This window comes from Pan troglodytes, chromosome Y (genome assembly GCF_028858775.2).
Source record: "Pan troglodytes isolate AG18354 chromosome Y, NHGRI_mPanTro3-v2.0_pri, whole genome shotgun sequence".
Classification (NCBI taxonomy): Eukaryota; Metazoa; Chordata; class Mammalia; order Primates; family Hominidae; genus Pan; species Pan troglodytes.
The window spans coordinates 21,558,651-21,630,739 of NC_072422.2; the positions used below are offsets into that span (position 1 = coordinate 21,558,651).

Genomic DNA, 72,089 nt, shown 5'->3' on the forward strand with positions numbered 1-72,089 from the left:
TTCTATGTCCCAGGATGAAATCCCAAAACGAGGGAGGAGTGTCCCCTCACAATGTATAGCACCTGATCAGCTGGGAACTGAATTCGACGTAAATATAGGGGCCCTGAGGACCAGACTGCTAGTTTCTCTCCCTGGGTTGGCTGCAGGAAAATGAAACATCGGGAAATGTCTGTTTTTTTGGTATGGTGTGCTCCTCTTCTTTCTAGAAGAGTGGCTTTTATTGCACGGGGAGATACCTTGGTCACCGGCAGGCTTGGCCCGCCTCCAAAATCACTGAGGATTCATGATTCACAGAAAAATAAATAACACAAGCCCGACAGCCCGAAAGAGCCACAGAGACAGGCCACCGAAAGGTTAATATACTCAAAAAAACAAAAACAAAAAAAACAACACTGAAGTGCTTTAGCCACATTCCTTTAAGCAGACTCCACTTAATGGCACACACACACACACACACAGATACACAAACACACAATAACACACACACAGGCAGACATCCAACATTTGCAACACTCCCACAAAAACACATAGCCTGTCAGCTCCTCAGGCTGCAGGATTATGCAGGAAGCCCCATCTGAGACAAAGTAACTCCAAGGAAAAGAGATGGGCTGTACCTAAATATCACAGATAAGACAAGTTCCAAAAAGACACCCTTCCAACATCTAGACAACATGCAGATGTTTTTTGATCCTTAGGGATTTGGCAGCTTATTCCTGGGGCTCTTCTTGATATTTCTTCAGGCTGGCTCATGTCCTCCCTATCCTAGGATTATGGGACTATCCTGTGGATCTCACAGAGTATACAGGTGAGAGACCTCAGCCGATGAACCTCCATGGAGGTCTCCTCCTTGGGAGTCTTCTCCACAAAGCCGCGGGGACTTGTCGCTAGGCAAGAGTGACATTCACTGTGACTCTAGACAGAGTTCACACTCAGGACTGGTGCCCTGAGACTAGCTTATGTGGATTCCTGAGACAGGCTTATGTGTCTTGCTGTAACAGCGTTCAGCCTGCCTAAGCAGAGGAAAATGGTACAGTCGGAGCTGGCCTGGTATCAAGAAAAAGGCTGCCTGTGAAGACCCATGGCAGGACAATAAAAGCCTCGACCTCAGGGCTCATTTGGACCATCTCTGTGGTCGTGTCCTGATGGAGGATGAGGTGTTTCAAGACTCTGAGGTGGTCACTGAAAACTGCCCTTTGAAATCCATTCCCAAAAGAGAATGTGTGTCTGCAAGAATCGGGTCCCATGGTGATTGGCATATAGTCTGTCTGGTGTGTTGTTGATGGTTCTTTGGGTCACAGCATCATACCTGAGACCCCAGAGGCATTTTTTAGCAAAGATGTCTGGGCTCTTGACCTCACTACCTCCATCATCCTATGCCTAGCAGGGGCTCTCTGAGAAAGGCAGGAACCATGAAAAAGGCAAGTCAAAGTTTGAACCATATTCTCACACCTTGGACTGACCTCTTATGGGTGAAGATGAGGTAGAGACCACGTCTCAGAGGTCATCTTTGATGATGGCAAGCCTGAAAATGATGTCCAGTAGAGCTGTTGAAGGACACTGTGGATTGCCCATAAAAGCAAAGAAAAATCAATGCTCACCGGACAGAATGAGCTGCACTGAGCTGGAGTTTAAGCAATGTTCAATGCTTCCTGTCAGAGAACCCAAAAGCCTCCTGCAAATTGCAAACAACTTCAGCCCCCACCATGAGACAACAGGTCGAAACTTGGAGTGCAGCCAGACTCCTCAAAGTCCCTTTTGCTCTTTGAAATCCTGGGAAGCAAAATAATCTTTGGTGAGAGGCAGTCCCATCCAGCCACAGCCCAAGGAAAGAATACCTGCTCAATAAGATGACTGTGCAGATGAAAAAAATCAGAGGCTAGACTACCAGGCAAAAGCCAGACAGGGCTGACTGCTTCTCACCCTACAGGAATCATGCAGAATGCCAATAGAAGTGAAAAAAAAAAACAAGAGTTTCCTTGTTGGTGGCTGTGATGGAATTTATGGTTTTAAAAGTATCAAAGCTGCCCAGTCATTAAATTGTGAAAGTGTTTAGAAGGAAACACTCATGCAATGGGTTCCCATTAGGGTCATTCTCTGTGAACTGAGAAACATGTATTGTGGAAGTCATTGAGCCAGACATAGGAAACCCTACACTGACAAGAAACATGGAAGTCAGAGAAAGAAGGGGCAAGTGTGGAGGCCACTTCCCATCTACTATCAAACCATTTCATTCCCATTTTGCTCCCAGTATGAAAGCCTGCAAATTGAGAGTTTGCCAGGATGACCCCGGTTTGCACCCCAAATATTTCTTGCACGTTGGAATACTTTCATCTGAACACTGGGCCATGGTGTGGACTGCTTGTGCAATTAAGGGAATGTTGGGATGGAGTTGGAAGTACCTTCTGTGTCATCTGTCTTTATTTTTTTGCAGTTGAAGTTGTGGGATCTCATCCGGTTCCCACCAGATTATGTCCTCACCCCTGTCTGACCTTATTGTTGCTCACACTCTATGTCCCAAAATGAAAACCCAAGACGATGGAGTATTGCCCCCTTATGATGTGAAGTAACTGCTTGGCTGGGACCTGAATTTGAGGTAAATTCAAGGGCCCTATGGACAGGACTGCTAGTGTATCTCCCTGCATTGGCTGCAGGACAATGAAACACTCAGAGATGACTGTTTTTCCATGTGGTGTGCTCCCCTTTTTTCTAAGAGTGGCTTTCTTTTGGAGTGGGAGGTGAGTTTGACACTGGTGGGTCTCAGCCTGCCTCCCAATTCACTGGGGATTTATGATCCACAGAAAACTAAAGAACATGGAGCCTCACAGCCCAAGCAGTGCTGTACAGACAGGCCACCAAAAAGTTGGGAGACTCAAAAAAAAGAAGTGCTAAAATGTGTTAGCCACATTCCTTTAAGAATACTCCACTTATATTCTAACATGCACACACACAGACACACACACACACGCAGACATCCAACACTCTCAATACTTTCACAGAAACACACAGGCTGGCAGCTCCTGAGGCTGTGTGGTTCTGCAGGAAGCCCCATTTGGGAAAGAGCAACCTCGGGGAACACAGCCAGTATACCTGGATATCACAGGAGAGCAATTTCAAAAAGACTCAACCCTACGAAGTCTAAACAGGTTTGAGGAATTCTGCAGATTGTTTTGTATTCTCATGGATTTCACAGTTTATTCCTGGGGCTCTGTTTGATGTTACTTCCGGCTGGCTCATGTCTGCCCTCTCCTGGGATCATGGGACTATCCCATGGATCCAACAGAGAAGACAGGTGAGAGTCCACTGCTGACACACCTCCACGGAAGTCTCTTTAGCTGCCAAGCTGCAGGGACTTGTCGCTAGGCAAAGGTGGCATTCATTGTGAAGCTAGCCAGAGCTCACAATCAGGCCTGGCGCCCTGAGACTAGTGCATGCACATTAATGAGGCAGGCTTGGGCGTTGGCTCTCAGACCCGTCAGCCTGCCTAAGCAGAGGAAAATGGCAGAGGCAGAGTCAGTCTGGTATCAGGAAATAAGCTGCCTGTGAAACCCATTGCAGGACCCTAAAAGTCTCAACTTTGGGGGTTATTCAAGCCATCTCCATGGTTGTGTTCCACTGGAGGAGGAGGCATTTCGAGACCATGAAGTGGTCATGGAAACTGCTCTTCTGATTCCGTTCCCAAAGGAGGCTGTGTGAAAGAATTGGGTCCCATAGGGATTGATATATAGTCTGGTGTGTTCTGGAGGGGTTTTTTGGGTGATAGCAGCAGACCTGAGATCCCAGAGGTGGGTGTCAGCAAAAGATGACAAGGCTCTTGACCTCTCTGCCTCCCTTCATCTAGGGCCTTGCATAGGCTCTCTGGGAAAGGCAGGAAGCAAGACAAGGCAAGTATAAGATCAACACTGTTCTCATACCTCGAACTTGCCCCTCATGGGTGCATATGAGGATGTGACACCATCTCAGAGGCTGTCTGTGGTGACGGCAAGCCTAAAAACAGTGTACAGTAGTGCTGTTGAGGAGCACTGTGAATTCTCCATGAAAGCAAAGAAAAATCAAAGCTCACCTGCAACAACGAGATGCCTTTTGCCAGAGTCCAAGCAATGTTCAATGATTCCTGTCAGAGGACCCCAAAGACTCCTGCAAAGTGCAAACAACTTCGGCTCCCACAACAATACAACAATCCACAATCTGGAGTGCAGCCAGATGACGCAAAGTCCCTTCTGCTCTCTGATATCTCTGGCAGCTAAATAATTGGTGGGAAGAGGCATTCCTATCCAGCAACAGAACAATGCAAGAGCCCCTCCACTATGAGAAGGCTATGCAGATGAAATGAAACAGAGGCCAGTTTACCAGGCAAAAGCCAGACACAGCTGCCAGCTTCTCATCCTACAGAAATCATGCAGCATTCCGACAGAAGGGGGAGAATAGGTGTTTCCTTGTTTGCTGTAACAGGAATTAATGGTTGTTAAAGTACCAGAGCTGCCCAGTCAATAACAATTGAGAATTTTTAGAAGAAAACGTTCATGCTATGGATTCCCATGAGGGTCATTCTCATGAACTGAGAAACATTTAGTGTGGAAGTCATTGAGCCAGACACAGGAAACCCTAGGCTGGAGAGAAACATGGAAGTCAGAAAAAGAAGAGGCAAGTGTAGAGGCCACATCCTACCCAGCACCAATCCATCCCACTCCCATTTGGCTCTGGGTATGAAAGTTCTCACATTGGGAGTTTGCCAGAATGGCCCCAATTTGCCCTCCAAATATTCTTTGCACGTTGAAATACTCCCACCTGAATTCTGGGCCATAGTGTGGACTGCTTTTGAAATTAAGGGAATGTTGGGATGGAGTTAGAAGCACCTTTTGTGTCATCTGTCTTTATTTATTTATTTATTTATTTTTGCAGGTGAAGTTGCTGGAACCCATTCTCCATTCAGCAGATTGTATCCTCACCCCATGTGACCTTATTGCTGCTCACACTCTATGTTCCAGGATAAAATCCCAAGAAGATGGAGAAGTGCCCCCCTCATGATGTGAAGCATGTGCGCAGCTGGGAACCAAATTCGAGGTTAATCCAAGTGGCCTTGCAGACAGATCTGCTAGTGTCTCTCCCTGCGTTGTCCTCAAGATGAAGGGAACACTGAGAGATACCTGGTTTTTGGTGTGGTGTGCTCGTCTTCTAGAAGAGTGGTTTTTTTTCTGCAGGGGGAGGTGATTTTGGATGCTGGCAGGTCTTGGCCCACCTCCAAATTCACTGGGGATTCAGGATCTACAGAAAAATAACACGGAGCCATGCAGCCCAAGCATAGCCACAGAGACAGGCCACCAAAAGTTAGTGAGGCTAAAAACAAGAAGCACTGAAGTGTGTTAGCCCCATTCCTTTAAGCAGACCCCACTTACAGGCACACACACACACAAAATGCCACACACACTCGACATCAAACACTCGCAACACACCCACGGAAACACACAGCATGGCAGATCCCGAGGTTGCATGGTTCTGCAGGAGGCCCCACCTGAGAGACAGCAACCCCAGGGAACACAGGCAGGCTGTACCTAGAAATCACATTGGCGTAAGTTTCAAAACCCATACAACCTCTAGGCTGGCCTGAGGAATTCTGTAGATCCTTTTGGATCCTTAGAGATTTTGCAGTTTATTTGTGGGGCTGTGGTTGATGTTTCTTCAGGCTGACTCCCATAAGCCCTCTGATCGTGGTTGACATTTCTTCAAGGCTGGCTCACATCTGCCCTCTCATAGGATCATGGGACTATCCTGTGGATCCCACAGAAAAGACAGGGGAGAGTCCACCGCCAATGCACCTCCGAGCAGGTCTCTTTCTCTGCCAAGCCGCAGGAACTTGTTGCTAGGCAACAGTGACATTATAAGGCTAGCCAGAACTCACCGTCAGGCCTGGTGCCCTGAAACTAGCACATGCACATTCTTGGGGCAGGTTCAAGCACCCAGCTGTCAGAGATGTCAGCCTGCCTAGGCAGAAGAAAATGCACAGGCAAAGCTGGCGTCATATCGGGAAAATGGCTACCTGTGAAAACCCACTGTGAGACCCTAAACATCTCGACCTTAGGGCCCCATGGGCAGCCTCCGTGGTCTCGTCCCACTGGAGGAGTACACATTTCAATACTGTTAGGTAGTGGCTGGAAACTGCTCTTCTGACTCTATTCCTGAAAGAGAATGTGTGTGCAAGGACCAGATCCCACGGGGATCAGGATATAGTCTGTTGTGTTGTTCAGTGTTCTTTGGATGATAGAATCATATCTAAGACCGCAGAGGCAGGTGTCAGCAAAAGATGGCCAGGCCCTTAATCTCACGGCCTCCCTTCATCCTGGGCCTCACAGGGGCTGTCTGCAATAACCTACTGTGGGACCCTAAAAGTCTTGACCTTATTGACCCTCTGGGTCATCTCGCTGGTCAGGTCTCCGTGGAGAAGGAGGTATTTCAAGACTGTGAGGTGGTGGCTGGAGATGGATCTTCTGTCTCCATTCCTGAAAGAGTCTGTGTGCAAGAATCAGGTCCGACGGGGATTGGAATAGAGTCTGGTGAGTAGTTGAGGGTTCTTTACCTGATGGAATCACACCTGAGACCTCAGAGAATAAAAATGGCTCGTCACTTTACCTCACTGCCTCCCTTCATCCTTGGCCTCACAGGGCCTATCTGGGAAAGGCAGGAACCACGACATAGGCAAATGCAAGGTTGAGCAGTGTTCTCTCACCTTGATCTGGCCTCGCTTGTGGGCAGATGAGCTTGTGACAGTGTCTAAGAGGCCGTCTGTGGTGATGGCAAGCCTGAAAAAGGTGTCCAGTAATGCTATTGATGGGCAATGTGGACACCCCAGGAAAGCAAAGAAAAATCAATGCTCACCTATGAGAATGGGCTGCCTTGTGCTGGAGTCCAAGCAATGTTCAATGATTCTTGTCAGAGCACCAAAAATCCTTCTGCAAAGTGCAAACATCCTCAGCACCCAAAACGCAACCAGGACCCACAACCTGGAGTTCAGCCAGTCTATCTGAAGTCTCGTTTCCTCTCTGAAATCACTGGAAGCCAAAAGATCTGTGGCAAGAGGCAGTCCTATCCAGCAACAGCCCAACAAAGGAGCCCTGCAACAATGAGAAAGGATGTGCACATGAAATGAAACAGAGCCTAGATAACCAAGCAACAGTTAGACACTGTTGCCTACTTCTCATCCTAAAGGAATCATGCCACCCTACAATAGAAGTGGGAGATCAGTAGTTTCCCTGTTGGTGCTGTGTGGGAATTTACATTTTAAAACAATCAAAGCTGTCCAGCCATCTAAAACATGAGTGTTAAGAAGGAAACACTCATGCAATGAATTCCCACGAGGGTCATCCTTCTTGAACTGGGAAATGTTTTGTGTGGAAGATGGTGAACCAGACCAAGGAAACCCTAATTCGATGAGGAACACAAAGTCAGAAAATGAAGAGGCAAGTGTGGAGGCCACATCCCACCCACATCAATCCATCCCACTCCCATTTGGCCCTGGGTATGAAAACCCTCAAAGTGAAAGCCCCAGTTTGCACTCCATATGTTAATGGCAGGTTGGAGAATTCCCACTTGAACACGGGGCCGTGGTGTGGGCTGCTTGTGCAATCAACGGAACGTGGGGGTGCAGGTGGAAGCAACTTCTGTGTCATCTGTCTTCACCTTTTTTTCAGGTGCAGGTGTGGGACACAATCCACACCTCACCAGATTGTATCCTTTTCCCTATCGGACCTTATTGCTGCTCACACTCTCTGTCCCAGAATGAAATCCCAAGATGATGAAGTAGTGCCCCCTCATGACGTTAAGCACCTGCCTGGCTGGTCTGACATATTGATTAATCATACTTATAATTGTTTACATTCATTGTTAAACACAATGTTTCATTTTTCTTCCTTATTCTCCACCATTTATTTTCTTCTCATATTAATTACAGTTTGTAACTTATTTAGTTAAATATATACAATGAAGTAACACTGCAGTATTGCAGAAAACATACTGCACTGGAAACAGATTCATATTGAAACAGGAAAATGTTCCTTATCCCCCAATACTGGGCAAGAAATGAGGACAGGTTTTGGGTCTCCGACCCCAGGCAGCATCCAGGGGTGAATTTTTACAGCTCCTGAATCCCCATTGGGCATATGTTACATGGTGTTAATTTAGTTTATCCTAGGTCAGTGAGCATAGTCCTGAGGGTGGATCCCTAGCCAAGAACCACACCCTCCTCTACCAGACACTTCCCTGCCCCCCTTCCATATCAATAGTTTTTAAATTTAAAACTCCAAAAGTAGTACCCAAATCCTTTAGGGAAGACAATTGGAGAAGACGGCATTAGAAGAACCAGTCTAGGATTAGGATCACTGCATAGAAGATGGAAACACAGAGAGCATGTCCTGTAGGCCGTGGAATCACTGTGGAAACATATCTCTTACTGAGAAGGAAAGGGAAACAAACTGGCTTCTCTCATCTTGTTCTCTAATCTCTGCAGTGTCACCCATTAACTGAACTAAAATAGAAAGTCAATTTTATGTGAGCCTAGGAACCGTGCTTCTCAGGGGCCAGGCCTCTCTATAACAGAATAGTGCCAGGGAGAGGTGAGTGATGTTATCTGTGGGCATACAAACCCAGGACCTCAAACAAAGGAGTATCAGAGACAAATATAGTATGAAGAGATTAAGAGAGAAGTAATATCAGGAACAATTCATGCATGATATTTGTGAAAAGACCAAAAAATAAAACAGAGCTTATGAGGTAGTAGACATAATAAGAACATAAAGAAAAGCAGGCAAAATTGTAAAGTCCAGGGTATTTAACTTTCCTTTATAGGATTTTGAAAATCCCTTCCAGAATCGTTTTCCCAATAGCTTCCTTTCATGGATTCATTCAAGAAACATTTAGTGAGCTAGCATGGTCTAAGAATTGGTCAGATGGCATCATATGCATTGTTAGTACTTCTTTCATTGACAAAAAGAATGTTTCTTTTTTTCTACAATGTTTTTCTCCCAAACATTCTTCATACGAATTCGAATCCTTACTGATCCAGTCAATTGTTCCTGCCCTAAGAATGTTCCCCAAACCGCTGCAAACCCCGTTAAGAACTTCATTCCTCTCCAAGTTACTAAATTGTGTCTATTTTAACACTTGTCAGAGTACATTGCAATTATCTCTGTTCTCTTTATTCTCCAATTAAACTATGACTATTTTGAAGGAAATATCTATAAACACAATAGCTTGTCATTTGTCAATACTTATTGTACCAAAGGTTATTAGATATTAACATATAATATTCTAATATAATTATCCTAATTTTTGGAAAACAATACAAACAATGTTCACTGCCCATTCCTCATGAACTGCTCAACTTTAAACAACGTCTATGCTTTGGAGCAATTATACAAACTTCCAAAGAACACCTGAAAGTGTTTTTATTTTGTTTGACTTTGTTTTGTTATATTGAATTATTTTGTAGAAACAAAGTCTTGCCCCATGGCCCAGGCTGAAATGCAGTGTGCAATCACAGCTCACTGGAACTTTGAACTCCGGAGTAAATAGAAAAACACGTGTGTGCCATCATGCCCAATTTAATTAATTAATTAATTAGTTACCTTTGTAGAGATTGGTCTTGCTATGTGGCCTGTGCTAGTCTCCAACTCTGGGTTTGAAGCAATTCTCCCTTCTCAGCCTCCCAAAGAGCTGTGATTCCAGGCATGAACCACCAGATCTCAAAGAGGAAATTTTAGATTTTAGAATATTGCAATATGTTAGACTTCATTTCTTCTTTCAATTTTGCATTTGCAGTGGCACTTAAGAAGAATTATTTCTTATGGTGAGAGTGTGATTTCTCATATTTGGTCAACAAATTTTGAAATCTTTGTTTACTTAAACCCTAATAACTGGTAGTCAAGTCAGCTGAAAGTCAAGTACATGTCAAGTACATGGGTGTTTTTGTGTTGAGGTTTTGAAGGCAAATGTAGAGAGATATTAAGAACCAAAGACAATATATATATATATATATATATATATATATATATATATATATATATATGCTAAAGTTTCATCCTTGCAGGTGAGGCATCATACACGGCAAGGATAGTTTTTATAAAATACCGTGAAATACATAATTTAGTAAACAATTCAGCACTTGAAATTTCCCAACTTTGTTTTCACCAGGAGTTAATGATGTATGGCACTTCTAGTAAGTAAATTAATGTTTGAACTGCTGTTATTTAAGTCATTGCTCAGCTAATCATTTATCAAAGACTTTTACTTGTGCAATATCATAAATGCTGGACATTAAAAATTAATCACTAGGGTTTATGTATCTAAGAGCTACCATCTAATGTGATATTCTTCACTAAGTTGACAACAATAATTATGCGGAAAAATAGTCATTCCCATAGTGTGAGCCATTACAGCAATTTCCACCGGAGGATTTCACAGTCAGAGTCCAAATCTGGGCAACAGTGATTAATATAAAGGTTTTTTATGAGAAGAGATTTTGATATATCTAGCTGTCTTTAGATGTCAGTGCCTTGAATAGACGGTTTGGTATTAATAAGAAAGGGTGCATTGGACTGGATACTAAGAAACATACTGAATTGTTTTTCTTCTTCTCTATAACATGAAAGCTCAACCAGAGATATAGAAACAATGGAAAATTTCACAGCATGGCCTGACATTTCACAGCACTTTTATTTTTTTTTTTAGCCATGTACAAATTCTTTAAATATACAAAGGTAGGACTGTTACAGGAAAAAAGTGTTGGCGTGAGAAGTCACAATCCACAGCAAAATAAGTGTCTTGTGGATGGCACCTTGAGTGATGAATTAGAGTGAGAATCAACTTTCAGTCTGCCAACAGGGCACAAAGAGAATGAAGTTATCATCAGTTAACATTATTGGATCAATTAAAGTGAATGTTGACAGAGATTTTGTTGGTTTTACATCAAATTGAGTATAGTACTTCAAATTGATTATTTGATAAAGATAAACTCTTACCAAATTTCCCACATGTAAAATTGAGGATTAAAAGATTACACAACCCATACATTATGGGTATCTCATATAAATTTATATACACATGTGCAAACTTGCAGTGTGCTAATATTTGTCTGTATCTAAATATATCCAAATCCACTGATGAACAGTTAGAAATTTAGAAATTATTCTCCCATTTTACCATTCCCTTTCTTAGAATTTTGTCACAAATATAATTTTTCCATCTGTTTGAAGGCTACTCTCTGGAGTCATGTAATGTATGGTTACAGTAAAGCCATGAGCTATCACAGGGTTTGTATCAGGGAAATCGATAAAACTGGTGTTATAAAAGATCCACTGTGAGGAGAAATTTATACTTCACATGACTACAAATACAGAAGTGCTATTTCATTGAAAGCTGGTATCAGTCAATACAATTTGTTTTTAATGTTTTATTTAAAATACTTAATCTCAAAAGGATTATTCAAGTAGAATAAAGTTATTGGTAATAAATAATGATTAAGAATTTCCTTTCCTTTGTTGATTATTTAAAATGTAAGTAAAATACTAAAAAGTATTGTATAGTGTAGTTTCACAATGCATTCTCTATGGTTTTTGTAAAATTAATGGCCTCAATGGAATTTTTTTGGCACAGAGAAATTTCCTTATATCACTTTATTAGTGTACTTTCACTTTGTTACTTGCTTGCACATCATAACTGATGGAAATAAAAATATTTTTATTTACACATATACAAAGCATGGAATTTTGTTTTCTAGTGAGAAAAAGTCACCAATAATTTTATCTGTATAGGAACATTTTGACATGCCCAAAGTTCTTAACTTCCTTTTCTTTAGAAGTTTCATATTTCAGTCTAGGTATGAGATGGAATTGACTGTGATCATTGTTTTTATTTCACTGTGACTACTGAGTTTCTGACACAGTGATACTAATGTATAGACTTAAAAGTTTGCCACTTCCTACTCCTCCTCTTCCTACTCCTCCTCCTTCTTCTACTTCTTCTTCCTCTTCTTCTTCTTCTTCACCTCCTCCTCCTCCTCTTCCTCCTCATCCTCCTCCTCCCCGCTTTGGACCTGTCCATGTGATTTCTGCAGTAATATGCACCGTTTTCTGAAATAAGGTTGCTGAAAGATACAAGCGTAAGTGGAATTCTTTATTTTTGGGAACCCTTAGGAAGAGACAAGTAAAACTGAAACATACTTGTGATATGAATTTAAGTCTGCAGTTTCTCAGAGAAGTACAAAAAGGATGAAAATAAATTTAAAAATACATGGCTTATCCAAAACAAGAGGTAGAATAATGAAAAATTTAAATTGACATAAAGACCAATTTAAAAGTTATAATTATTCCAGGTGAGAGAAAGTAGCACTAAAAATCCTATTTTCCCTGTTTAAATACATAACTATTACTGTATCTTCAGGCTTAAAAAGTGTTAAGTCTAACTTAAGCAACAATTTGGCAATTTCTAACAATGAGTGCATCATCTTAGAATTTCTCCAAGAATCTTTTGGGAGAAATATAATCTAATCTTGCTCTATAAACAATTGAATTAATCAAGGAAATTATTATGACTGTAGTCTTGCAATTCCATTGTCCTTCTCTTTTCAGTTTTTACATATTTTCTTTAAAATTCAAAATCCCCTGGGAAAATATGATAAAAAACAATGACTGAAACAGTTGAAAAACAAAAACTGAGCAGCGGACACATTTCAAGGTTTCCTTTATGAGAATGCTACACTAACCATGTAATACACACGATATAAATCACTGTGAGAAAAAAAAAAAACATTTGTATAGCTACTTAACAGTTTATACAGTAACAGCAAATATTCTCATTTGAACTTCAAAAGGGTTTTTAAACTTGTGTTTCATAAATGAGGAAAATGTGGTTTCTATTTCCTGTATTTGCCTATTACAGCAGTTATCACCCTTATTATTCCTCATTTATCTCTGTGCCTGTAACAACTGCACTCTCAGAAGGACCATGTTTTTCTGAGCTTCTTGCAGACTGCCAGGCTTACTGTGGCATTTAGAAACTATCTGCTGAATGTTTGTGATATCTTAATGCAAGTTAGATTCTAGGCCACAACTAATTTTCTATTTGGTATTTTGGTTTGTAGAGCTATTTTTCCTTTTCAGTTTTTTTTCTTTTTTTTAAATTATACTTTAAGTTCTAGGGTACATATTCACAATGTACAGGTTTGTTACATAGGGGTACATGTGCCATGTTGGTTTGCTGCACACATCAACTTATCATTTACATTAGGCATTTCTCCCGATGCTATCCCTCCCCAGCCCCGCATCCCACCGACCGCCCCATGTGTGGTGTTCCCCACCCTGTGTCCCTGTGTTCTTATTGTTCAACTCCTGCTTATGAGTGAGAACATGCGGTGCTTGGTTTTCTGTCCTTGTGATAGTGTGCTTAGTATGATGGTTTTCAGCTTCATCCATGACCTTGCCACCACAAAGAGATACCATCTCATGTCAGTTAGAATGGCAATCATTAAAAACTCAGAAAACAACAGATGTTGGAGAGGATGCGGAGAAATGGGAATGCTTTTAAGGGTTTTTTTAAGTATACTATAAGGATATACTTATCTGGACCTGGAGTGGACAGTGAGTGGACAGTACAGGTCATGGTCAGTGGGACCTCCAAAGGAGGCACCCCATTCAAATTGGAGGCTCTGCAGGAGAGGGCAGCCAGGGCGCAGAGTTCGAAGGCACTCTTGGGGGAGGAGAAGGTGCTGGTGGTGGACAACATCATGGCATGGTCCAGGTGGTGGTTGAGGAGAAGCCTGACATGGAGCCTGGTGGAGGACCAGCAGACAGCCTGGCCCTGGCTCCAGCACACCCCAGCCAGCCACAGACTCGCTGGAGGCCCTTCACTTGAAGCAGAGTTCCATGAATAACCAGTCCACATGGCCTGCCCACAGCTGAGATGTAAGCTTTGGCAGAGGTGCCTTCCTGGCCTGGATAGCACAGGGGCCATCAGCCAGGGCATCTCCAGCTTCTGGGCCAGAGGCACATCTTTGCAGCTGCCCATTCGGAATGACTGGCAGCAGGGGGTGGGCATCTGGCTTCTTGGGGTGGGGAGCAGGGGAGCCAAGCAAGGGGCACACGGGGACAACCAGGAGGCAGGGGATGGGGGATAGCGAAGGGAGCTGAGGCCAGGGTCCTGCAGATAGGAGGGCAGCTTGCTTGGGGGTGCCCTGAGAGCACATGGTAGGGACTGGGAGCCAAGCTCAGCACTCACAAGGGAGAATAGCAGTCCCATGGACCCTTCACTCACAGCAGAAACTTGAAGGGCATGTTTCCATGAGAAAGTCCTTGGAGGAAGGGGAGTCTGCAAGCCCACACCAGCCATAGAAACCACCCTGGCTGCCCATGTCTGTGGCCAGCAGCCTTACCCCAGAAACACAAGGTGCTTAAGACTCGGGTTCACGGTGCACCGGGCTGCTGTCCTCTGCAAGGCAGGCACAAACTCCCCAGATAGGCTTTCTTCCTTCTGCCTGCACTGCACCCAAAGAGCTGTAGGCCCTGAGCATATACAACCTCCGTTGCACAAACACCTCCATTACACACATGGGAGCCCCATGGGGAGCGACAGGCACAGCCCTGCAGTCCCCTCTGTCCACAGCAGCTCCCTCAAGTGAACATGCCCACCCCTCAGGAAGAGCAGGAGAAGAGGGGACTGCACACCCGGACACCCTCAGCAGAGCCTGTCCAGCATCCAGCACACAATGACCATGTGCAGCTCAGCAACTCTGAAGATACAGCCGCCTCACACAACAGCACCCCACACCCAATCCCCTGCCTACTTGTGCCGCCCGCTCCTTGTTGGCAGGAGATTTCTGGGCCTCCCTCCACCCTCCCACAAGACCACCACAACCACTACCATGCCCCCAACACTGGACAGAGACAGGACCACCAATGCAGGGTACCAGGTCAAAGGTTTTGGGATAGCCCTGCCAAACACTCTCCCAGCTCTTGCAAAGTTGTGGGGTGTTTCCTGGCATGCCCACCCAGTCATCTGGAGGTTCCTTGACCAGAGGCAGATTGTGCAGCACACCTACATGTCGGCAGAGTTCAGAAACCATGAGGAAGTCCTGCTAAGTAAGCTACAGGATGGATTTGAAGCTCAGGCTGAGGAGCCGGGGTCTGCGGGACGGGTCCAGGGTCCTGTTCAGGTTGAGGTCTTCCTAGGGCACAGGGGTTCTGAGTGGTAGAGCTGGGAAGGGGCAACACATGCTGCACCCCAGCCAGCAGGCCCTCAGCCCAGATAGATGAAATGGATCCTTTGAGTCTGTCCTCTTCTTCTTGGCATGGCAGGTGGAGGAACTCAGCCATCCGGGGTACCGGCAGCAGGATGAAGTCTTCCTTTCGTCACTACCTTTATTTCCACAATAAAGTGATCATTAAGGAATATCGTGTTCGCATCCTTGGTAAGGAGTGCCTCCTGGTGTGGTAGAGAGGGTGGAGTGTGGGACGCTAGGCCTGGCATGAGCCTTTCTGACTCTTGTTCCTGGATGCAGGGCTTCTGGCTCTAGTGTAGTCCAGTGGTTCTAGAGTCATCACAAGAAGCCCCACCTTCAGTAAGGACACAGCCTACCTGAGCTTCCTCAGCTAGTTGGCTGACTGTGACCACTCAGGGTCAGCCAGGACTGCTGAGGCAGGGGCCGCTGTGGGGCGTCATGGGAAAGGACCTTGCTGGTCTTTCCTTGGCATCTTGGGAACTGGCTTTGAACTATGACCTGACCTTTCACAGACCACTTTCCCCACTCCTCCAGATGATCAGTCAGGGCTTCCGACTCAATCCCCTGCAGCACTACCTAAGGATTAGGTCCTCAGAGAGGGAACAGAGAGGAGGCCAGGTAAGCAGCCCACAGCTGGGCGCTCAAAGGCCTGTGGGTCCTGCAGCTGTGACACACATGGAGAACTCAAGGCTCAGGGAGGAGCCTGCAGTGAGAAATCCCAGGCCATCCCTGGACTGGGGCAGAAAGGCCCATCAGGGAACTGTAACACTCATATTTCAGAATTGGGGAACCTGAAGTGCCTAAGAGGCAGAAGTGGCAAAGGTCAATGGGTGAGAAGCAAGGCTCGAGGGATAGCTGTCTCATCATCCTTCTCTGGCTCCCTTCTATGCCTTGAGGCCTGCTACTACCTGGGGCTCAGTTTGGGCTCCACTAGAGTGCACGCAGGGCATGCCTAGGTCTACGTACTTCTAGAATGGCTATCCCAGCCGTGTCATGTTTTGTTTCAATGACCCCAGGCTCCCCTGACATGCTTTATGCCCGCTGCCATCCTCATTCATGCTTCCCCGGCTCTCAAGACATTTCCTATGACATTAAAAAATAGACATAAAGTTTTTTAAATGCCTTAATAATATAGATGCAGATAAAAGATTTCATTATAAAAAGTGCTTTTCCTCTTTACTTGTATCAAAGTATCTTTCATGATGGGGAAAAGAATGCAACATACTTTGGTAAGTTAAAAAAGTATAAAAGTAAAAATAAATCCTACTGCAGATGATCAATTAAATGGCAGGGGATCTTCTGTGTGTGTCCAGGGAGGGTACGTGGCTGAGCAGTAAGCCTCACCTGAGTATTGGTGTAGACACCCAGTTTCCCTCGTACCAGTGTGGGTATGGGCACGTTCCAGTTTGCGTGTCCAGCCTGTGTGTCTAAGCTGATGCACGCATGTGCACACCTGTGCCTGTGTGCCTTTGTGTACCTTCGTTTTGGGAGGGCCGACACTCCTGCCCACAGGTGTGCCTCAAACTCAGCTCTTAAGCTGGCAAGCAGGGTGCCGCTGGGTTTGGCAATCCAACTTCAGGACCCGTGAAGTCTGCATGCTAGGGAGAAGCAAAGAGTCCTCATGGTTCTCACAAATGGCAGAGGGAAGAGGAAAAGGGTGGCTGGCACGAGCTACCTAGAGGAGATGTCATAAACCTGAAATGACACCCAGAGGGATATAAAACCTAGTAGCTGCCTGTGTTTACCTGTGTGTTCGGCCGGGGCATTCAGGTAAGAATCAGTGAAACCTGCAGGGCTTTGGGATTCGCTATTCGGGAATCCCTGTGCACCAGAGACTCCGACCCATGAGAGAGGACAGCATGTGGGTCTGGCAGGACCTGAGTCTCCAGGGAGGCTGGCATTCTCCCCAAGAGGTCATGGGTCGGTAGGTGGAAGAGAAACCTGGGCTGTGGGTTCAGGTAGATGGGACACTTACCACTTAGCCAGGTGGGAGCTCAGGAGAGGGCCTGCTGAGCAGCGACCTAACTGGCCGGTGACACCCCGTTCCAGTGCCGGGTGTGTGCACACCAGCTTTGCCCCATGCACCCTCTCCAGGATGCCTCACCTGGGCAGACAGGAAGCAAGGCACACAAGATCCTAAGCTTATGGTCATGAGTGGACCCAGACTGGGGGGTCCCTAGGATCACTGTTCCCAGGAGAACCAGGCATGCAGGGTCTCTTCAGGACAAGGGTAAAATGCATAAGCCCAGCTCTCCACCCAGTGGGTGTCTTGCCCTGATGATGTCAGCCATGGCAGATACAGGTCTTCCACCTAGATTGCTGATCCACAGGCTTACAACCTCCCCCTGGCCTTCTCTGGGACAGACGCCTGGACTCTGGAACAGCCAATGCCCCAGGACTGTTCCTTCCCCGCCTCCAAGCTTGCGGGAGGCTCAGTGGGGACTCTCCTCCTAGTACATGGCCACCCACAGGCACTGTCAACAACCCAGGGCCCTTCTACATTCCGCGGTCCTGCCACCTTTCCCAGCAGTGGAATAATGGGAAGGCAAAGAGCGGGAACAGACAGAGCGGGGGCCACAAGCCTCACCCTCCCACATGACAAGGGAATGAGTGGATCCTTCTAAGCGCAGGCAGCTGCTTTCAGAACATACCTGGAAGCCCAGCACCAGCTGAGGGATTCACTCTGCCACAGCTGGGCATGGGGGATTTCATTGTGTGCCGGGGAACTTGATCCTCATTACCATACCAGGTGTACCTCTCTTCCAGATCACAATATGCTCACACCCTCCTTTACCTGAATGGACTCCTTGTCCTCACCACATGGTGTTAGCTGGAACTGCTACTCCTGGTGCCCCAGCTGCAGTTTCAAGGTAAAGAGATAGAGTGGCACACCCCTGAGTCCTTGTCCTCTTATCCAAGTAATATCCATAGAAATAGTAAAATAGTGGCACATTAGACCTATTGACATTTTTAAGGCTGATCTCTTTATAAGCATTTCATCCATATATTTATGACTTTATCTCATGTATTTTATTTACAACTCTCATTTCAAAATCAATTTTTGCTCAAGAATTGTTTCAACTTATAGCCAAATGTTCAGAGCTATGCTACATAGATTTCAAGTTTAAAAGTCTGTATCTGCTATTATTTTGGGAAAAAACCTAACCATCACTTGTAAAAATAAGTAATTATTAGTCATGGTCACTGTAGTGGTCTAAAACACACTTTGAAATTCTTCTCAAACCCATTTGAAAATATTCCTGATGGAGCTGAACACAGTACTTGCTTCTAATGTATAGAAAACACTGCACGCAGTTTCTGGATACTGGACCACCTCTGGCCTAGTTTAGAGATGGTGACACGGCTCTGCCTAAGTCTCCTGCTCTCATGGGGACAAACCCCTTAGGAGCCCCCAACCAGTACATCACGCAGTCTAACACCCTGATAACACTATGCAGAAGGGACATCCAATGGAGAGACTCAAAGAAACAGAACAAGGTGTCTGAGCATCTCAGCAGTCCAGCCCCTGCTATTTGAGTCACGCTAGCCACGGCACTAGGGAGATGAGAAGACACCCGCCAATGTCCCCATGTTTGGCCATCACTAGATTGCATCCTCCTGAGTGCCCCTGAACCACATTCATTTGGCTGAGAGACTGAGGGCGATTGCAGAGACTGACCGTTAGGAAATTATAATTATGGTTTTAAGCCACTAAGTTTTAGATAATTCTGAAAAGCACTTTAGACTCCTAGAAAAACTGAGTTGTCTACTGACTTCATTGCAGAGAGCTGTAAAGGCAAACATCATGAATGCTAATACCCTGGAAAAGTCAAATCATCCAGACTCTTCTAAGCACAACAGATCTTTAATGTCCCTTCGCTATGGCTGGAGAATAATCTAACATGTATCTGATAGAGTTGTTTGAAAGCCTCTGTTCACATCTCTCAGACTGGTATGGGTCAACTCTGGTCTGGTTTAATTCTAGGCAACTGCAGCCGCTCACCTTTCATTTAGGTCATGGCCTACCCTGATTTTTTTGATCACTGACTGTGTCTTTGTCTGTGTGTGTATGTTTTGTGTGTTACCATATTTTATCTGAGGAGGCTAAATAGTAGTACTATAAGTGTTTTGTAAACATAAAACATTCCAGGAAGTCAATATTGCTGATCAATCCAGCTTTAAAACAGATACGCAATTAGACATGACAAGATGCCACGTCTAGTATCATACCAAAGCTAGCCAAGCTTGGTGGCCCATGGATGTTATCCCAGCTACTTGGAAGGCTGATGCAGGAGAATCCATTGAACCCTGGTGATGGAGTTTGCAGTAAAGTGAGATCACACCACTGTGCTCCAGCCTGAGCAACAGAGTGAGACGCTGTCTCAGAAATAAAAAGAGAATAAAATAATAAAATAGGAGAGATCACGGGAGAGAGAAATGCATACAGCTGGGTGGGCACTGTGGCTCATGCCTGGATCCCAGCATTTTGAGAGGCTGATGTGGGTGGATCACTAAAGGAAAGGAATTCAAGACCAGCCTGAGCAAATATTGTGAAACCTGGTCTCTACTGAAAATACAAAGAATTTGCCAGGATTGGTGTCATATGATTGCAGTCGCAGCTGCTTAGGAGGGTGTGACTGGACAATTGCTTGAACCCGTGATAAGGAGGGAGCAGTGAGCTGAGATCACGCCACTGCACTCCAGCCTAGGTGACAGGGCAGGATTCTGTCTGAAAAAAAAAAAATAAATCAGTGAGAGAGAAAGATACAGAGACAAAAAGAAAGAAAGACAGGAAGGAAGAAAGGAAGGGAGGGAAGGAGGAAGGGAATGAAAATTTGTACCTAACAGTTGTAAATACTTTTGGCATACATGTGATATTTTGATACAAGTAATGTGAACTGGTAAGGGAGGGATCAAAGAGGGGATGGGGGTGGATTAAATTATACTTGCTTAGAAGGAATCATATCTAGTGTTCAGTGGCACAGGATGACTACACTTAATAATGATTTATTGTACATCTCAAAATAATTAAAAGAGCAAAGGTGAAATGTCGCTGATACCAAGAAAAGATACGCCAGACTCAGTGAGGTGGAATGTCGCTCATAATAAGAAAAGATATGCCAGACTCAGCGGCTCACTGCTATAATCACAACACTTTGGGAAGCCAGGGAAGGAGGATCATTTCGGTCTGGGAATTTGAGACCGGCTTGAACAACATATCCAAAGCATTGTCCCTACCACACACACACACAAACACAAAAGCTGGGCATGGTGGTTGGTGTGTGTCTGTAATTCCAGCTACTTGGGAGGCTGAAATGGAAGGCTTGCACATTTGAACCCCGTGTTCAAGGCTGCAGTGAGCTATGATGGTGCCACTGCAGTCTAGGCTGGACAACAGTGTGAGACCTTGTCTCTAAAAAAGAAAAAAGAATCGATAACTGCTTGAACTGAAGGATACCCTATTTATTATTGATATATTTGTTGATTGATATAATTATTTTTGTGTTGGAGTCGCACTCTGTCACCCAGGCTAGAGTGCATGGTGCAATATCGGCTCACTGCAGCATCAGGCTCCCAAGTTCAAACCATTGTCCTGCCTGAGCCTCCCAATTAACTGCAACGTACTACAGGCAGGCACCACCATGCCCGGCTAATTTTTGTATTTTTGGTAGAGATGGGGTTTCATGGTGTTGGCCAGCCTGGTCTTCAACTCCTGTCCTAAAGTGCTCTGCAAGCCTCGGCCTCCCCAAGTGTTAGAATTAGAGACCTGAGCCATCACCCATGGACAGTAAGATACACAAGACTCGGGGGATTTATCTTTTCACTTCATCCTCACAATGCTACAGGTGAATGAAAACACTTCATAACACGAATAACTCACCTGAAAATCAAAGTTGGTAACTTCTCCCTTTAAAATTATTTGTAAACTTACCCTATAAAAATTGATGATTGTGTCAAAATTTTTCAAGAACATACTTCCTCCTTGCAGATTAGTCTGTCAATTGTAAGAATTATGGACTGCAAAACTTCTGGAACTTGATGTATTTCATTTCTTTAGTTTGTATGATCAGGAAAATTAATTCATTTAGTTATTTCGGTCTAAATATTTTTATCATTCAATGATGTCTTAAAACTTTAAGCAATCCCGTCGGAAACTTTATGCTGTTGTTTATGTTTTATACACTTCACTTTCCTCTAAGTATGAGGTTTAAAGTGTTTCCATTCGTATTATCAATTAAATACGATAGGCTGACAGTGGAGGCACATGCCTATGATCTTAGCACTTCGGGAGTCTGAGGAGGGTGGATCAGGATTTTAAGAACAGCCTGGCAAACAAGGTGAAACGCTGTCTGCACTAAAAATACAAAAATTGGCCCAGCTGTGCTGCACACATATCTAATACCAGTTACTCAGGATGCTGAGGCAGGAGAATAGCTTGGACCCAGAAGGCAGCGGTTGCCATAAGCCAAGACAGAGCCACTGCACCCCAGCTTCGGCGACAAAGCTACACTTCATCTCAAAAAAATGTGATACTATCCCAACCACTCTAGATTATTCCTATCTGTAAGAACATATTACTACACCATTATTTACAACATCCATTGGCAAAATATTCAAGAAAAAATTAACGTGGGTACCTCACAAGACAAAACACTTACTTTCCACTATTTAAACTACGAACATTTAAATTCATTATGGTATGCACCTGAGAAACTTAGCTGGTTCACTTCTGATTTAGGTGAAAAAAAAAGTTTTCATTACCGTTATCCTCTTCAGTCACAGAATGCTTCACACAGAATGTTCTGGATGTCTTAAACTTTAGTATCAATACATCTAATTATTTCCTTTGACCTGTACTATTCCTCTAAAAAATAAACATTTTATGGTGAGGCAGACAGTTTTGTAGTCTTTCTGAAGACTTCTCCAACATTTTAACCTTGTTAGTTTTTAAAGAGAAACAGCCTAATTAGAAAACTTGAGCAGCTTGCAAGGGCGACATAACACATCCCTAATTTTGCATCTGTGTTCAAAGAAACAAAGGAAAACGTACAACAAACTACACAATTTACTCTCCTATTGAATTTGCTTTAAGCATGTGCGGCTAACCAATAACACCAGGCATCTTGCAGTACATGTAAAATTTTATTGTGAAAATTTTAAGGTAGGTATTACATCTAAACACTTTCCAAATAGCATCAACAAGTATGAAATTACTTTGAAAACAATTCCTTTTCCTTTGAATACCTCAAAAAATTCATGGAGGAAGTCAGTATCTACCTCTCTCCACAAAACCAACATGTTTCTGTCAGTAATATGCAGGTAACGATGCAGAAATAACATTTCAATTTTTGATTTGCAAACAAGGTTTGGTATGCAATAACTATTATTTTGAATGCTTGCTTTAATATCTGCTCGAGTCTCCTTTTTCAGATCGACTCTCCCCACCATCTACTATAGATGCCACATAACTTGAGATACCATATGCTTCACGAGGATCAGGGAGCACCCTACCCAGAGAAGGCGGATTCCTTTGGTCTTTTCTGCAAACATGCTCACGATCACAATAATGAAAATCACCACAGCTCCTTGAGTAACTCTCCCAACTTCTGCCATATCTATCTCGTGTATTACTATATGCATGGCAGGTGCTTCCACCATAAGACATCCGAGGCCCTCGTGCAGGTGGTGCATCATGAGAGGTCCCTGCAGGGTTGATAAAATAATATGTGGGACTACATTTAAACATTTTTACTGCTATCATTAAAGCATGAATTAGTTAAAGTACTATTTGGAAATATCTGCTTTCCTCCGCCTTTGTTGACAGGATATTAATCAAGTCTTCAATAGTCAGAAGGTTTTATTTAAGAGAAGTGTAAGAGTAGTAGTTTGCAGCTTAACAAACTTAATTCTAAAGTAAATGCTCAGTCACATTTTCTTAACGTTAACTGAAGTTCTCACCTTCATATCATTCCCTAGGCTTTATACTGATAATGAGTACCAGATAAGCACTGTTTATTTTATTATTTGTGCACAATGATGAAAATGAATAAATATGTTTCTGGGATGATCAAAAAAAAAGAATACTCAATATTTAAACATGTTGCATATGTCCTTTACAATTTTCCTTAGAATTTCATTAAAATAACAATCCGGTCTATTAAATAAAATTCTGTAATTTACAAATCCATCCTGGACCCTTACCGTATCCCTGAAATGCATCTCTATAAGAACTTCCACGTAGATGTTCAGAATGATCTCTACCAAGGGCCTCACCGTAGCCATCGTGATAACTAAATTGAAAAAAAAAAGTCTTTTCAATTTCCGAATGAACAATTTAAGAAATCCATTTGATAAATCCAGATAACATGACAGTACCTATATCCTCTAGAGGAATGTTCATCCCAACTAGAATGACCATAATCACGGTATGCATAGTCTCTAGGTGGTGGAGTATAATCCCTGGTTTCTCGGGAACTTGGACTATTTCTGCGTGCACAAGTTTAAGCAAGGAATGTTAAACTGTCAAATTGTAGTATCCAAAATAGAACTACATTACAACTTAAACACAGTTAAATTGCCAACCATCTAAATAAAATACCCACAGATCCCAAATGCCCAAAATGCCCAAATGCCCAAAAGGCACATGAAACAGATACTGATAATCAATGATGCAGGAAATGCATTTCAAATAAAAAAGGAGCTTCCACACTTCACACACACACACTGGAAGGGCAATAAATTTTCAAAAGCAGGAAATAACAAGTGTTTGAGAGGATGTAGATAAATTGGAGCCCTGACACAATGTTATTTGGAATGAACAATATAAGAAATCTATTTGATAAATCCAGAAAAAGTTACAGTATCTATATCCTCTAGAGGAATGTTCATCCTGCCTAGAATGACCATAGTCTCAGTATGCCTAGCCTCTAGATGGTGGAGCATAATCCCTAGTTTCTCGGGAACTTAGATGATTTCTCTGTGCATAAGTTTAAGCAACAAATTTTAACTTTTCATCTTCTAGTATCGAATACTTGACTAACTTACAACTTTAAATTAAAAGGCCAAACATCTAAATAGATATTTCTCCAAATAAAATAGGCAAATGGCCAAAAAGCACAAGGGACAGATACTCATATTCAGTGATTCAGAAAATGCATTTCTTTTTGTTTTATTATACTTTAAGTTCTAGGATACATGTGCATGATGAGTTAATGGGTGCAGAAAATGCATTTCAAATCCAAAATGAGATATCATATTTCACACACACAGATGAATGGCAATAAATTTTCAAAAGCAGGAAATAAAAAGTGTTTGAGAGGATGTAGATAAATTGGAGCCCTGATACAATGTTAGTTGGAATGAACAATTTAAGAAATCTATTTGACAAATCCAGAAAAGGTACAGTACCTATATCCCCTAGAATAACTTTCATGCCGACGAGAATGACCATAATCATGGTAAGCATGGCCTCTAGATGTTGGAGGATAATCCCTAGTTTCTCGGGAACTTCGATGATTTCTGTATGCATAAGTTTAAGCAACAAATTTAAATTTTCTACTTCTAGTATCTGATATATGACTAACTTACAACTTAAACAAAATTAAAAGGCCAAACATCTAAACAGATATTTCTCCAAATAAAATGGGCAAATGCCCAAAAAGCACATGGGACAGATACTCATATTCAGTGATTCAGAAAATGCATTTCTTTTTTTTTAATTATACTTTAAGTTCTAGGGTACATGTGCATGATGGGTTAATAGGTGCAGAAAATGCATTTCAAATCCAAAATGAGATATCATATTTCACACACACAGATGAATGGCAATAAATTTTCAAAAGCAGGAAATAACAAGTGTTTGAGAGGATGTAGGTAAATTGGAGCCCTGATACAATGTTAGTTGGAACAAACAATTTGAGAAATCTATTTGACAAATCCAGAAAAAGGTACAGTACCTATATCCTCTGGAATAAGTTTCATGCCGACGAGAATGACCACAATCACGGTATGCATGGCCTCTAGATGGTGGAGCATAATCCCTAGTTTCTCGGGAACTTCGATGATTTCTGTATGCATAAGTTTAAGCAACAAATTTTAAATTTTCAACTTCTAGTATCCGATATATGATTAACTTACAACTTAAACAAAATTAAAAGGCCAAACATCTAAATAGATATTTCTCCAAATAAAATGGGCAAATGCCCAAGATGCACATGGGACAGACACTCATATTCAGTGCTTCAGAAAATGCATTTATTTTTTTTATTATACTTTAAGTTCTAGGGTACATGTGCATGATGAATTAATGGGTGCAGAAAATGCATTTCAAATCCAGAATGGGATATCATATTTCACACACACACACTGGAAGGGCAATAAATTTTCAAAAGCAGGAAATAACAAGTGTTTGAGAGGATGTAGATAAATTGGAGCCCTGATAGAACGTTAGTTGGAATGAACAATTTAAGAAATCTATTTGACAAATCCAGAAAAAGGTACAGTACCTTTATCCTCTAGAGGAATGTTCATCCCGATTAGAATGACCATTATCACGGTATGCATAGCCTCTAGATGGTGGAGATGGTGGAGCATAATCCCTCGTTTCTTGGCAACTTGGATGATTTCTGTGTGCATAAGTTTAAGCAACAAATTTTAAATTTTCAACTTCTAGTATCCAATACATGACTAACTTACAACTTAAACAAAATTAAAAGGCCAAACTTCTAAACAGTTTTTCCCCAAATAAAATCGGCAAATGCCCAAAAAGCACATGGGACAGATACTCATATTCAGTGATGCAGAAAATGCATTTCTTTTTGTTTTATTATACTTTAAGTTCTAGGACACAAGTGCATGATGAGTTAATGGGTGCAGAAAATGCATTTCAAATCCAAAATGGGATATCATATTTCAAACACACATTGGAATGGCAATAAACTTCAAACAGCAGGAAATAACAAGTGTTTGAGAGGATGTAGATCAATTGGAATGCTGATACAATGCTAGGTTGGAACGGAACATGATGCAGCTACTATGGAGAAATGTGGTGGTTCCTCAAGAAAACAAACATCATTATCATAGGACCATGCAATTCCACTCATATACACCCAGAACCGAATAGGCATACTCAAACAAATATTGGTGCGTAGAAATACTCGGGTGGAAACAACCCAGATAAAATAATGGGTTAATAGCTTGTGGAAGGAGTGAAGTGCTATGATGTAAATGAACCTTCAGGACATCATGCAAAAGGAGAGGAGACAAATACAAAAAGTCATGTAGTGTTTGAGCACATTAACATTAAATACCCACAACAGGTTAAGTTCAGAGGCAGAACACTGACTGGTGTTATCTAGCAGCTGAGGAAAAGGAGAAACTGGGAGGGACTGCTTAACTGGTAGTTGGAGTTTTAATTTGGAGTAATGAAAATGTTCTGGAAGTCGATGGAGGTAGTTGTTGCCTGGCACAGAACGTATTAAACACCACTTAACTGTTCACCTTATAATATTTAATTTTGTTATGTGAATTTCATCACCACAGAAAAGAAAATCAACTGTGTTTTTTAATTTTTCCTTTACCCATCGTTAGTTGCATAACCATCATATCTTGGTGACATGCGATCATTTCTCCAGGAAGATATTGTCCCTCTGCGTGGAGGAACTCCATAATTCTCTCTTCTTTGTGACATGGGACCTTTAACATTCAAATGATGGAACATTACATAAAGAACACCAAATCTGAAACACTATTTTCTCTTCTCTCAAACAACTTTTTTAAATTATTTCTTCTATGACTCCATTCTTTGTTTCCTAAATTACTAGACAGACATGACACTGTGAATATTTCTCATGGCTTTGGATAATCCCATGGCTTCCACAAGGCCAGTTCTTCTAATGAAGCTGAAGGCAAACATTAATGCTTAGGTAAAAGTTCATTTGTAATGGTTAATAACTACTTAGTTCTTATTTTCCTTTTCATGTAAATTACTGATGACTGTGAGTGACACAGGGAAAACACGTAAAACCATCAAACTCTTCACTGATTTTAAAGTTTACATACATTGTCCTTTCTCAGCCAAAGAAGGTAGATTTTCCAATATCATTCAGTCCATCTCACACACACATAAATACAGCTACCTTTAAATGACTATATGCTAAATGTTTACATAAAAGTTCTTTATCTCTAACTGGTTGGCTCTATCTTAAATGTTGACAAATTTAAATGTATTAGTGAAGATTTTCTAATGATGGTCAGGATTTGCTTTTACTGCAAAGAAAGCAATGCTATGCAAGGGGTCATTACAACATTGTTGCTATTTCAAAATAGAAAGTTTCTCCTTTAATATATTCTTCACTTGCTATTCCTTAGAGGTCAGTGTTTCACATATGATACCTTCACTGGCTAATTTTCCAATGGAAATGTGTTGGCTTGGGTATCCTGAAGCCAATAAATACCTCCTTTCACCGATACTCTACGTATGAAATGTAAAATTGAAAATGGCAGTTTTTAACTTCCTCCATATGTGGATGGAGGACTAAGAAAGAATTTTAATTTGCTCTGCTTAAACTTCCTTGCTAAGAACTTTTATTTATTGTCTTATTTTCTTCTGCTCAGTCTGCAGTCTTACAATTCTCAAAAGTATTACTTGCATTCAACCCTACTGCTCACCTCATGTTGCTTAGTTCTAAATTCTCTCCTCAAATAATTTCAAATCTTACACTAAGGACCTTGTGTTAATGTTTAAACATCCCGGTACAATCTCAATTACTGATTTACATACACCTATATTTCACAACTCTGCATTTCTGTGATATCCACTTAATTTAAGAATTTTGGACTCCTACGTGTCTACCTCTCGAGCCTTAAATTTATTTTTAAATCATATTTAAGCCCAATGACTCCTTGTCTGCTAAATGCTCTTGTAGTTCTTTTGAATCTTCATGCAAGCAGTGAGTATGCCTTGCACATACGCATTACTGAGGTCTCAGAAGCTGGATGGCCAGGCTTAGCGGCTCACACTGTGAGTGAGTGTGGAAGGCTGAGGCAGCTGGACCGCTTGAGCCCCAGGCTTTAACATCAGTTTTGACAATGTAGTCAGATCCTCTCTCTACAAAAACATAGGAAAAAAATGTAGCTAGGTGTGCTGCTGCATGCCTGTAGTTGCAGAAACTCGGGAGGCTGAAACAGCAGAATTGCTTGAGCCCAGGAATTTGAGGCTATAGTAAGCCGTCATCTCACAAATTTGAGGCTATGGTAAGCCGTCATCTCACATAGTGCACTCTCACCTAGTAAGAGCAAGACTCCAACCCGGCAAAGTCACCGAACAAGCAATTTTTAGAATGGGACACCAGGGGACTTAGGAAATGGAAGAATTAATTACATCAAGAAGCCTACCATCAAAGAATACTGCTAGGAACTTTTAGAAAAATTAAGGGGAATTTTCTAGCCAACACAGGATTAAAAGGAATGTTGGCCTCACTCTAATCATTTCTTTGATCTGCAATGAGAAGCTCAAGTATTTCTTCAACATAAATCTGAAAGGTACCTAGTGAGATAGAAACTATAATAAAAGCTATCAATCAGCAATTATGCTCACGTATGTGTCACTTCCCTTTTGTTCAATGAACTTAAAGCTAAGCATTCAGGTAAAACGGCTCATTTTCAGTCATACAAAAACTACGGTCTTTCTGTCAGGTAGCATTTACCTTGGCTTCCCATCCAACTACTGCTTCTTGCCACAGCAGAAGGAGCAGATTTTTTCAGAGGAGGACCTCCACTTCTTGAAGATGGACCTCTTTTAACTGGAGTGAGTCCCCTAGAATAACTCATCTTGAGATCAGGAGTGTATCCACCATCATCTGTATTTCAAACAAAATCTTTTTAGTTAACTAACATCACTGTTTCTTAAATGGCTAAGTTTTAGTTGTTTACAAATATTTTCTACATTTTATAACAAATTCACATTTTGTCTAAACTAATAAAATTAGCATTTCTACATGGTATTAGTACACTTCAAGCAATAAAAGTTCATTTAGAAAATCAAGAAAGAAACTCAAGTATCATAATATATCGGTATGAGGGAGAGATGTGGGAAAATGGGGCGTGAACAGGGCAGAAACCTATCACTAAAATATCTAAATATAATAGGCATAAAAATATTAAAAGAAAAATGATAACTGACTGTTTATATCCTTCTGTAATGAGGAAAAATTTTCAAAGCACATCATAAAGATAAACTAATTTCCATTCAAAGAAACTCAAATATTTCCAATACCAAGAAGTCACATATCAGGAAAATACATTGTCTCTAAAATTTGTTAACACAATATAGAATTCTTAAAATTCCCTTATGAGACACTAATTTTCAGATGAGACTATGCTGAATTTTAACAGTCTTTAAGAATTGCATATTCGGTAATATAAACATTTTTATACATCTACAAAAATGTAGATATATGCCAATTGCCAGGTGGTGTTACAGGTTAGAATTTATATATACATTCTCGTCCGTGGCAGAGTATAATTGAACCTCACCCTCAAGATCAGTGGAGACAAAATAGCCATGAAGCTATGCATCTTAAACTGGAGCAAACACTGCAATTTCAACTTGAAAACAATCTCCAATTAATTACACGTCTGGTTATTAAAACTCCAAGTTAATTGTTAGAGTTTTGAAGGTTGGTTAATAGATAATACAACTTAACCAACAGGTTTATTTATTTATTTATTCAGATGCACTCTTGCCCTATCACGCAGGCTGGAGTACCATGGCATAACCTTGGCTCACTGCAGCTTTTGCCTCCCAGGTTCCCGTGATTCTCCTGCCTCAGCCTCCTGAGTAGCTGGGATTACAGGTGCACGCCACCACGCCCAGGCAAATTTTTTTTGTATCTTTAGGAGAGACAGGGTTTCACCATGTTGGCCAGGCTGGTCTGGAAATCCTGACCTCGTGGTCCACCTGCCCTGTACTCCCCAGGTGCTGAGGTGACAGGCGTGAGCCACCTCGCCCAGCCCATCCAACAGTTTTTTTTTTCCTTTTTTTAAAATATATGGTTTGTTTTTCTTTTGGATGTAAAGATGGACCCCTCATTTCTATTAAGTAAATCACTCATAAATATCATTTTCAGTGACTCAGCCTCCAGCAAAGAAAGATTCATACATATCTGTGAAGCCGTGGTTTTTAGAACTTTCCAGAGTCACACACTCTTTTCAGAAATTAAAGTTCTACATTTCTTCAATTGAAAATGCTTTATGGCAGGCCAATGTACAAACTCTCTGTATCAAAATTACAAAGCAATACATTTGCATAGATGTTTCCACATGTAGACACAAGAAAACAAATACTGCAAAATCAATCTTCAGTATTCAGTTACTTTTTCCTGTTGGAAAATTTTAAATATTACATCGTACTTTGATAATACAACTGACACGAAGTTCTGGGCCCTAAAGTAGAAAACTCTAAAGTATAATGAATATAAATGGGTTCTGCAGAAAACCGGTTGAGTACAGGCAATCAGCATTCACAAACACAACCCAGTTTCAAATGTGTGTTACTTCAATGCAAACTTACTATAATTTTAAAACAAATGTTAGATATTAGTTCAATCATTCTTCTAATACGCCTTTAGTACTTAGAAATAAGTTTGCTTATTATCAATAAGCTAATTTTCTCTTCATACAGGAAATTAAAAAATTGAGAAATTTCGATATCGTCAAACTTATTTTCTTTCAGTCCTATGGTTCCATCTTTATATTTTAAAACATTACCCAGGTGTCCTTCATGTGAGGGAAGCCACCCTCTTGTTCCTCCACTGCTTCCTCTTGCAGATCTCAGACTTCCTGAAGGGCTTCTGTTTCTCGAAGAAGCTGGTGGTCTCCGCCTACCATCACTTTGAAAAGATGGTTTCTTGGCTTGTTCTACTTTTATTGCTTTTCCATCCAAAGACTAGAAGTATTAAGGGTACTATCAATAACACTGGCACATTTAACGTATGCACATTTTACAAACATTTTTACATCAACTGTAGTTCAATTCGAGGTATTTTCTCTCAAAAGGAAACTTTTTTTTCTCCTAAAATGAACACATCTTTCGCAATGCCAAATTTGAGACAGTTACTGAGCACATGCCTTCCATTAAGGGATCAAACACAAATTCTATTTTTCAAATTCCTTGAAAACTCCTCCATTATTAAAAAAAAAAACTCAAACATAAAAAAAAGATTGACCCATCACACATTCTATGGAAGAATGTGGCACATCTGTTTTTTACAATATATAATCCACTTCATCTTTGTAGTCACATCACTGATTTGAAAGTTGCAATGTCCCAACGAAACTTGTGTCATTTAAAAAAAAATGAGCTTACTTTTTCAGAGTGATTAGTCACATTACTCATTATGAGTTGTTTCTTGTTGGATTTGCTAACACTTACATAAAATGTCCCCATATGATTTACAATTCTATATTGACTCTAAAAATGTTTCTGTAAATGTGATCCTTGTTTGATCTCATTAAGTTTTCTTGCCTTACTCATTTCTTACCTTGCCTTAGACGTGCCCCTAAAAAACGAATCTTAATATAGTACTTCAGGTAATTTCTCAGAAATGCTTAACTATCCTAATTAATTTCATAATAACATTTTTCACTGTAATCTTTTCTACAGGCCACAGCAATTTTTGAAAACAGTTCAGCTAATAATGCGATTTTAAAATTACATGGCTTTTGTTATTTGGAGGAAGGACTTAAATCCCTGAACAAGACCCCTTGCAGCCACATCGCCCGTTGTTCCTACCTTGAAACTTCTTTTGTTATTTCTGGGCTCAAAATATTTTCCCCAGATTTGCCCATGGCTGCTTCCTTCCCAGTGTTCTGAAGTCAGCCAAAATTCCTTAACTGTTAATTCCCCCTGAAAACTCGAAGAACCTCCTTTATTGGCCATCTTAACATTAATGTGCATACAACATTCATAGTTATTTTAACACAATAAAATATGTGAGATGAAGTAATTTAGAAATAACGTTGGCTGGGCACGGTGGCTCACACCTGTAATCCCAATACTTTGGGAGGCCGAGGCAGGTAGATCATGAGGTGAAGAGATACAGCTCATCCTGGCTAACAGGGTGAAACCCCATCCCTACTCAAAGTACAAAATTAGCTGGGCGTGGTGGCACGCCTCTGTAGCCCCTGGTACTGGGAGGCTGAGGCAGGAGAATCGCTTGAACCCGGGAGGCGAAGGTTGCAGTAAGCCAAGATGGCCCCACTGCAATCCAGCCTAGGGCATGCAGCGAGTCTCCAACTTAAAAAACAAACAAACGAACAAAAACTTTACACAAATTATCTGCCCTTTTGCTTGGAAACTAGAGGGAAAAAAGAAATTATCATAGATTCCTATACAGAAGTCAAAATTATCTCCATACCTACCACAAAGCCATGAACCAAAAGCAACTCTCGGTTTCTACCACAGCTTGAAATACTAATTTATAAGGGTGAATAAAAATGTACTTTCTGCTATGTGACAGGAAGTGTGCTAGATGTAACAGAAAGAAAAGCAACTAGCAAGACTTAAATATGCACTATATACAATTTCACGATCAATAGATTAATACATAGTACAGCGAGTAGAAAATACCTACAATACGCAATGAGGAAGAAAATATGAAATCTAAGTGGTTTTTGAAGCATAAATTTTATTTATGAGCCATACACAGGGAAGGATAATTCTCAAGAAGTCTGAAAAAGCACTTTGGGAATAGCCTGAAGACTAACAGGACCTAAAAACAGATTGGGATAATGTTATTTATTTATTTTATTTATTTTTTGTTTTTTTGAGACGGATTCTTGCTCTGTTGCCAGGCTGGAGTGCGTCGGCGTGGTCTCGGCTCACTGCAACCTCTGCCTCCTTGGGTTTAACCGATTCCCCTGCCTCAGCTTACTGACTAGCCGGAACTACAGGCCCACACAACCAGATGCAGCTAATTTCTTTTTTTTTTATTTTAGTAGCGACAGGGTTTCACCATGTTGGCCATTATGGTTTCTTTCTCCTGACCTTGTGATCTGCCCGCCTTGGCCACCCAAAGTGTTGGGATTACATGCATGAGCCACCATGCCCGGCATGATTGGGATAATGCTATAAAGCAAAAAACACTAAAGAGCACAGAATGGAATGCTCTTGACTACAATGTAAAGGAATTCAATAATTAATATAATTACATAGAAGTTTAAAGCTTAAGTAAACACACAATCTCTAGATTTAAGACTCAACAGGACAAGAGACCATTGGTTCAATCAAAACAAGTCCTCAAACACACTGGGGAAATGAGTAATTAGCTATTCATGTTACATAAATTACTCTGGTGACAGGAAAGAAATGTCCTTAGGAGAAAAAGCAAGCACGGAGCCAAGAATGCCAGTTACTTCTTCTGTTATCTGACTTCAATGTTCTCATATTATTTTCTATTTTCAACTACTTAACCTTTCCGTAAATGTAAGGGTCTTATTTAAATACACTTGTGCAAGAATATATTTTCATAAAATACATTCTTCAAGAAGGAAAGAGTCTTTCCTTCTTGTGCGTCTGTTATTAATAGCATTTAATAAATATTGACTTATTACTTTCATTTACATGAGGGTTCCTTTTAAGTTTTAAAGCTCTTCAAAACCTTTTAAAATCTATTTGCACTCATATCGAAATACAAACATAGGAAAAGGTTACCAAATATTAATTTATAGAATGTTAATTCCAATACCCTTCCAACTACACTTGCACGTATATGGCACAAAAAAGAGGATGGCTTCATATGTCATTCTACTATCTTCAAAAGTTTAGTAATATTAAAAAGACCTAGAAATATTGTTAATTGAAGAACAGAGTTAGAATATTAGTAATAAGGGACTCTTACCTTTCCATTCATATCTTTGGCAGCATTCTTAGCATCTGCAGGGTTCTCAAAAGTAATAAATGCAAAGCCTCTGGATTTGCTGGTTCGATCCTTTATCAAAAGAACTAAAATATATGAAAACAATTTACATTCATATAATGGACTCATCAAGGTACTCACCATCTAAAGGTTACATCAAACTAAAAAATAATTGCATTTCGCATCACTATTATGGTTCTCAGTACTCAGTCACCCCTACAGTCAGTCTAGTTTATTCCAGTTTGTTTCGGAACTCCACAGCACATTTACTTTCCCTCATTTTCCTTTCTAAGTAGTAGGTTATCCTTTCCACAGAACCTTAACCTACTACTATGAGAATTTTCCAAATATCAAACGGATACTACAAAATAAGAGTTTAAAATGCATAAGGCATTTTAACGTAGGTATACAATGAACTTCGAAAAAATATATTTTTTCAAAACATATATATATATAACATACATATTTTAAACATACATATTGAAATATACATGTGAAAATACACACACACACACACACACACACACACACACACACAGAGACACGGTTTTAAGAGTTACCTTCTGATATGGGACCATGTTTCCCAAATACTGCTTTAAGCATCTTCTCATTGGTTTCTCTATTGAAGCCACCAATGAAAAGCTTGCCAGGATGATCTGCTTCTACCATTGTGCTGTAAATGGTAAAAAATTATCTATATTTAGATATAAATAAGCTAAAAAGAGAAAATTTTATTACGTACTGTGCTGAAAACCCAAGTAAAATTCCCTTCCCGAGGCTGACATCTTTTTAGTATTTCTTACTTTATATATGTAAAATTTGTAACACTCAGAGCAGAGGGGCACTAACTTCATGGACAAATGCTGCATTTTAGTATGTACCTGACAAAATCTCACTTCTAAAAATTAGATAAGAAAAGCTATTGTAATTTTCCTCAGTTGCAATATGAAGAATGTCCCCATTTAAATAATTTTATTTGAAAAGAATCTATTTATGAGGTACAGTGTGATGTTTTGCATATTTTCTTTCTTGAGATGTATGTCTCCTGTTGCCAAAGTGAACTGCTCACTGCAGGCTCTTCCACCCAGCCTCAACTGATCTTCCTACATCTCAGCTTCCCAAGTAGCTAGTACTACAGGCGCTTTCTACCACAGCTGGGCAATTTTTTGTATTTTTAAAAATAGACAAGGGTTTCCCCATAGTGCCCAAGCTAGTCTCCAAATCTTCGGCTCAAGTGTTCTGCCGGCTTGGGACTACCAAAGTGATGGGATTTCAAGGGTGACTCACCACATTCAGCATGATATTTGGATAAGAAATTAAATCGAGCTACTTAAAATGTTCTAGGAGGAGAATATTTTAAATAGTTTACCATCTTTTAGTGATTTGAAATATACAATAGGTCAAAGATCCCCAAACCCTAGCCTTCAACCCGTACCTATCTGTGGCCTGAATGTGATGCCGGAGGATGACATGTAATACCTGTCTGTGGAGAATGTAACGCCTGAGGATGACCTGAGGTGGTACACTTTTATCCGGAAACCATCCTCCCTACTCCCTCGCTGGCCCTCCCTGTCCCCGTGACAGCCTCACTGCCCCACCAGGCCTCTGTCACATTGCTCCTACCGGAAGACCCGCCCCACCACGTGCCCCTCGGAGCCCTGCCGCCAGCCCCCACTCCCAAACGTGTCCACCTCGCCGCCTTCTTCCCCTGCGCAACCCTTGTCTGAGGAAAAACTGACTTCTACTAAACCAGTCCCTGATGCGAAAATAGCAATGAAAGAGTCCATTACGTTACCCAGGCTGGTCTCAAACTCCTGACTTCAAGCCATCCTCCGACCTCCACTTCCCAAAATGCTAGGATTACAGGAGTAAGGCAGTGTGCCAGGTTAACAGAATAACTTAAGCGCATCTATTTTGTTCCAGTTTTCGGCTATCTAACTCCATTTATCTCGATTACACCCACTTATTCGGTTTAAATTATTTACGGTGCCAAAGATACATGAAACATCTTTCAAATACTGTCATACAACGAAGGAGACAATCACAGGCTTTACAGAGGCAAACTGAAACTCAGATTATTTGTGGCCCCATATTTCTACATACACTAAAGTAACACAATTTATGTCAAAATTTGATAATTTCTTCCAAGCAAATCAGACACGCGACATGTGCTAACTAAAAGTGTGACTTTTTAATCGCAGTGGTTAAGTGTATTGCCTGTATTCTGAATTATGACCACATTCACAGAGAAAACCCGCTTTAATAAAAAGTGCACATGAAAACAAATGGCGGCTTAGCACCACCTCCCACAACTAGTCGGACATATTAGGCACTTAAAGGTAGAATCCTTAGCAAAAATCAATGAGTTTAACGAAAGTGAGTCTCTTAATAGCACTGAGGAGTTCTTTCCCCCACTGACTCCTCCCGTAATTCAACAACCACACATAGAAAACCCATCCCCTTTTGTAGGCAAAATCCCAAACCTTTGCTTTCTATTCTTGCCGAGAGACCCAGCTGTCCAGAGAAACAGAAAATACCTGCGCTTTTTAGTAGGACAAAGAGCCTGAAGTTCGCCTGGCCCTCAGGCCGTACGGAACCGGCTTCGGAACACCACAGGGCCAACTGCGGGAAGGACAGCTACAGCCACCCTGAGAGGGAAGGACGCCGGAAGCCGTGCCCGGAAATCCCGCCTACCTCCAGCGGCCAATCATTGCGAAGGCGGTGGGCGTCAGCCAGTTCCTGCGAAGGCTGTGGGCGTGTCCTGAGGCCCCTCCGCCCCAGCTGGCCTGCAGCTCCATCATCTCGCGGTAACTCTTCCGAGACCACGCTTGTGCCATGTGGCGGGCGGCGGTGGAATAAGGCACACGCGAACTGTGAGCCCTTTGCAATTGTGGGCATGGAAGACCTACACCCTAACTGGCATCCTGAGTGTGGCAAGACATTAATTAGCCCCCAGGGAACACATGAAACATCTGACTTCATTAAGCAGGCTAGGCTGATGGTACCGAATATTGCAGATCCAGAGGGGAGAGAGAGGGACAAGCGCTGCCCGCTGGGGCGAGGGCAGCGGCGGTGGCTTGGGGGGATTGGGGCAGGGCGGGTGCGTGGGACTAAAGTCGACTGGTACGTTGCTGAGGTGGAATTCCTCTGCACCAGAAGCTGAAACCCTGCAAGGATTCTGTCAGGTCTAGGCAAATACATACTCCGAGTTCCATGGTTCCTCCCTGAGGATGCTGTACTCACAGGGGCATTCCAAAGGACTTCTCATCCTGTGTCCTGGGCACACGGGAGGCCTACCGCCATGGTCGCCAATGCAGTGATCCGTGTGCACTGCTTTGCTGGTGCAGAGGCTCTCACAAGTGCAGTGGTGGCCGTGGTGCCTGCTAGCGGGGCTCTGGAAGCCAGGGCCTTGGCATCCGACTCCAGGGCTGCTGTGCGCAGCTAACCCTGCTGGGTATCTGAGCCGCAGTGTGAGAGTGACAGGCTAAGGGCCCTGTGGGGCTCCCCAGGAACCCTGTTCCACATAGGTGTAGGATGTGGTTCTCAGCAGGGCAAGGCCCGCAGGCCTCTCCTGGAGTTGCCCCCAGAGTCGAGGGCTGCCGTGGGGGTGGGGTGGGAGGCACAGGCTTTGCTCTGTTGGAGCCTCAAGGAGGGCACCATGTTAAGGCTGGAGGCTGTGCAGGAGAGGATGGTCTGTGCACAGAGCAGGAAGACAACCCTGGGGGAAGAGGCATGCTAGTGGGGGATGACATCATTGCAGAGATGGAGGTGGTGGCCAAGGAGGAGGCCAATGTGGAGCCACAGCAGGAGGACCTGCAGGCACAGCCTGGCCCTGGCCCCAGTACGCCCCGGCCAGCAAGAGACTCGCTGGACGTCCTTCACTTGGAGCTCCGCTACGTGAATGTCCCAGGCCACAGGGCATCCCCGGCTTCTGGGCCAGAGCCATATCCTTGCAGCTTCCAATTCGGGATGGTTGGCAGCAGGGGATGGGCGCCGAACTCCCGGGAGCGGAGGTGGGGGGAAACAAGGTGGTAGGCACTGGCGGTCAGCCAGGATTCAGGGCATGGGGGACAACAAGGGGAACCGAGAACAGGCTCATGCACATAGGAGGGCAGCTGAATTGCATGTGCCCTGAGGGCATGTGGTAGGGACAGGAAGCCAAGCACAGCACTCACCAGGGAGAACAGCAGCGCCAAGGACCCATCATAACAGCAGAAAGTTGAAGGATACGATTCACTGGGAAAGTCCCTGGAGGAAGGGGAGTCTGCATGCCCATGCCAGCCATGGAACTTCCCTGCTCCCCTTGCCTGTGTCCAGCAAGCTTACCCCAGAAACACAAGGTGCTCAAGACTCGATGTCACTGTGCACGGGGCTGCTGTCCTATGCAAGGCAGGCACTGTCTCCCCAGACACAATTTCTTCCCTGTGCCAGCACTGCACCCGAAGATGTTTAGGCCCTGAGTATATATAAGCTCCCTTGAAACCACTCGAGCTCCATGGGGAGAGCCAGGCACAGCCCCGTAGCTACTTCTACCCACAGCGGTTGCCTGGGGTGGACACGTGCACCCCTCAGGGAGACCAGGAGAAGGAGAGACCACACACGCAGACAGCAGCAGAGCCTGTCTAGCACCCAGCACAGGAGGGCCTCCTGCAGCTCAGAAACGCCGAGCAAGTAGTCGCCTCACACAACAACACCCCGCCCCCAACCCCCTGCCCACTTCTTCAGTGCCAGTCCCTGGTCAGAGCAGGTTGTCTGGGCCTGCCTCCACCCACCACCAAGACCACCACAGCTCCGATGGTGCCCTCCACGCCAGACAGAGACAGAGGGCCTGGAAGGGAAGGTGCCCTGCCCCACACTCTCCGTGCTCTTGCAAAGTTGCAGGGTGTTTCTTTGCACGCCCACCCAATCATCTGGCGGCTCCTTGACCAGAGGCAGCTTGTGCGGCACACCCAGATGTTGGCCGGGATCACAAATGATGATGAAGTCCTGCTAAGCTACGTACGTGATGGATTTGCAGGTCAGGCTAAGGAGCCTGAGTCTTCGGGAGGGGTCTGGTGTCTGGGTCAGGTTGAGGTACCCCTGGGACCCGGGGGTGTCTCAATGAGAGAGTTGGGAAGGAGAAACACACGCTTCACCCCAGCTAACAGGTCACCTCACCCCAGCTACATGAAATGCTGCTTTGAGTACGTCCTCTTTCTCCTTCTTGGCCAGGTAAGGGGAGGAAAGCAACTCTTCCGGGTACCGGCGGCAGGATGAAGTTTTCCTTTTATCACAGTCTTTACTTCCACAATGAAGTGATCATTCGGGAGTACTGCCTTGGCATCCTCGGTAAGGAGCGCCTCCCAGCATGGTAGGGGAGCTGGTGTGTGGGAGGGTAGGTCTGGCATGAACCTTCCTGACTCCTCTCTTTGCAGGATACGGGATGTCTCATTCCACTGCAGTCTAGTGGTTGTGGGATCAGGAAGGTCAAGCCTCCAGCTGCAGGCAGTGACAGAGTGGAATGAGATTTCAAAACAAAACAAAACAAAACAGTCACTGGAAAGATAATAAAATACATAAATGTGGGATGTAATATGTAATCGTGATAAAATAAACTGGATTTTTTGTATAAGTTATACATATAAATGTAATGACAAGACAGTGATAAGACAACTCATGGTCTTATCTCAATACTTAGTGTCTTCATGTAACATACGTCCTTTAGGATAGTTATAGACCATTTTCTTTCCAGGAGAGACAGATGAGAATGCAGAAATGTTAAAGTGCAAGTGCCGGAAGCTTCCAGCTGTGCCCACCTGTATCCTGACATAGACAGTTCCACTGTTTGCTTCATTAATCACGCCAAAGGCTCTGATGCAAATGTGGTACAGAGTCACATGTTTTTGTATCTACATGATAGAAACTATAACTTCATCCCTATATAAAAGGGTATACAGCATATGCCTCGATGATAAATATAAGTGAATCATTGATCAGTAGGAAACCATTTTAAAAGTCTTTCACAACAGAAAAAAATCCCTGAAAACATTTTCTTCTCAATCTCTGAGTTTTCTTACATGGCTTATGAACCTCTATCCACACTCAAGACATAGTATGCTGCTCTTCCAACAAATTATTCATTGTACATAATTCCTGTAATCTAATAACAGTACTTTTACACCTCGGGGTTTAAAATGACTCCAACTTTTTTCTGTTTCTCCAATTAAAATAACTTTTTTAAGGTTTAATTTTCACTAATTTTTTGTAGTAATATTTTTGAAGGTATTTGACCAGGATGATTTGGTTATATACCTGTCTGACGTCTCCCTTTCCTCTGAATACATATTTTATTACCCACTTATTAGATCTCAGTTTAAGAAGTTGAAATAGGGATTTACATCTAAATTCTACATTTGAATTTACAGGAGTCAGTGAGTCCAGGAAGTGCCTTTATGCACAGACCAATATCTGGGAATGGCACTAGGGGACAAATAAGCTTTACCAGTCTCAAAGCCCTGGCTACTACAGTGAATCCACCCTTCTCCTGGGTCTTATCTACTTCAGCAAAAGAAGGCCACCCACTAAACCAGGCCCTTGTACTTTGGGCGGAAACTCCTAAGTCCTCTAGTCTCCTCAAACGGACAACCAGGCTGCCAATTTTCACAATAATAATTTCTATAGCACTGAGTCTTTGCTAGCCTTGTAACTATAGCTACTGATGCTACAGTCTGGTCCCTGTATGATAAAACACCAGAGCAACAGAAACAAAAATATTGACTGAAGCCTTCTAAAATCTCTCTAAATATATCTTCAATAAATATGTTTTTTTTTTTACAGAACGACTGCTTTCAACTTCCTGAACTAATGCTTCGCCTTCGCTAGTTTTCATTGTTGAAATTGATGGAAAAGTGTACATTTAACATGAAAGTCAATACAGAATTTCATATGTCAGCAATTAAAATTTTCAAAATGATGCAAAATACAAATGTGAAACTGTATTTGTGAAATTTACAATTCATTGAAATTTGTTTTCATACCTACCCAGGCACAGAATTTGTTATAACTGTCTGCATGTTCTCCTCATGTGGGGGAAAAACAGCACCAGCCGGCACGGGAATCCTTTGAAGCTGGAGGGAGAGGTTGCAATGATCTGAGAGTTTGCCCCTTCACTGCAGCCTAGATGACACAGTGAGACTCCAACTGAAAACAAACAAACAGACACACACACACATACACCCAAAAAATTGATAAAAAAAAAAAAATCCGTACTCGAAAACATGCTAACAGGCTAACTCCCATTTCTAACACACACACACACACACACACACACACACACACACACAAAATTCCTTTAAAACGAAAGTTCCACAAGGGCGAAACAAGAAAACAAATTTAACACCCCCCATAGAAAGTACAAAGAGTAACCTGAAAAGAACCCCAGGGGAAAACAATTCAAAATTTACAACTATCTACCATAAAAGAAGCTGAAAGTCCCTCAAAACTTTCCAGAGGCCATGTCCTTGTATTACAAAAATGATCATAAAAACTGGCAGGAGTAGAAGAATAAAAATGCATCTTAAAACTTGCTAAAAACATCAAGTCTCCCATAAGAATTGTAATGGAAAATGGATCAGTCGGCAGTGTTTTCCATACAATTATGAACTAATTATATTTCTTCATATTTAAATTTGTTTTTTCAATATTCTAAGGAATTAACTTTTATGTTAATAGTAGGTGATGTAAGAAAGCAGGTCTTTATCAAGACAACTGGCACTGCATGTCCACACCATTACTCAGGTGGGCCTTTATTCCCAGCGAGGTTCCCTCCCTGGACACACACTGAAGGTCCCCAGCCATTTGGCAATCTCTTCACATTCCCAGCCCAGGAGGTAGCCCTAAAATACACGTACGTGAAGAAAATAAAACGTTGCGTCACACTGGAGCCCAGTGTGGTCCTCCAGATTCCGTGGGAGGTGGACTAACTTATATGGGAAGGCAGGGCAGTGGGAGTGAGGATGGCAGAGAGGATAACACATGTCACGGCAGCCGGGTTCATGGAAACAAAACATGACTGGCCTGGGAGAAACACTGCAAAAGGACATAGACCTAGGTGGGCCTCAGGTGGACATCCTCCTGGAGAAAACGGGAGCCCTGGTTGATCTCAAAATGAGCCCCAGGTGGCAGCAGGTCTTACCGCAGGGCAGGGAGCTGGCGAGTGATGATGAGACAGCTATCCCTTTAGCCCTGCTTGTCACCCGCTGACTTTAGCCATATATGCATCATAGTGGCTTAAGGTGCCCCAATCCTGAAATGCGGGTGTTACATGTCCCTGATGGGTCTCTCTCCCCCAACCCATGGATTGCCTGGGATTGCTCACTGCAGTCTCCTCCAGGATCCTTGGGTTCTCCATGTGGGGCCCAGATCCAGGTCAAAAGGCCTCTCAGTTCCCAGTCCTTCCCAGCCCTAGGCTGCTCGCCTGGCCTCCTCTCTGTTCCGCCTCTAAGGCTGACCCTCTCTCCATGGGATAGAACTGCAATAGATTGAGCCATACACCCTGGCTGATGATCTAGGGGACTGCAGACGTGGGTCCAGGACAGTTCAGGTGACAGTTTAAAGCCAATTCCCCAGAGACCAAGGAATGACCAGCTAGGTCCTTTCCCATGATGCCTCACCTTGAACACCACCTCAGCAATCCTGCCAAAACCCGGGCAGTCATGTTCAGCCAAACAGCTGAATAAGCTCAGGTAGGAGGTGTACTGCCTGCAGCTGGAGGCTTGACCTTCGTGATCCCAGAACCGCTGGACTGCAGTGGAATGAGACACCCTGTAGCCTGCAGGGAGAGGAGTCAGGAAGGTTCATGCCAGTCCCACCCTCCCACACACCAGCTCCCCTACCATGCTGGGAGGCATTCCTTACCGAGGATGCCAACAAAGTGCTCCTTCATGATGATTTCACTGTGGAAATAAAGGTTGGGATGAAAGGAAATCATTCTGCCACCGGTAAACAGGATGGCTGAGTTCCTCCACCTGCCGGATCAAGGAGCAAGAGGATGGATTCAATGGGACCATGTCAACTAGCTGGGCTGAGATGGCCTACTAGCTGTAGTGAACCATGAGTTTCCCTTCCCAGCTCTCCCACTGAGACAACGCTGGTCCCCAGGGGGACCTCAAACTGACTCAGACACTTGACTCCTCCCACAGACCCAGGCTCCCCAGCCTGACCTGCAAATCCATCATGTAGCAAAGCAGGACTTCCGCATGCTTTCTGAACCACGCCAACATCTCCTGTGCCAAACAATCTACCTCTGCCCAAGAACTCTCCAGAGGGTTGGGTGGGCAAGCCTCGTGACGCCTTGCAATTTCGCAAGAACACAGACAATGTGGAACAGGGCCATCTCCCAGACATTTGGCCAGTCACCCTTCATTGTTGGCCCTCTATCTCTGTCTGGCGAGGAGGCAACGCCACAACTGTGGTGGTTTTTGGAGTGGGTGGATCCCGGACAAGAAGGCCTGGGCTGACTAGAGACGGGAGGCAGAAAAAGTGGGCAGGTGGTTGCAGCTGAGGGACGGGAGGGACGGGGGGTGGTGTGAGGCGGCTGCTTCTCTGGGTTTCTGAGATGCAGGAGGCTTTTGTGTGCTGAGTGCTGGACATGCTCCGCTGATGTCCGGGTGTGTGGTGTCCTCTTATCATAGTCTCCCTGAGGGGTGGGCATGTCCACTTGAGGGAAGCCTTGTACTTAGAAGCGACAGCAGGGTTGTGCCTGGCGCTCTCCAAGGGAATTGCGTGGGTCCAAAGGAAGTTATATAGGCTCAGGGCCTACACACTTTTGAGTGCAGAGCCTGCAGGTGGAAGAATGCGTATCTGCGGAGCTGGTTCCTGCCGTGAGGAGGTCGGCAGCCCCATGCGCCGCGAACCCCTCTTAAGCACCTTGTGTTTCTGGGGTGAGCCTGCTGGAAACAGGCACCGAGAGCAGGGGTGGTTCAATGGCTGGTAATGGCATACAGATTCCTCGTCCTCCAGGCAAGTTCCCAGGGAAACGTGTCCTTCGAATTTGGGCTGTGCGCAAAGGGAACTTGGCGCCGCGATTCTCCCTCGTCAATGCTGGCCTTGGCTCCCCTTCCCTATCACGTGCTCCCAGGGCTGCTACAAGCGAGCTGCCCTCACAGCTGCAGGAATGTGGCCTCGGCTCCCACGCTGTCCCCCATCCCCTGCCTCCTGGCTGACCCCCACGTGCCTCCCACCTGGCTCCTCCCGCCAAACAGCCCCCATAGCCCCGAAGCCCGATGACTATCCCCTGTTGCCAGCCATCCCCAATCGGCAGCCGCAAGCATATGGCTCTGGCCCACAAGGCGGCGATGCTCTGTGGCCTGGGGCATTCACGGAGCCCAGCTCCAAGTGAAGGACCTCCAGCGAGTCCATTGACGGCCCCGGTGTGCTCGGTCCAGGGCCAGGCTGTGCCCGCTGGCCCTCCTTCTGCCACCCCACGTCGGGCTCCAGCTCAACCACCACCTCCACCTCAGCCATGATGTCTTCCACCTTCAGCACCGCCTCCTCTTCCAAGGCCGCCTCCTTGCTCTGTACCCCGGCCGTCCTCTCCAGCATTGCCTCCAGCTTCAACACGGTTTTCTCCTGGGTGCTCCCACAGACCCCGGGCCTGTGCAGCCCAGCCCAGCCCATGCCCCGCACCCACAGGCTCTGGGGGCCCGCTCCCCAGCAGACCCGCTCCCTGAAAGACCCACGGGCGTCGCCCTGCTGAGAACCTAGTCCCACACCTATGTGGACCCAGGTTTCCTGAGGAGCTCCGCTGGACCCGCAGATCCCGCACTGGCCAAAGGGCTCCGGTCCCCAGCAGGCTCAACTGCGCACAGGAGCTCGGGAGCGAGAGGCCCCGGCCCTGGGCTTGCAGAGCCCCACCAACAGGCACCGCAACCGCTGGTGCGGGTGCGGAAGCCTCTGGGTCGTCAAGGCAGTGCACAACAGCGTGCGCGCAGGCCGACAATGGCCAACCCTGGCGGCTGGCCTCTGGTGTGCCCGGGACACAGGACAAGAGGCCCTTTGGAATGCTCCTTGGAGTACAGCATCCTCAGAGAGGAAGCATGGTACTCGGAGCCTCTATTTGCCTCGATCTGTGAGAGTGTGTGCCGGGGCTCTGGCCTCTACAGCAGATCAATTCCACCTCAGTACAGGCAGGCGACTTTCCTCCCACGTACCCGCCCTGATCACATCCAAAGGTAGATGAAGAAGAAGAAAGCAAGCTTGAAACTCTATACATTCCTAAAAGCATATCAGAAACTCACAAATAACAGTGAAATCAAAGAATGATCCCAGCCAATTCCATTACATACCTAGACTGAAATATGAAACTTCAAAGAAAAGACAGATTAGAACTTTGGGTTTGTAAAAATTTTCCTAAATAGGTATAAGTATTGGAAACTTTGTCTCACTAGAAAACGTAAACAAAAATCCATGTTTTTCATGTTTGTAAATATACATAGTTTTATATCCATCAGTTATGACATGCAAGAAGTAATAAAGTGAAAGTACAATAAAATGATATATGGAACTTCCTCAGTCTTAAAATATTCCATGGAGACTGTCAATTTTATGAAAACTATAAAGAATGCTTCATGAAACTACATTGTACAGTGCCATTTACTATTTTACGTACATTTGAAATAATCAACAATTAAAGGGAATACATCAACATTATTTAATACGATTAACGTTATTTTTCTTGAGTAATCCTGTTGAAATTAAGGATTTTAAATAAAACATTAAAAACAAATTATATTGACTGCTTTCAGCTTTGGATGAAATCATACTTGTGTATTTGTAGTAATGGGAAGCATAACTTTCTCCTCACAATTAATCTTTTATAAGGCAGGCGACTTTCCTCCCACGTGCCCGCCCCGATCACTTCCCCCAGGACACCCCTGCCGCCCTAGCCCCAGGAACCAGAGAGTTTTCTCTGGATCTGCAGTATTACTTCCGTACCATCTACCTGGCCTGCCTAACGAAGAGAGATGTTTCCTGTGTTCGTGACACACAGAGATGTTCATGGCTTGCCACACTGAGGATGTCAGGGCACAGGGCTGCCATGCCCACAATTCCAAAGGCCACGCAGCCCGCGTGTGCCTGGATGCCTAGCTACCCGGCACAAGCTCCAAGGGCTTCTCGGAGGAGGCTTGGGCAGGGAAGGCGGGGGGTGGGGGGCTGGAGATGCAGGCCCGCCAGTGGCTGTGCCGCCCAGGGAGACGCCCACCGCCCTCCCATTGATTGGCCCCGACGGGAGGAAGTCGGCCTGGGTGCGGCCCCTCGGCCCTTCGCGCGCAGTCCCTTAGGGGGCGCCTGGAAGCCCGGCGCATGCGCCCTGAGGGCTCGCTGAGCTACCGGGTGCCATAGAGGCTGCGGCAGGGTTCCTGTGGCGTGGGTCGGGCAGCACAGGCCTTGGTGCGTGCGAGTGCCGAGGAGGGCACCGCCTTCAGGATGGAGGCTGTACAGGAGGGGGCGGCCGGGGTGGAGAGTGAGCAGGCGGCTTTGGGGGAGGAGGCGGTGCTGCTGTTGGATGACATAATGGCGGAGGTGGAGGTGGTGGCGGAGGAGGAGGGCCTCGTGGAGCGGCAGGAGGAGGCCCAGCGGGCACAGCCTGGCCCTGGGCCCATGACCCCAGAGTCTGCACTGGAGGAGCTGCTGGCCGTTCAGGTGGAGCTGGAGCCGGTTAATGCCCAAGCCAGGAAGGCCTTTTCTCGGCAGCGGGAAAAGATGGAGCGGAGGCGCAAGCCCCACCTAGACCGCAGAGGCGCCGTCATCCAGAGCGTCCCTGGCTTCTGGGCCAATGTTGTATCCTTCTCAGTGTTTCTTCGGCCTTTCTAGTGGAGAGGTGCTCTCGGGGAAGTGTAAGTGACCGATGGGCAGCTCGGCGTCGATGTGACTCTTTGGGGAACAAAGGGGAGTTGCCACGGACAAATGTGGCTGCGGAAAGCCACAGCAGGCGTGGGTACTATTGTCCTGCAAGCGGCAGAGAAACCCTTGGTGATGCCGAGCAGCAGACGTTTGGGGCATCTTTTTGAAGAGCAGAAGCGAGTTCAGACCAGAAGAGGTTTTTCGGTGAAGCAAGCTATTTTTAAGGGAGTGTGATTGCTGCCCCTTGCTAGTCCGATCTGGGACTGGGCGTCTTCGGCTCTAAGCAGATTCTGCCACTCCTCAGACACCAGCAAGTCTCTGCAAATCGCGCCTCCCCATGTCAGTGCAGTCAGCCTCAGAATCATACACCCTCTGTGAACACAGGAGGCCTTAGTTTACGGGGAGGGGGAGGTGAAAGGAGATCATACATGGAAGCAGATCTGAGAAATCCCCTACCCCAGCCTCTGGGTGCGCTTAGGCCTTCTTCCCTGTTGCTCGTCGCTTTCCCTTCCATCGTGTATAAAGTCTCTTTGACCTAAATCAGATTGCAAACCACCCCCAGATGTCAGCCCTGATCACTGACGAAGATGAAGACATGCTGAGCTACATGGTCAGCCTGGAGGTGAGGCCAGGAAGACTGAGGCTAGAGGGTTTAGCGGGGGAGGGTAAGGGAAATAATTCATTCCTGTAAGCAAGAGTGAGCACCTCACCCGAAAACGTATTTAAGCTTTCTCCACCTTGTCCTGACAGGTGGAAGAAGAGAAGCATCCTGTTCATCTCTGCAAGATCATGTTGTTCTTTCGGAGTAACCCCTACTTCCAGAATGAAGTGATTACCAAGGAATATCTGGTGAACATCACAGGTGACAGGTGGCTCCCAGGATGGGTAGTGGAAGGAAGATGGCGGGTGGATCATTGCCGACGTGATCCAGCCCCCTTCCCACAAAAACTCCTGTCTCTGTAGAATACAGGGCTTCTCATTCCACTCCAATTGAGTGGTATCCGTATTATGAAGTGGAGGCCTATCGCCGCAGACACCACAGCAGCAGCCTTAACTTCTTCAACTGGTTCTCTGACCACAACTTCGCAGGATCTAACAAGATTGCTGAGGTGAGTCCTCACTGGGAAACATGAGAAATGACCCCGTGTGTTCCCAGCTGCTTGGGTCACCTTTCTGAGCCCTGATGAGGCCTTTCCCGATTGAGTCCCCTGACAGATCCTATGTAAGGAGCTGTGGCGCAATCCCCTGCAATACTACAAGAGGATGAAGCCACCTGAAGAGGGAACAGAGACGTCAGGTGAGCCGTTAGTTGGGACTGGAGCTGTTTGATGCCTAGTATAAGGGGGTTGATGCACCTGCCTATTCAGGGAGCCTGGGTGCTCATTTCAGAAATGTAGAAATTGAGGCTCCTTTGGTACATGTAGAAATTCCTTGAGAGGAAGACAGAGAGTGACAGAATCCAGGACGTTCATGGCATTGGGCTGAAAAGGCACATTAGAGACTTCACGCAAAGCAGGTGATAGCTGTGGAGTCTTAAGCCCAGTGAAGAATCGTCCATTTCCAGAATCAATGAGGAGTAAAGCTGAAAATCATTCAGTTCAGTCTGTGGCACTTGATTCCATGGCTGTGAACCCCTCCGGCAGTCATCCTACCAACCCCATAAGATTGGGCTCCCTGAATGTGCGTCCTGATCATCCTTGCCCCAAACCACAAAGGACTGTTTAGATTGATGGATTTCCTTAAGCTGTTGCCCCATCAGACTTCTGTGTGCTTTTAGGGTACAGTGCATCTTGTTAGCTGACTCCCCTCACAGACAATACTGGGAATGGGGCAGGGATTGCGCAGAACAGTTTGTAACACGTGGTAGGAGGAAGTTTAAGGGATCACAAATGGGGAAGGGATATCCTTTTCTCAGCGGGCCCCACAATTGAAACGTTTCAAGGTATGGCTCAGAGAAAATGCGTTTTAACGTGAGTTTGTGTTTCTCTAGGGGACTCCCAGTTGTTGAGTTGAATATGATGGAGCATCAGATTTTACCTAATACAGCAGAACTCCTAAAAAGTTACAACAGTATGCAGGACGGCAGTACTCAGCATGGTCTTATGCACAGGAACTAAAGGAAAAAGAGATCGAGTCACCAGAAATCAGGAAGAGGGGGTAAATTTGGATTGTATGGAATGAAAAATAAACATTCTCAAGGATGTGTGACTCTGTGTCTGTGTGTGTGTGTGAGTGTGTCTTTGTGTTTGTGTGTGTGTGTGTATGTTTATCCACTTTATTCGGGTGTGATAATGAATTGATCCATCCACGTGCTTTATTCTCTTCATGGAAATTACCAGTCTGCGTTGGAGCTGGGCCTCTAAAGTTGTAGAGTGAATGGGTGTGGGATGTGTTGGGATTCTTCCTACAGGACAGAGTGGGGGAGGTAAAAGCAAAAGACAGCTTAGTGGGAGGCTGACTTCATCCTATGGAAGCAGAGATAGTTCAAGGAATGGGGTTACTGGGTTTCCAGGTCCCAGTTTGCTGGGACCTCCAAAATCCTTCATTTTGAGTATCATCATACACAATAGATAAGCACAGGATGATGGAAATCTTAAAGTTCGCTTTCGTGTTGAATCCACATGTTCTTTCAAAGATGAATGCATAATCCTTTTCTGGGACAATCAGCCTCTGAGGACTTCTGAAACATCAACGTGAGAAGAAATGGGCATGTAAGGTGTATGGAGGGACTGTGGGAAAGGTGACAGAGGCATGTGGGAAGGCATTCAGGATACACTTTTGGCATAGATGACTACGGGAAAAGACAAACTTACAGAAGTGAGGGGAAAGGGCGTGGATTAGTGGAATATAAGATTGTTGGAGAATCCATCCAGGGACTCTCTTGTCACTTGATGACCCTGGATATGGACACTCTTGTGGATGTTTACATCTTTAGTTGGGTTAAGCTTTTCTCCAAGATTCTATGTTAGGTGAGAAGCCCATAACGTATGTAGCTAACAACACTACGAGTGCATTTTGTGCTCTTGCAAAGTCTAGTGAGTCTCTATATTCTCCCTCGTGATTGGCACTGCAGATTGTTTCTGGAGCCCAGGGCCCTTTAATTTTCTGTGGCCTCTTCAGCATACTTTGCCTAAGGTTTAGAATGTAAAGCAAATATAGTTGTAGAGTATGTGTTGCAAGCCTCACACAGGAGGACAAAACATACAGCTTTCATTCGCGAGTGGGAGGCTGCTTCCCAGGAACACCTGTGTCTATGCACAAGACAAGGGGTTGCCTCTGTCAAGGATGGGGCAGGAGGATTTCAGTGTCGGAGGCAGAACTTTCTTTCCTGTTCCCAGATGAAAGAGTTCCAACATGAGCATCCATGTTGACCACACGCTAATAGAGTGCTAACATTCCTGTCCCGTATAGACTCTTGTCAGCACAGCTTCTGTGAGAAGAGCTATGTTGTTTCAGGGAAGAGGGTTTGACAGTCAAAGTTCCTGAATCTGTTGTGGTGCCTTCAGTATGCATTCTACCCCTTCTGCTCGGTATCAAAGCAGTTGAGCTTTGAAAATCTATCGCCCGGTTTTGTCCCTGCTCCTATGCAGACAGCTGAAGCTGTGGAGCGGGAGTCTTGTCCTCCCTGACTACCGTCCCCCTGACCCACAAACACAGGAGAAACACGTTTTCTAAGCAAATTATTCTGAAAACAGTCGGAACTCTTTGGCCCCCTCAAGCTGCCCTCTATCCTACTGTGTGCATGTCAAAGACACTGTGGTCCAGTACGGTATCCGTATAGTGGCAATGGGGCAACAGATTGGTGTGTGCACTCTGCGCAACTCAGATTAGGAAACGTCTGGGGACTTGCCTATAACGAGGTCGTCTTAAAATGCGTTTCCCCAAATTTAATGCATAGGAAAATGTTGAGGAAAGGGTCTTGCAATGATTTTTCTAGGAGGTAAATAGATAAGAAAATGACCGTAAATGGATGCCAGGACTAGTTTTGGAGCTAGCCTGTTTTAAAGTGGTGATAGGGGAGGAGCTTTTTCCAAGGCAGGCAGCAAACCAGGAACTGTCTACAATGGATGGGCGTGCCATGGGTTGGTGGCTCAGCCATATTGCCACCCCACCAAGTGAATGCAGCAGACTGGGCTTCTTCCTTGAATCCTACGTGCAATTCAGTCTAGTGATTTCACATGAGATCCCTTCTTCTGGTATTATCACAGATCGTGCTGAATTATAAAGGCTGTGTAACACTTCTTCCACTGAATATCCGTGCACGTGGGCCACAGATGCTAAGGGCACTGACAAATTTGCATTGTGCCTCAGTAACTCGGAAGCACATCTGTGATTTGTACCGACAGGGACTTGGTGTCTTTTCATGTTTAAACTACCACGTGTGTGTTTCTGGTTGTGTATGTTTATTTCTCTGTGCGAGTTTGTATATTTTCTCTGACTCCACCTAGGTCTCCGTGGTTCCGATATTTTTCCACACTCCCTGTGGCAATTTGCACGTGCCTATCTCTACAACCATTGTAGACTTTGTATCTGTGTCTTTGAACATCTATCAGTCTCTCTCCCTTCCTTTTTTCCTTTCCTTCCTTTACACCCCTCCTTTCATCCTTCCCTTACTTCCCCAACACACACTCTCCATCTGTATCGTCTATCTTTCTATTCTCTATCTGGGTTTACTTTCTAATTCTGAATTCAAGGGCATTGAATTGAAAAGAAGCACTCTTTGTACTTTTATGTCTTTTAACTCACTTGGGGAATTTGGCGTGTTATTATTTACAGTGTTCTCTCTGCCCTTTCTCATTGTTCTCCCCAGCTGGGGCTGTTATTATGTGAAAGCTGGTTTCCTTCATCAGATCGCATAGGCTCTGATGATGTTTCGTTTATTTTGATTCTCCTCACACTACATAGTTTTAATTTACCTAATGTGACTGTTTTTTGTTTGTTTTCCGAGAATGGTTCTTACTCTGTCTTCTAGGTTGGACAGCAGCCCCACGATCTCAGCCCACTGCAGCCCAGGCACCACACACCCATGTGATCCTCTCAACTCAGACTCTCACACACCTGGCAGTACAGATGCATGCCACCCCTCCAAGCTATGTACCAATTAACTAAATACTTACTTTTTGAATGTGGGTCCATGTTGCCCCAGGCTCATCTGGAACTCCTGAGTGCAGGCAATCCTCCCACCTCAGCTTACCAAAGTGCTGGGATGACAGGTGTAACCCATGGACCTGCCATGGCTTTGTGTTTTTTACTTTTTTCTTCCTCCTCCTCACGTCTTGTTTTGAAACATGCACTGAAGGTTTCAATTCATGGACTATAGTCTCTGTGCCTGGAATTTCTATCTTTCAACTCATCATCAGCATTCATAGGGATTTTCATATATATATACACATATATAAAAATACATATATACACACATATATACGTATATACATGTATATACGTATATATGCACATTTATATACGTATATACATGTATATATTATATATATACATGTACACAAATGTATTTATTTCTCAAGTTACCAAAAGGCTTGCATTCTTTCCTGTGCCATGAAAAAGACTTTGCTAGAAAAGAAAAGCACTGCTTTATAATACAATATTTTATTTGCATTTATTTTGTTAAGGCATTTTAAAAATTGTAGGTTTAATTAAAAAATGTCATATGAAATGATACATATTTACCACTTAAGGTGTGATGTTCAACAGGTCATATACATTCTGCATTGGATACATCCAGCCAATCAACATATGTGTGACCTCACATAGTTGTCATTTTTGTTGTGAAAAAACATGGCATGCACTGTATTCAAATATTTTTAGAGAAAGAATATGTTACCACTAGTTATAGTGAGCATGCTGAAGAAAATATTTTTAACCTATTCCTCCTTTATAACTAGAAGTATGAGTTCTTCATCCAGCATCTCGTCAGTGCACCCTATTCACCACAGTCTTTGGAGTCTTACTTCTCTGAAGTCCGCTTTTTTGATTTCATATAAGAATGAGATCATGTGCTATTTTCCTTTCTGATACCTGGCTTATGTCACTTAACAGAATGGCATGCACACATTCAGCAGATTCCCATATTCAACATATTTCCATTGCGCATATGTGTTTTTGCTGCATTTTTTAATCCATTTATCAATGGAGGGACACTCAGGTTGCTTCCGTATTTTGGCTACAGCAAAAACGTAATGAGTGCAGCAATAATTGCATGGGTGCACGCACCACTTCAACATACTGATCTGTGTACTAGTGGGCGTGCCCGGGTATTCTGATTTGCTGGATCATATAGTGGGTGGTTCTACTTGTAGATTTCTGAAGACTGTTTATACTTAAATAAGAGCCATAAAGCTTCTTTAATGCCAGCACTAATTTACATTCTCCCCAAAAGTGAGCAGGGAATTCGTTTTCTCTGCATCCTCACCAGAGATTAGGGTTTTCTTTTCTTTCTTTTTTGTTTGACTTTCGGATAATATGCATTCTGACTGAAGTGAGAAGAAATCTCATTGTGTTTTTGATTTGCATTTTTGTGATGGATTGGGGATACTGAGGACCTTTTAGTGTGTCTTCTGGGCAACTCTATGTCTCAGTTTCACAAATGAGTCTTCGCAGCCTTCGCCCATTTGTTTTCATGCTATTGAGTTGTTGGGAGTTCCTTATGTACTGTGACTATTCACCCATTAACAGATGTATGGTGATCCAATCATTGCTCCCATCCTGTAGGATGCCCCTTCTGTATGTTGAGTTTTCTATGGTGTGGTGAAGCACTTTAGTTTGATATGATTCCATTCTCTGTTTTTGATGGTGTTTACTGTGTTCTTGCAGTCACTTTGAGACCATCATTGAACACACGGACGCCATGGAGTTTCTTCCTTGTGATCTCTTCTGCTATTTTTATCCTTTCAGATCTGACACTGGAGTTTGGTGATAAATAATCCACTTGTAAAATCCTTTGTGTGGCTATTCAGATTTCCCCAACCTAGTTTATAGAAGATACTTGATTTTGCATTGGGCGTTCTTGCTTCTTCGGGTAAAGGCGGTGAGCTGCAAATGTAGTGACTTAGTTCTGGGCTCCTATTGTTTTCCTGAGCTCTAGTCTCTGCTTTTCTGCCAGTGCTATTGTATTTTGGTACAAAAAGTTTTGTAGTAGTATATCATGAAGTTAGGTAGTGTGTTGGCTCCAGCTTTATGCTTTTTACTGGATTGCTCTGGGTTTTCAGGATCTTCTGCCATTTCATAGCAAATTTGGGATTCCCAGATTGTTTTTCAAAGAAGATTATGTCATTGATATTTTTACAGGGGTTGTATAGAATCTGAGGATGACTCAGGTAGTAGTGATGTCAATGCCATTTCGAAAATGTGCGTGTTTGTGTGCACATGCTCAGGGCCAAGAGACACTGGGTATCCTCACCAATACTGAGGTGGGCCTTAATATCCAGGCAGATTGCCTTCTGGAAACACACAGAATGTCCTGTTCTGTTTTGCCGTCTCTTCACATTTCCTCCCCTGTGAGCCCTGTGTGATCCTCCAGATTCCCTGTGCGGTGGCCTGCCTTTTTTGGGGTGGGGAGTTGGTGGGTGAATGAGGATGGCGGAGGGAACCAAGCATAACAGTGGAGCGTGGTGTCATCCAGATGGTACTTAGCAGGCCTGGGAGAGTCATTCTGGGAGGACGCAGACCTAGACAGGCCTCAGGTGGGCATCTGTGTGGAGGGTGAGAGATCCCTGGTTGAGCCCAAACTGAACCCCAGGTAGAAGCAAGCCTCAGGACAGGGAAGTAGCTAGCAAGGGATGATGAGGCAGCTATCCCTTGATCCTGGCTTCCCACCCATTGACCTTAGCTACTTATGCCTATTAAGTAGATTACGGTTCCCCCATCGTGAAATGTGGGTACCACAGTTCCCTGATGGGCATTTCTCCACCAGCCCATGATGGCCTGAGTTTCCTTACTGCAGTCTCCTCCCTGAGCCTTGGCTTCTCTATGTGTGTCCTACCTCCAGGACCCACAGGCCTCTCAACCGCCAGCCCTGGGCTGCTTCCCTAGCCTCTTCTCTGTTCCCTCTCTGAGGGCCTAACTCCCTTGGGTAGTGCTGCAGAATATAGAGCCACAGGCCCTGGCTGATGATCTGGTGGACTGGGCAAATTGGCCGTGACAGGTCAGGTTCTGGTTCAAAGCCAATTCCTCCGATGCCAAGGAATGTTGAAGAAGGTCCTTTGCGATGATGCCCCATAGCTGCCCCACCTCAGCAATCGTGCCGTAACCTGGGCCGTCACAGTCAGACAACCAGCTGAAGAAGCTCAGGCAGTGACCTGCGGGAAACTCGGGCTTTCACTTGCATGACCCTGGAACCACTGGACTGCAGTGGAGCCAGTCGCCCTGTATCCTGGAGGGAGACGAGTCAGGAAGGCTCACGCCAGGCCCAGCTTCCGAGGTACTACCCCCTCTACTCCTCATGGAGGATGCCAATGCAATACTCCTTAGTCATCACTTTGTTTCCGAAGTAAATGTTGTGATGAAAGGCAAACTTCTTCCTACCACTTGTATTCAGGGTGGCCGAGTTCCTCCACCTGCCTGTCCAAGAAGGAGAAACAGGGCTGTGAAGGGGCAATTTCATCTAGGTGGGCAGAGGTGGCATTCTAGCCGGGGTGAAGCATGCGTTTCCCCTTCCCAGCTTTCCCGCTGAGACACACCTGAGCCCCAGAAGGACCTCAACCTGACCAGGACCTTAGCACCCTCCCCCAGACCCAGGCTTTCCATCCTGACCTGCAAATCCAACATGCAGCTTTGAAGGACTTTCTCGTGGTTTCTGAGCTCCTTGCTCTCACCAGAAAGAATCAGAACTTTTAAAGTGTTCTTTACGCCAACTTAAATTTTTCATTTTGACTACCTCATGTTTTGGATGAGGCATGTATTTTTACATTTATTTTCACCCTTATTGTACCTCTATGATAAACTGCTTGCTTACATTCATACCATAATTATCTCTCAGGTTACTTGTCTGTTCCTCAAGCTTCACTGAAACAATGAATTGTATATATGCTTGTATCTTTCAGCAACCGTATGTCAGATAGCACTGCACATTACTGCAGACATCGCATATACAGGTCCAAAGGTAGATGAAGAAGAAGAAAGCAAGCTTGAAACTCTATACATTCCTAAAAGCATATCAGAAACTCACAAATAACAGTGAAATCAAAGAATGATCCCAGCCAATTCCATTACATACCTAGACTGAAATGTGAAACTTCAAAGAAAAGACAGATTAGAACTTTGGGTTTGTAAAAATATTCCTATATAGAAAAAATTATTGGTAACTTTTCCTCACTAGAAAACGTAAACAAAAATCCATGTTTTTCATATGTGTAAATATACATAGTTTTATTTCCATCAGTTATGACATGCAAGCAAGTAACAAAGTGAAAGTACAATAAAATGATATATGGAACTTCCTCAGTCTTAAAATATTCCATGGAGACTATCAATTTTATGGAAACTATAAAGAATGCTTCATGAAACTACATTGTACAGTGCCATTTACTATTTTACGTACATTTGAAATAATCAACAATTAAAGGGAATACATCAACATTATTTAATACGAATAACGTTATTTTTCTTGAGTAATCCTGTTGAAATTTAGGATTTTAAATAAAACCTTAAAAACAAATTATATTGACTTATTGCAGCTTCAGATGAAATCATACTTTCTTATTTGTAGTAATGCGAAGCATAACTTTCTCCTCACGATTAATCTTTTATAACATCGGTGTTATAGTTTTCTCTGACACCAACATTGTGATATCACACAGGTTTACTGCATGCATGAATTACATGCCTCCAGAGAGTAGGCTTCAAATATATGGAAAAATTATATTTAAAAAAATTCTAGGAAAGGGAATGGTGAAATGGAAGAGAATTTCTCACTTGCTAACTGTTGGACATGGATATGTATATATTTGGATACAGACACATATTGGCACACTGTGAGTTTGCCCATGTATATATACACTTATATGAGAAACCCATAATATATGGGTTGTGTAATCTTTTAATTAATCCGTAATTGTATGTGTGTGAAATTAGATAAGCGGTTACCTTTCCTTTACTCAATTTGATGGAAAGCCAAAAAAATCTGTCAACCTTCATTTCAATTAATCCAATACCGTTAACCGCTGGTAGCTTCATTCTTCTTGTTCTCTTACTTCAATCGGAAAGTTAATTCTCGCTCTAATTTGGCTTTCAAGGTGTGATCTACAAGAGTGTCACCTTGCTGTGGATTGTGACCTCTGACTCCACCTCTGTCTTCCTTTTGCAGTCCTACCTTTGCATAGGTAACAAACTTTGTACATGGTTAAAAGGATAAAAGTTCAGTGAAATGTCAAGCCATGCTGTGGAATGTTCCATAGTTTCTATATCTCTAATTGTCCTTTGATGTTATAGAGGCAAGAAAAATAATTTAATGTTTTTCTTAGTATCTAGTCCAATGCACTCTTTCTTCATAAAAATCTAAAGAAGGCAATGACATGTCAACGTGGCTGGACATCTCAAAATCTCTTCTCATTAATTACAATTTTGTTAATCTCTGTTGCCCACAACTGGAATTGGACTGTGAAATTCCCCGGTGGAAATTGCTATAATGGCTCAAACTACTGGAATGACTATCTTTTTTTTACCTGAAAATATCTGATGAGCATAGACATATGCTATATACAGGAACATATTGTATATTAATAACATACTATCACTGCCACTCAATAATAGTTATCCCAAATCTTTGAGACAAACTGAGCTCAGGTGCTCCCACAAACCAAGCTTTTCCCTCCACAGATTTCTTGTGTCAAAAAGCCGCAACTCCAGGCCAGGCTTCGTGGCTCTTGCTGTAATTTCTACATTTTGGGAGGCCGAGGTTGCTGGGTCACTTGAGGTCAGGAGTTCGAGACCAGCATGGGCAACATGGCAAAAACCTGTCTCTACCAAAAATACAAAAATTAGCCAGACCTAGTGGCACTTTCCTGTGGTCCCAGCTACTTGGGAGGCTGAGGTAGGAGAACCGCCTGAACATGGGTGGCAGAGATTGTATAGTAAGCCAAGATCAGACTACTGCACTCCATCCTGGATGACACAGCGAGACCATGACTGAAAAAAGAAAATAAGAAATAAAGGCAACTCCACTCGTCCACTGGCTTAGGTAAAAAATACTGGAGTTGGCTGGGCTCGGTGGCTCACACCTGTATTCCCAGCACTTTGGATTTTGGGAAGCTGAGTCGGGCGGGTCACGTAAGATCTGTAGTAGGAGAGCAGCCTGGCCAACATGGTGAAGCCTGGCTTCTACTAAAAATACAAAACATTACCTGAGCGTGGTGATGCATGCTTGTCATCCCAGCTACTGCAGAGGCTGAACCTGGGAGGCGGAGGATGTGTTGAGCTGAGATCCTGCCACTGCACTCCCTCCTGGTCTACAGAGCGAGAGTACCCTGTGACAAACAAAGGTGAAGAGAACAAGAAAAAAAATTAGAAAAATAATACCCACTGCAAAAGTTTGCCACAGAAAAGATTAAACATTTCACCAACTTCTATCTTCTATCATGGAAGCCAAGGTTATTTGGACCAAACCTCCTGTCTTAGTTCATTTTCACACTGCTGAAGAAGACATACCTGAAACTGGGAATAAAAGGAGGTTTAATTGGACTTCCAGTTCCACATGGCTGTGGAGGCCTCAGAATCATGGTATACGAATAAAGGCACTTCTTACATGGCAATACCAAGAGAGAATGAGGAAGAACGTAAAGCGGAAACCCCTGAAAAACCCATCAGATCTCGTGAGACTTCTTCACTGTCACAAGAATAGCATGAGAAAGACCAACCCCTGTGATTCAATTAACTCCCCCTGGGTCCCACCCGCAACACGAGAGAATTCTGGGAGATACAATTGAAGCTGAGATTTGAATGGAGACACACCAAACCATGTCACTTCCCAAACAATTAAAAATTCCCAATAGAAGAAGCATTAATTATATCAAAAAGTGGTGGACCAAGAAGGAACTATTAGCCTCATATCTCAAGAAAGACTCTAGTCAAGGCCTAGGGACTACTTCTGAAAAGAGTTTAATAGCCGACTCTCTTGCAGTGGATCTGGATTCCACCGGACTGTATCTTCACAGTAAGGTTGAAACAGAAGCAAACCCATTCCTGTTTCCAAGCTCAAGGAACTTTGGTCAAAGTTCTTCTGGAACAGAGCAGAAAAAGGAGGCAAATAGAAAAAATTTGTGTCCCTGAGAAGTCATGGCCACACGCTGGGTATCACACAGATTGTCAAGCCAGTTCCATATTGCATGGGTATTATAGAAAATCTCAAAACAGGAATTTGTGTGTGGGTTGTTCCGGAGTAGCAGGATCTGGCAGAAGGAAATTTCCTTCTAACCCTCAAAGAATCCACATAAATCCTGTTACATTTCAGATTTTACCATTTGCTACATGAATGAGAATGGCCTTAAGTTTGATATCTTTTTCTACACTCAGTTTATGTCTTGTTGGCATCAAAGTTCTGCTTTCCTCACACAATGAGTTTAGGATTTTCCCTTTTTTATTGTATAGAATTCTTCATATATATTGAAATGCTCTTCCTGGGGAAAAAATCTGAGCCTAGTGTTTTATCTCTAGGAACAATCCTTTATTTCCTTGAACATTCACGAGACTATTCAGATTATATATGTCTTCTTGTATCAATTTTATGAAGCTATACACATAGCTCATATTTTTATATTGTATATATAAATGTAAGATACAAATATAAAAATTATATATAAATATGAATATATATATATAGAAAGCTATGTATATGTCTATATATATAGACAGATTATAAATATCTGTCTATTTGATCTAAGTTTTGAAATTTGTAGGTTAAGGTGTTAAGGATATTTCCTTATTAGCTTCTTAATCTATGCTGTATCTATGGTTGTGTACCTTTTAAATTCTTAGTTTTTTCAATGTTTTCTGCCTTTTTTTCTAAACTTGACTGACGGTTGCATCATTTATTATATTTCTCCAACAACCAAAGGTTAGCTTTGTATGTTTTACTAATTTTGTCGACATCATTATTCCCACACTTTAGTTTTTCAGAATTGATTCTGTTGTTTCTTTTCTCATTCTTTAATGAAATATCTAGTACATTAATTTTGAAGTTATTAGAGAAATATTTTTCTGTAAACTCCTATTGTAATATCACTTTTCTTGCTACTCACAAATTTAATCTTTAATATTGGCGGTATCATTAAGTTCTAAGTACATTTCAATTCCTAGTATGATAATCTATGCATTGCTGAGAAATAGTGTTTATAATTTTGTTGTTCTATTTCCACTTAATTTTATTTTTACTTCTGCCAACTCAATTGAAAATTCTTTACTAATTTTTAAAATCCTTGAACCCAAGAGAGGGAGGTTGCAGTGAGCTGAGATCAGGCCACTGCATTCCAGACTGACAGAGTGGAAAGAGATTTCAAAACAAAACAAAACAAAACAAAACAGTCACTGGAAAGATAATAACATACATAAATGTGGGATGTAATATGTAATCGTGATAAAATAAACTGGATTTTTTGTATAAGTTATACATATAAATGAAATGACAAGACAGTGATAAGACAACTCATGGTCTTATCTCAATACTTAGTGTCTTCATGTAACATATGTCCTTTAGGATAGTTATAGACTGTTTTCTTTCCAGGAGAGACAGATGAGAATGCAGAAATGTTAAAGCGCAAGTGCCGGAAGCTTCCAGCTGTGCCCACCTGTATCCTGACATAGACAGTTCCACTGTTTGCTTCATTAATCACGCCAAAGGCTCTGATGCTAATGTGGTACAGAGTCACATGTTTTTGTATCTACATGATAGAAACTATAATTTCTTCCCTATATAAGAGGGTATACAGCATATGCCTCGATGATAAATATAAGTGAATCATTGATCAGAAGGAAACCATTTTAAAAGTCTTTCATAACAGAACAAAATCCCTGAAAACATTTTCTTCTCAATCTCTGAGTTTTCTTACATGGCTTATGAAACTCTAGCCATACTCAAGAGATACTATGCTGCTCTTCCAACAAATTATTCATTGTATATAATTCCTGTAATCTAATAACAGTAACTTTACACCTCAGGGTTTAAAATGACTCCAACTTTTTTCCATTTCTCCAATTAAAATAACTTTTTTAAGGTTTAATCTTCAGTAATTTTTTGTAGTAATATTTTTGAAGGTATTTGACCAGGATGATTTGCTTATATACCTATCTGACGTCTCCCTTTCTTCTGAATACATATTTTATTACCCACTTATTAGATCTAAGTTTAAGAAATTGGAATAGGGATTTAAATCTAAATTCTACATGTGAATTTACAGGAGTCAGCGAGTCCAGGAAGTGCCTTTATGCACAGACCAATATCTGGGAATGGCACTAGGGGACAAATAAGCTTTACCCATCTCAAAGGCCTGGCTACTACAGTGAATCCACACTTCTCCTGGATCTTATCTACTTCAGCAAAAGAAGGCCACCCACTAAACCAGGCCCTTGTACTTTGGGTGGAAACTCCTAAGTCCTCTAGTCTCCTCAAACAGACAACCAGGCTGCCAATTTCCACAATAATAATTTCTATAGCACTGAGTCTTTGGTAGCCTTGTAACTATAGCTACTGATGCTACAGTCTGGTCCCTGTATGATAAAACACCAGAGCAACAGAAACAAAAATATTGACTGAAGCCTTCTAAAATCTCTCTAAATATACCTTCAATAAATATGTTTTTTTTTTTTTTTTTACAGAACAACTGCTTTCAACTTCCTGAACTAACGCTTGGCCTTTGCTAGTTTTCATTGTTGAAATTGATTCAAAAGTGTACATTTAACATGAAAGTCAATACAGAATTTCACGTGCCAGCAACTAAAATTTTCAAAATGATGCAAAATACAAATGTGAAACTGTATTTGTGAAATTTACCATTCATTGAAATTTTATTTTCATGCCTACCCAGGTACAGAATTTTTTATAACTGTCTGCATGTTCTCCTCATGTGGGGGAAAAACAGCATCAGCAGGCATGGGAATCCTTTGAAGCTGGAGGGAGAGGTTGCAGTGATCTGAGAGTTTGCCCCTTCACTGCAGCCTAGATGACACAGTGAGACTCCAACTGAAAACAAACAAACACACACACACACACACCTACACCCCAAAAATTGATAAATAAAAAAAAATCCGTATTCGAAAACATGCTGACAGGCTAACTCCCATATTTAATACACACACACACACAGAAAATTCCTTGAAAACGAAAGTTCCACAAGGGCGAAACAAGAAAACAAATTTAACACCCCCCATAGAAAGTACAAAGAGTAACCTCAAAAGAACGGCAGGGGAAAACAATTCAAAATTTACAACTATCTACCCTAAAAGAAGCTGAAAGTCCCTCAAAAACTTTCCAGAGGCCATGTCCTTGTATTACAAAAATGATCATAAAAACTGGCAGGAGTAGAAGAATACAAATGAATCTTAAAACTTGCTAAACACTTCAAGTCTCCCATAAGAATTGTAATGGAAAATGGATCAGCCGGCAGTTTTTTCCATACAATTGTGAACAAATTATATTTCTTCATACATAGGTTTGTTTTTTCAATATTCTAAGGAATTAACTTTTATATTAATAGTAGGTTATGTAAGAAAGCAGGTCTTTATCAAGATAACTGACACTGGATGTCCATACCATTACTCAGGTGGGCCTTAATTCCCAGCGAGGTTCCCTCCCTGGAAACACACTGAAGGTCCCCAGCCATTTGGCAATCTCTTCACATTCCCAGCCCGGGAGGTAGCCCTGAAATACATGTACCTGAAGAAAATAAAACATTGCCTCACACTGGAGCCCAGTGTGGTCCTCCAGATTCCCTGTGAGGTGGACTAAGTTATATGGGAAAGCAGGGCACTGGGAGTGAGGATGGCAGAGAGGATTACACATGTCAAGGCAGCCGGAGTCATGGAAACAAAACATGACTGGCCTGGGAGAAACACTGTGAAAAGACACAGACCTAGGTGGGCCTGAGGTGGACATCCTCGTGGAGAAAAATGGGGCCCTGGTTGATCTGAAAATGAGCCGCATGTGGTAGCAGCTCTTACCGCAGGGCAGGGAGCTGATGAGTGATGGTGAGACAGCTATTCCTTAAGCCCTGCTTCCAACCCACTGACTTTAGCCATATATGCATCATAGTGGCTTAAGGTGCCCCAATCCTGAAATGCAGGTGTTACATGTCCCTGATGGGCCTCTCTCCCCCAACCCATGGATTGCCTGGGATTGCTCACTGCAGTCTCCTCCAGGATACTTGGGTTCTCCATGTGGGGCCCAGATCCAGGTCAAAAGGCCTCTCAGTTCCCAGCCCTTCCCAGCCCTAGGCTGCTCGCCTGGCCTCCTCTCTGTTCCGCCTCTAAGGCTGACCCTCTCTCCATTGGATACAACTGAAATGGATTGAGCCATACACCCTGGCTGATGATCTAGGGGACTGCAGACGTGGGTCCAGGACATTTCAGGTGACAGTTTAAAGCCAATTCCCCAGAGACCAAGGAATGACCAGCTAGGTCTTTTCCCATGATGCCCCACGGCGTACCCTACCCACCTCAGCAATCCTGCCAAAACCCGGGCAGTCATGTTCAGCCAAACAGCTGAATAAGCTCAGGTAGGAGGTGTACTGCATGCAGCTGGAGGCTTGACCTTCGTGATCCCGGAACCGCTGGACTGCAGTGGAATGAGACACCCTGTAGCATGCAGGGAGAGGAGTCAGGAAGGTTCCTGAATTCAAGGGCATTGAATTGAAAAGAAGCACTCTTTGTACTTTTATGTCTTTTAACTCATTTGGGGAATTTGGCGTGTTATTATTTACAGTGTTCTCTCTGCCCTTTCTCATTGTTCTCCACAGCTGGGGCTGTTATTATGTGAAAGCTGGTTTCCTTCATCAGATAGCGTAGGCTCTAATGATGTTTCGTTCATTTTGATTCTCCTCACACTACATAGTTGTAATTTACCTAATGTGACTGTTTTTTGTTTGTTTTCCGAGAATGGGTCTTACTCTGTCTTCTAGGTTGGACAGCAGCCCCACGATCTCAGCCCACTGCAGCCCAGGCACCACACACCCATGTGATCCTCTCAACTCAGACTCTCACACACGGGGCAGTACAGATGCATGCCACCCCTCCAAGCTATGTACTAATTAACTAAATGCTTACTTTTTGAATGTGGGTCCATGTTGCCCCAGGCTCATCTGGAACTCCTGAGTGCAGGCAATCCTCCCACCTCAGCTTACCAAAGTGCTGGGATGACAGGTGTGACCCATGGCCCTGCCATGGCTTTGTGATTTTTGCTTTTTTCTTCCTCCTCCTCATGTCTTGTATTGAAACATGAACTGAAGGTTTCAATTCATGGACTATAGTCTCTGTGCCTGGAATTTCTATCTTTCAACTCATCATCAGCATTCATAGGGATTTTCATATATATATACACATATATAAAAATACATCTATACACACATATATACGTATATACATGTATATACGTATATATGCACATTTATATACATATATACATGTATATATTATATATATACATGTACACATATGTATTTATTTCTCAAGTTACCAAACGGCTTGCATTCTTTCCTGTGTCATGAAAAAGACTTTGCTAGAAAAGAAAAGCACTGCTTTATAATACAATATTTTATTTGCATTTATTTTGTTAAGGCATTTTAAAAATTGTATGTTTGTTTAAAAAATGTCATATGAAATGATACATATTTACCACTTAAGGCGTGATGTTCAACAGGTTATATACATTATGCATTGGATATATCCAGCCAATCAACATATGTGTAACCTCACATAGTTGTCATTTTTGTTGTGAAAAAACATGACATGCACTGTATTCGAATATTTTTAGAGAAAGAATATGTTACCACTAGTTACAGTGAGCATGCTGAAGAAAATATTTTTAACCTATTCCTCCTTTATAACTAGAAGTATGAGTTCTTCATCCAGCATCTCGTCAGTGCACCCTCTTCACCGCAGTCATTGGAGTCACTACTTCTGTGAAGTCTGCTTTTTTGATTTCATATAAGAATGAGATCATGTGCTATTTTCCTTTCTGATACCTGGCTTATGTCACTTAACAGAATGGCATGCACACATTCAGCAGATTCCCACACAATCTTACAACTGGCAGGATTTCCTGATTTATTATTGCAGCGCGTATTTCCGTTGTGCACATGTGTTTTTGCCCCATTTTTTAATCCATTTATCAATGGAGGGACACTCAGGTTGCTTCCATATTTTGGCTACAGCAAAAGTGTAATGAGTGCAGCAATAATTGCATGGGTGCACGCACCACTTCAACATACTGATCTGTGTACTAGTGGGCGTGCCCGGGTATTCTGATTTGCTGGATCATATAGTGGGTGGTTCTACTTATAGATTTCTGAAGACTGTTTATACTTAAATAAGGGCCATAAAGCTTCTTTAATGCCAGCACTAATTTACATTCTCCCCAAAAGTGAGCAGGGAATTCGTTTTCTCTGCATCCTCACCAGAGATTAGGGTTTTCTTTTTTTTCTTTCTTTCTTTTTTTTGTTTGTCTTTCGGATAATATGCATTCTGACTGAAGTGGGAAGAAATCTCATTGTGTTTTTGATTTGCATTTTTGTGATGGATTGGGGATAATGAGGACCTTTCAGTGTGTTTTCTGGGCAACTGTATGTCTCAGTTTCACAAATGAGTGTTCGCAGCCTTCGCCTATTTGTTTTCATGCTATTGAGTTGTTGGGAGTTCCTTATGTACTGTGACTATTCACCCATTAACAGATGTATGGTGATCCAATCATTGCTCCCATCCTGTAGGATGCCCCTTCTGTATGTTGAGTTTTTTTTTTTTTTTTTTTTTTTTTTTTTTTTTTTTTTTTTTTTTGAGACGGAGTCTCGCTCTGTCGCCCAGGCTGGAGTGCAGTGGCGCAATCTCGGCTCACTGCAAGCTCCGCCTCCCGGGTTCACGCCATTCTCCTGCCTCAGCCTCCCGAGTAGCTGGGACTACAGGCGCCCGCTACCACGCCCGGCTAATTTTTTGTATTTTTAGTAGAGACGGGGTTTCACCGTGTTAGCCAGTGTATGTTGAGTTTTCTATGGTGTGGTGAAGCACTTTAGTTTGATATGATGCCATTCTCTATTTTTGATGGTGTTTACTGTGTTCTTGCAGTCACTTTGAGACCATCATTGCACACACGGACGCCATGGAGTTTCTTCCTTGTGATCTCTTCTGCTATTTTTATCCTTTCAGATCTGACACTGGAGTTTGGTGATAAATAATCCACTTGTAAAATCCTTTGTGTGGCTATTCAGATTTCCCCAACCTAGTTTATAGAAGATACTTGATTTTGCATTGGGCGTTCTTGCTTCTTTGGGAAAAGGCGGTGAGCTGCAAATGCAGTGACTTAGTTCTGGGCTCCTATTGTTTTTCCTGAGCTCTAGTCTCTGCTTTTCTGCCAGTGCTATTGTATTTTGGTACAAAAAGTTTTGTAGTAGTATATCATGAAGTTAGGTAGTGTGGTGGCTCCAGCTTTGTGCTTTTTACTGGATTGCTCTGGGTTTTCAGGATCTTCTGCCATTTCATAGCAAATTTGGGATTCCCAGATTGTTTTTCTAAGAAGATTGTGTCATTGATATTTTTACAGGGGTTGTATAGAATCTGAGGATGCCTCCGGTAGTAGTGATGTCAATGCCGTTTAGACAATGTGCGTGTTTGTGTGCACATGCTCAGGGCCAAGAGACACTGGGTGTCCTCACCAATACTGAGGTGGGCCTTAATATCCAGGCAGATTGCCTTCTGGAAACACACAGAAGATCCTGTTCTGTTTTGCCCTCTCTTCACATTTCCTCCCCTGTGAGCCCTGTGTGGTCCTCCATATTCTCTGTGCGGTGGCCTGCCTTTTTTGGGGTGGGGAGTTGGTGGGTGAATGGGGATGGCGGTGGGAACCAAGCATGTCGTTGGAGCGTGGTGTCATCCAAACGGGACTTAGCAGGCCTGGGAGAGCCACTCTGGGAGGACGCAGACCTAGACAAGCCTCAGGTGGGCATCTGTGTGGAGGATGAGAGAGACTTGGTTGAGCCCAAACTGAACCCCAGGTAGTAGCATGCCTCAGGACAGGGAAGGAGCTAGCAAGGGATGATGAGGCAGCTATCTCTTGATCCTGGCTTCTCAACCATTGACCTTAGCTACTTATGCCTATTAAGCAGATTACGGTTCCCCCATCGTGAAATGTGGGTACTACAGTTCCCTGATGGGCCTTTCTCCACCAGCCCATGATGGCCTGAGTTTCCTTACTGCAGTCTCCTCCCTGAGCCTTGGCTTCTCTATGTGTGTCCTACCTCCAGGACCCACAGGCCTCTCAACCCCCGGCCCTGGGCTCCTTCCCTGGCCTCTTCTCTGTTCCCTCTCTGAGGGCCTAACTCCCTGGGTAGTGCTGCAGAATATAGAGCCACAGGCCCTGGCTGATGATCTGGGGGACTGGGCAAATTGGTCGAGACAGGTCAGGTTCTGGTTCAAAGCCAATTCCTCTGATGCCAAGGAATGTCCAACAAGGTCCTTTGCCATGATGCCCCATAGCTGCCCCACCTCAGCACTCGTGCCGTACCCTGAGCAGTCCCAGTCAGCCAACCAGCTGAAGAAGCTCAGTTAGGCAGTGACCTGTGGGAAACTGGGGCTTTTACCTGCATGACACTAGAACCACTGGACTGCAGTGGAGCCAGTCGCCCTGTATCCTGGAGGGAGACGAGTCAGGAAGGCTCATGCCAGGCCGAGCTTCCCAGGTACTACCCCCTCTACCATGCCAGGAGTCACTCCTCAATGAGGAGGCCAGCGCAAGACTCCTTAGTGATCACTTCACTGCCGAAGTACATATTGTGATGAAAGGCAAACTTCTTCCTGCCGCTTGTACTCAGGATGGGTGACTTCCTCCACCAGCCTGTGAAAGAAGGAGAAAGAGGTCAGTCAAGGGCCAATTTCATCTAGGTGGTCTGAGGTGGCATTCTAGCCGGGGTGAAGCATACATTTCCCCTTCCCAGCTTTCCCGCTGAGACACACCTGAGCCCCAGAAGGACCTCAACCTGACCAGGACCTTAGCACCCTCCCCCAGACCCAGGCTTTCCATCCTGACCTGCAAATCCAACATGCAGCTTTGAAGGACTTTCTCATGGTTTCTGAGCTCCTTGCTCTCACCAGAAAGAATCAGAACTTTTAAAGTGTTCTTTATGCCAACTTAAATTTTTCATTTTGACTACCTTATGTTTCAGAAGAGGCGTGTATTTTTAAATTTATTTTCACCCTTATTGTACCTCTGTGATAAACTGCTTGCTTACATTCATACCATAATTATCTTTCAGGTTACTGTTCTGTTCCTAAAGATTCACTGAAACTAAGAATTCTATATATGCTTGTATCTTTCAGCAACTGTATGTCAGATAGCACTGCACATTACTGCAGAAATCACATATAAATGTCCAAAGGGAGATGAAGAATAAGAAAGCAAGCTTTAAAGTCTGTACATTTCTAACAGCGTATCAGAAACTCACAAATAACAGTGAAAGCAAAGAATGATCACAGCCAATTCCATTTCATACCTAGACTGAAATATGAAAATTCAAAAGAAAAGAAAGTTAAGAACTTTCTTTTGTAAAAATTTGTAAATATACTTTGTAAAAATTTGTAAATATAGTTTGTAAAAATTTTCCTATATACATAAAATTATTGGTAACTTTGTCTCACTAGAAAGCATAAACATATACAAAAATCCATGCTTTGCATATGTGTAAATATACTTAGTTTTATTTACATCAGTTATGACATGCAAGCAAGTAGTAAAGTGAAAGTACAATAAAATGATATATGGAATTTTCTCAATCTCAAAATATTCCATGGAGACTATCAGTTTTATGAAAACCATAAAGAATGCTTCATGAAACTACATTATACAGTACCATTTAGTATTTTACTTACATTTTAAATAATCAACAATTAAAGGGAATTCGTGAACATTATTTATTACGAATACCATTAATTTCCTTCAGTAATCCTATTGAAATTAAGTATTTTAAATAAAACATTAAAAACAAATTATATTGACTGATTTCAGCTTTGGATGAAATCATACTTGTGTATTTGTAGTAATGGGAAGTATAACTTTCTCCTCACAATTAATCTTTTATAACATCAGTGTTATTGTTTTCTCTGACACCAACATTGTGAGATCGCACAGTTGTACTGCACGCATGCATTACATGCCTCCAGAGAGTAGGCTTCAAATATATGGAAAAATTATATTTATGAAAGAATTCTAGGAAAGGGAGTGGTGAAATGGAAGAGAATCTCTATCTTGTTAACTGTCGGTCACTGGATTTGTGTATACTTGGATATAGACACATATTGGCACACTGTGAGTCTGCCCATGTACACATACACGTATATGAGAAACCCATAATATATGGGTTGTGTAATCTTTTAATTAATCCACAATTGTATATGTGTGAAATTAGATAAGCGGTTACCTTTTCTTTACTCAATTTGATGGAAAGCCAAAAAAATCTGTCAACCTTCATTTCAATTAATCCAATACCGTTAACTGCTGGTAGCTTCATTCTCCTTGGTCTCTTACGGCAACTGGAAAGTTAATTCTCGCTCTAATTTGGCTTTCAAGGTGCGATCAACAAGTGTGTCACCTTGCTGTGGATTGTGACCTCTGACTCCACCTCTGTCTTCCTTTTGCCGTCCTACCTTTGCATAGGTAACAAATTTTGTACATGGTTAAAAGGATAAAAGTTCAGTGAAATGTCAAGCCATGCTGTGGAATGTTCCATAGTTTCTATATCTCTAATTGTCCTTTGATGTTATAGAGGCAAGAAAAATAATTCAATGTTTTTCTTAGTTTCTAGTCCACTGCACTCTTTCTTCATAATACTGCAAACAAGGCACTGACATGTAAACGTGGCTGGACGTCTCAAAATCTCTTCTCATTAATTACCATTATGGTAATCACTGTTGCCCACAACTGGAATTGGACTGTGAAATCCCCTGGTGGAAATTGCTATAATGGCTCAAACTACTGGAATGACTATCTTTTTTTACCTGAAAATATCTGATGAGCATAGACATATGCTATATACAGGAACATATTGTATATTAATAACATACCATCACTGCCACTCAATAATAGGTATCCCAGAACTTTGAGCCAAACTGAGCTCAGGTGCTCCCACAAACCAAGCCTTTCCCTCCACAGATTTCTTATGTCAAAAAGCCACAACTCCAGGCCAGGCTTCGTGGCTTTTTTTGTAATTTCTACATTTTGGGAGGCCGAGGTTGGTGGGTCACTTGAGGTCAGGAGTTCGAGACCAGCATGGGTAACATGGCAACATCCTGTCTCTACCAAAAATACAAAAATTAGCTAGACTTAGTGGCACTTTCCTGTGGTCCCAGCTACTTGGGAGGCTGAGGTAGGAGAACCGCCTGAACATGGGTGGCAGAGAGTGTATAGTAAGCCAAGATCAGACTACTGCACTCCATCCTGGATGACACAGCGAGATCATTACTGAAAAAAAGAAAAAAATATATAAAGGCAACTCCACTCGTCCACTGGCTTAGTTAAAAAATACTGGGGTTGGTGGGGCTCGGTGGCTCACACCTGTATTCCCAGCACTTTGGATTTTGGGAAGCTGAGTCGGGCGGGTCACCTGAGATCTGTAGTAGGAGAGCAGCTTGGCCAACATGGTGAAGCCTGGCTTCTACTAAAAGTACAAAACATTAGCTGAGCGTGGTGATGCATGCTTGTCATCCCAGCTACTGCAGAAGCTGAACCTGGGAGGCGGAGGATGTGTTGAGCTGAGATCCTGCCACTGCACTCCAGCCTGGTCTACAGAGCAAGAGTACCCTGTGAGAAACAAAGGTGAAGAGAACAAGAAAAAAAATTAGAAAAATAATACCCACTGCAAAATTTGCCACAGAAAAGATTAAACATTTCACCAACTTCTATCTTCTATCATGGAAGCCAAGGTTATTTGGACCAAACCTCCTGTCTTAGTTCATTTTCACACTGCTGAAGAAGACATATCTGAAACTGGGAATAAAAAGAGGTTTAATTGGGCTTACAGTTCCACATGGCTGTGGAGGCCTCAGAATCATGGTATACGAATAAAGGCACTTCTTACATGGCAATGCCAAGAGAGAATGAGGAAGAACGTAAAGCGGAAACCCCTGAAAAACCCATCAGATCTCGTGAGACTTCTTCACTATCACAAGAATAGCATGAGAAAGACCAACCCCCGTGATTCAATTACCTCCCCCTGGGTTCCACCCACAGCAGGAGGTAATTCTGGGAGATAGAATTGAAGCTGAGATTTGAATGGAGACACACCAAACCATGTCACTTCCCAAACAATTAAAAATTCCCAATAGAAGAAGCATTAATTATATCAAAAAGTGGTGGACCAAGAAGGAATTATTAGCCTCATATCTCAAGAAAGACTCTAGTCAAGGCCTAGGGACTACTCATGAAAAGAGTTTAATAGCCGACTCTCTCCCAGTGGATCTGGATTCCACCGGACTGTATCTTCACAGTAAGGGTGAAACAGAAGTAAACTGATTCCTATTTGCAAGCTCAAGGAACTTTGGTCAAAGTTCTCTTGGAGCTGAGCAGAACAAGGAGGCAAACAGAAAAAATTTGTGTCCCTGACAGGTCATGGCCCCAGGCTGGCTATCACACAGATTGTCAAGCCAGTTCCATATTGCATGGGTATTATAGAAAATCTCAAAACATAAATCTTTGTGTAGGTTGTCCGAGAGTAGCAGGATCTGGCAGAAGGAAATTTCCTTCTAACCCTCAAAGAATCCACATAAATCTTATTACATTTGGGATTTTACCATTTGCTTCATGGGAGAATGGCCTTAATTTTCACATCTTTTTCTAC

The 72,089-nt window shown here is 43.2% G+C and overlaps 1 protein-coding gene and 1 pseudogene across 2 annotated transcripts; one reads left to right on the forward strand and one right to left on the reverse strand.

Annotated features, from left to right (window-relative positions):
* Positions 1-22,580: 22,580 nt before the first annotated feature.
* Positions 22,581-36,793, reverse strand: LOC739668 (RNA-binding motif protein, Y chromosome, family 1 member F/J-like; annotated as a pseudogene).
* A 9,723-nt stretch (positions 36,794-46,516) lies between these two features.
* LOC739765 (testis-specific Y-encoded protein 3) lies at positions 46,517-49,259 on the forward strand. Of its 2 annotated transcripts, none has more exons than XM_024353928.3 (6): positions 46,517-46,995; positions 47,603-47,680; positions 47,809-47,920; positions 48,022-48,167; positions 48,274-48,355; positions 49,049-49,259. In XM_024353928.3, exons 1-6 carry the CDS (start codon positions 46,642-46,644, stop codon positions 49,069-49,071), a joined length of 795 nt encoding a protein of 264 aa, XP_024209696.1. In that variant the 5' UTR covers positions 46,517-46,641; the 3' UTR covers positions 49,072-49,259. The 2 variants fall into 2 exon arrangements, with proteins under 2 accessions (XP_024209696.1, XP_054533296.1); XM_054677321.2 differs by having other exon boundaries at positions 46,519-46,995; positions 48,263-48,355.
* The last annotated feature ends 22,830 nt before the right edge of the window (positions 49,260-72,089 follow it).

Excerpts from the sequence above, each read along its gene's own strand:
- LOC739765 (XM_024353928.3), top strand. The coding sequence starts at position 46,642 with ATGGAGGCTGTACAGGAGGGGGCGGCCGGGGTGGAGAGTGAGCAGGCG. Across the intron at positions 47,921-48,021 it reads ATATCTGGTGAACATCACAG|AATACAGGGCTTCTCATTCC; the intron begins GTGACAGGTGGC and ends CTGTCTCTGTAG. Across the intron at positions 48,356-49,048 it reads AGAGGGAACAGAGACGTCAG|GGGACTCCCAGTTGTTGAGT; the intron begins GTGAGCCGTTAG and ends GTGTTTCTCTAG.